We start from the raw sequence: 72,089 nt of genomic DNA on the forward strand, positions 1-72,089 counted from the left end.
TTTCTTCAATAATTGACTAAACATACCCAGATGGGCAGAAAGAATCAAAATACTGGTTTTCATTCAAGGCAGGCTCAGCATGTCCTCCCTTAGAGTCTGGGGACATCACAAGGTATCCCTTGCAGGGGTGGGTTCTAAATTTTTTTACTACCGGTTCTGTGGGCATGGCTTATTTTGTGGGCATGGCTTGGTGGGGGGGGGTAATGTGACTGGGTGGGCGTGGCCAAGTTTTTTTTTTTTTTACTTTTAAAAGCATCTTTTCTACAACCGTAAGAGGTTGCAGGAAAAAAAATGCTTTCAGGATCCTCTGATGATCAGGCAATTCAGTGGGGATCGCCAGGGGCTTTTAAAGGCATTTTTTTTCCTACAACCTCTTAGGCGGAAGATGTTGCAGAAAAAAATGCTTTCAGGAGCCTCTGACGATCAGGCAACTCAGCTGGGGATTGCCAGAGGCTTTTAAAGGCATTTTCTTTCCTACAACCTCTCCAGCCAAAGAGATTGAGACAAAAATGCTTTTAGAAGTCTCTGACGATCCCAGCTGAACCACGCGATCATCAGAGGCTTTTTTTTTCCTTTTAAAAGCATTTTTTCGGCCGAAGAGGTTGTAGAAAAAATGCTTTTAAAAGTTAAAAAAAAAAGCCTCTGATGAATTAGCTGGGGTAAGTGAGCGGCGAGCGGGCTGGGGACCGGTTTGGGGGCGTGGCCAGCCAATGTTATTATCGGTTCTCCGAACTACTACAAATTTTTACTACCAGTTCTTGCGAACTGGTGTGAACCGGGAGCAACCCACCACTGATCCCTAGCTTTGAAGAATATTCCACACAGCTAACTACATAAAGTTGCTGAGTTTTAATGAAATAGTGATCCTAGTTAACAAGTGCCTTGCCTCTTCATTCTAAGAGTTAGCACAACTTCTATAGCATCTCTGCCACAATGCTCATTAGCTGGGTTCAGGTTGGGAAGAAAATATTCATGTTTTGTGAAATTAAGTAAAATAGTCCTCAGCTTACAACAGTTCATTTAGTGCACTGAAAGAAGTGGCTTATGGCTGTTTTTCACACTTATAACTATTGCAGATCCCCATGGTTGCATGATTGAAATTGAGAAGCTTGGAGACTGACTCATATTTATGATGGTTGCAGTGTCCCTGAGTCCTGTGATCATTTTTTGTTACTTGACAAATCAGAAAAGTCAATGGGGAAGCAAGATTCACTTAACAACCATGTTACTAACTTAACAATTGTAATGATTCACTTAACAACTTTGGCAAGAAAGGTTGTAAAATTGGTCAAAAGAAACTCACTTAACAAATGTCTTACTTAGCAATAAATATTTTTGGAACAAAATGGGTGAGTCCATGTTGATATAGATAGTCCTCAGTTGTAAGTTGAGGACTTACATCAATGTGGATTCACCCATTTTTGTGTTGTTGAATATCTTCAAATGAGTTCTATTTTCCCTTCTGCCTGCAAGCAAATAACACTAATCCAACAAAAAAGGAGAGAAAAAAAGAAAAAAAAATCCTCTTTTCTTTGTTAGCCCAGCTGCAATGCAGTAAATTTCCGATTTCTGAATGGCAAGAAATTTTTCCTGCTGTGAACCTGGAAACACAAATAACAGGTGGCAACAATGGAAACAGAAAGACACCCCCCCCAAAAAAAATGGTCCTAAAACTCTAATTAGAAGATAAACATCTGTTGCAATCATGAATACTATAGGGAATTCTATTCTAGTCTAAATGGAATTTTCAAGTAATGAACACATTGAGCTGTTGGTAAATAATCACCTGAGGTAGGTAGAAAGAGACAGATATTACAAAATGTGTATTTTATATTATTCCTTTTCTTAAGAAACACAGTATCCTACTTATGAGAGCCAGTTCCATGGTTCCTCCTGCTGTTTTGTTAGAGCAGAAATAAAAATCAAGATAAAATTGTAGGAGGCAGTGTAGGTTGCTACCGGTTTTTCCCGGTTCAGGACAGCTGGTAGTGGAAATCTTGATAGGAGAGTGAACCGATTCACTCCGAACATCAGTTGGGCCCTTCCCCCCGCCCCCGCACTATACCTACCTTTATTTCTTTTGTTTTTAGGTCAGCTGTAAGGTGCTGCAGAGTGGATTACCATGCCTTAGCAGTTTTTTTACCCAATGCCATTGCGCGTTGCGTGCAAGTTTGGCATGCGTGCAAAATGCGTGCGTGATGCGAACCGGCAGTAAAAATGGTTAGAACCCACCTCTGGTAGGAAGGGGTAAATTTATATAGATAGAAGTCAGAATCACTCAAATGAGAGTAATAGACGCTTGTTCAAAGAAACGGACTAGCAGATGCTAAATTTGGATCCATCTTGCTGCTTTTTAAAAAATTTATGTATATTTTCCTTCACTAAAGAGTCATTATACAAAGTGAATGTAATGGAAGCAAAAAGTTCCCAGTCTGTAGAAATAACCCTGAGGAAGTTTTTATATTTTTTAATATTCTGGGGAAATCATAATATGTTTTTTTCCCATTTTCTTTTCTATAGTTTTTAAAAATAATTCTTCTGAATTTTAATTAGAAACCACCAAGAAACAAAGGCACGCTTTTTTGGCTGGGGGTGGGTGGGCAACTTCATGCTTAACAGACCATCACTACCAAAACACTAATAATGAAATAATTTCAAAATCTCAGAACAAGGTAGAAATAGAAATCTCAGCCCCACCTGGGTCTGTGATGAAATGATCCTCCCCCTTCAGCCTTCAGCCACACCAATCAGAAAAAAGGTGAAATGACCATCCTACATTTGAAAGTTCTAATTAGTGCAGAAATAAAAGATTTCTCATTCTCTGCCAAAAGCCCACCCCCTTATTCATACTTCATAAGAACCTATAACCTTGTGACAGTTGTTTGAAAGAGCAAAGATGCATTCACTATAGAAGGAGGTGAAAAAATACCTGTTTCCAAGGAAATTGGGCCATTGTACAGATACGGTTATCATGGCAACAGAGGGATTTGCTACTTTTCCATGTCACTAGAAATGAAGAGAAAGCACTGTCTATGTTCTTAGTGACATTATTGTGGTCATATCTATTGATGATATGGTACAGGATCTTCCTTGACTGTGATTATTTTAGAAAAGATATCCTGCTCAAACCTGATTGCAGCAATAACTGAGGGATTTAAACAAAGATCTCTGAAAATTACTAAAGTGATTTATCAAATTCCATGTTATCACAAATCCTCTTGCCTCCAAAATGTTTAAGACAAGTGACTTCTCTTGTAATGATAAGAGACGCTTCTCATTACAAGAGGATTATTGTGACCACTATTAATATATTTATTTTCATTAGTAAAATGTCCTGTTGCTGGGGTTTTTTTTTTATTGTCTTGATACTATGTTTAAAATTTTTGAATTGTTATTATGATAGCATTGCCACATACATTTCAAGAATGTTAAGATTTTCTGTTCCAAGCATGGTATCCATCTGGATTTATCTTCTTCTTCTTATGCTACTTCTGTAATCTGAAGCAACATGTTCTGGGACTGGCCATCATTCTGGGACATACTGTATTCAAGGCCATCTTATGGCCTTAGCATTACTAGCATTAGAACCTCTCATGCATAACCCTAACATATCAAGAGCAAGGGATCTCCAGCATTTTCAGTCTTGGGTGAGTACTTCAGCATCCTCCCATGTTATGTTTAAAGTCTTTAAGTCTTCCATGAACATTTTTTGCCATGTATTTTGAGAGTGTCCTTTTGGTCATTTGGCAATGGAAATGTCCATCTCATTGCCATATTGGGGTTCAATTGTTCCCCATGCAGAGAATATGATCTGCAAGTTGGAGTCTTCTACATGCGACAATGTTATGTAGTTTGCAGGAGAAACTCTTTTGGAACACTTCCTCATTAGTAATATGGTCAAAATAGCTAATCCTTAGGTATTGACATATTGTTGGAATATGTGAAGACTCTTGTTACTACTTGCTTGTTAATGTCTCACTGGTATAAATGGCTGTTGGGATCACTATAGACATGAGCAAGATTTTATTCATGCTCTGGAAAATAGCTGTTGTTTTTCTAATGCAGCACTTCATGTCTGTCTCTCCATCTCCATTTCTGGTGATTGCATTATTCAACAGGTAAACTTTCCTACTTCCTCAGATCTCTGTGATCTGAGTGTATTTCCCTGTATCTATGCAGTGGTGTTCCATATAATTAGACTTTTCTTGCATACACATTTTAAAGCAGTTATTTATCTAGTTGCATTTGCATACTTTTGAACTGATAGATTGGCAGGAACTGGGGCGAGGACAGGAGCTCACCCCATCAGGTGTGCTCGGGTCTCAAATTTGGGCTGTCTTAACACTTAGCCTCTTTCTCTCTCTCCTTCCCTCTCTCCCTCCATCTAGTATATCTATGTATTTACAGTATAGCTATATACTGTAGAACATATATGTACTGCATACATACTTGGGGGGAGGGAGGCTGGCTCAGTGTTAAAACTGCCCAAGTTTGAGACCCGAACACACCTGACAGGCTGAGCTGTTGTCCTCGCCCCAATTCCTGCCAATCTAGCAGTTCAAAAGCATTCAAATGCAACTAGATAAATAGGTACCACTTCAGTGGTAACAATGAAGTGCCAATAACAGGTTGCCAGGTTGGGGAAAAAAACCTGCTTTAAAATATGTATGCAAGAAAAGTCAATTTAAATGAATGAATCATTAATTGCCTGTATCTCCTGATTCTCTGGTCTCTGAATAAATGCACAATCAACAACTGATCCTTTCAATTGTGATTACTAATTATGAAATTATTCAGAAATTAAAAGATTACTAATTGTGAAATTATTCAGAAATTTTGCATACACAAATATTATCAGATGACATATATTCTGATGTGTAAGTGCATTTCAACATTTTTTTTCCTCTGCTGGTCCCATATTTAGAAATGGAGTTCCTCCATACTATACCAGTAAATCTTTTATGCAAGTTTCTTTTAAAAAAACTCTTATGGCACCCGTGTAGTTTTCCAGAAGAAATAATAATAATATTTTTTAAAAAATTTAATGATTTCCTATCACACTGATCACACTAGTTTTGCTACAGCTAAATTACAACACATTGAGCTTTCTTCATAATCTTATTTTTTCTGCAACTGTTAATATTATTTCTTTACTCTTTCTTTACATTCAGTGACATTTCTTTATTCAGTGCATACAGCATGCCATGCTTGATCTTTAAGGGCAAAAGAGAGTCACTTAAGCTTCAAAGCCTTTACACAACACACTCATCCCTGTTGATGATTCAAGTGATGTGAAGATGCTTGCGATATAAAGAGTTTGTAGCCCTGGGCAAAGAAGGCATGAGTGATAGTATGCGGAGGGGGCTATAGATATTTGGACTCTGCTCCCCTATTTTCTTACTTCAGTTTTGAAACTGTGACATCTCTCCTAAACATTCCATGCAGTCTTTCCAAAGAAATATTACCAATATATTATCATAACTGAGAATTAATATTTTACAAACTTTATGACAAGATATTATGATGTCAGGATCTCACTGTTTTTGATGATAAATCATTCAAACATTTATTGGATGATTCATATTATAAACAGTAAAACATGCCCTGACTCCAATGCAAGCACTCCAATGTTCAGTCATTTTGCTTGAGGGGGAAAACCTACAATAGTAATCACATTCAGGGTTTGTTGTTGTTGTTGTTGTTGTTGTTTTATTATGAACAGCTATAGGTCAAATTCTTGATCAGAAATTTAGAAATAAAACCAAGGGACCAAATTATCAGTTACAATGATTTCCTTGGAGCTTGTTTTTATTGAATGAGATTTGATGATATCATGTCTTCATCTATATATGTGACATGTGAGTATCCTATGCAAAGGTCTATCAATGCTACTGTTCAGGATACACTGTTTGTTTTTCTAATTTAAAAAGAGAAGTAGAATGCATGCAAATAAGCAGACCATAAATAGTGTTTCCCTTAAAGAGAAATTTGAATCATACTTTATTTTCTGTGCAAAGTGAAAGAGACAGACATCTATAGTAATCTGCCATGTGAAAGCTGTTGTGGTCCAATAAATAACAAGTCGATTGAGCTATGATTGACATACAAAATCTTATTTTTTTTTAATGGTGTTAGAGTTGGTTAAAAATTTAAAACAAAAGAATATAAAAGAGTTGTTCTGGATCAGATTAAAAATGTCCATTTTGTTCCCATAATATACAATTGCCAGTGGAAATTTAACAGGCAGTGCACAAAGGCAATCACAAACTCCTGGAGTATTTGTTCTTCCCAATCATCTGCATGGTGCCACTTTTGTGCTAAAAAGAAAATATAACTGCTATGAATAATGAGACTGATGATCATATTCTCCATGAATTTGACTGATTCTCTTTTAAAACTGCAAATTCATATCAACTACTACATCCTTATATATAAGGGGAGGGGGGAATTGCCCATGCCCATTAAAGGAAAGAGACGTAGTTTTCCATGTCCTCTTGTGATGCCCCTTCTAAATGGCACAGTGAATTGAAGTAATAATGCATCTTTTCTGTCAGTTGTAAAAGATCACAGGAAATTATTTCTCACCTTTTATCTGATAGATTATCAAACATCTCCAGAATGTTATTTTAACTAGCTGCAATTGCTATTGCAATTAGACATTTAATTATCTAGCAGTGTTGATCATTTGTATGTTATGTCTATTTTGCTGGGTTTTTTAATGTATGCTTGTGTTGATTCATATATTTTGATCTTTGACCATAAAAATCAATTTAAAAAAAATATTTTTTAAATCAATGTTATTGTGAAAATGATCAACACATAACTTTCTATAAAATCAATATGATATTATCAATTTTACTTTCAATTTTTCCTAATGAACCCATAAAAAATTGGTCTTTTTTCCCAGTAAGAGCACATTGTGTTAATGCTATTTACAAAGAATAACAAATTGAACAATTTTGATATTATGCATCATAATGCAGAACTTTCAGAACGCTACTATTTCCTTTTCTCCACTTTGGAGGCTTTCAAGGAATGTCTGCCTTCTGTTTTTCAGTTAATTATTGGTATATAAGATAATATGTTCACTTAATCTATGACTGTTTTATTTGATTATCTTATCAAATTCTAGCATCTAATATAGCTAACATAACATCTGTTGGATGATGCCATCCCTGCATTTCTTAAGATCAAAGAACTCTGCCTGCCACCTCCCACCTCAAAGTGCAATAGAATCTATTTATAAATCTATTTGACGATTGTTTAGAAAGACCTGCCCTTCTAATCAGATGAATGCCAAGAGTCAAATATCAGGACAAATTTGAATATACTTTGCTCAACAAAGTATATACTTTGTGAATGTGAATATACTTTGCTCAACAATTTTACTTCTTTTCATATCAAGATATGCTTAAGGATACATCTTTGACAGAGCTCTGAATGCCGCAACCTCCTGCAGTTCTTTGGATGCAAAGTATGTATCCTGTTCTACAGACTTAATATTTTATCTCTCTAAATATTTTCTACTAATTTACTTAGAAAATGCATGTTGCAAATGAGCTGACATTCCCTAGGTTAGTCTTTCCCAAACAACAACAACAAAAAAACTACCCTTCAAAGGGCCATTCTTTTAGTTGGTTGTTCTTAAAATGTGTTACAAGTTTTTTTTTGTTGTTGTTGTTAAAAAAATACCAGCAATTTCATAGAAACATCACATCTTTTTCCTATTCTTTACATTAGGTTTACATTTAAAGATTTCAGTATCCGAATTATATCCTTTAGATTTTCCTTTGTGATACATGAATCTTTAGACATAGACCAATGGAAACATGTCACTCATAGAAGAAAAAAACAGCCAAGATGTCACTGTTATCTAGTTAAGCCCAGTCCAGCCCCACTGGAGCTGAACAATCAATTTCATATCCTCCCCTTAGAAGAAAGTATCCAGACATCTGGAGGAGGAACATCACTAAGCATTCCTGTAATCAGAAGAAAAATAGCCCAGAGATCCCCAGGGAAAAAATGGTGAGTGTTGGTGATAGGAGATTCACTTCTCAGGAGAAAAGAAACAGCATAAACCAATCAATCTAGGGAAGTATTAGACTGTGCTAAGATGGATAGATTGACATTAATAATAAAAGAAACAGAATATTTTTTAACATGGATTTTATCAATGGTTGGATAAATGAGGTAGAAATTAAGAGGATGAAAGATTACTGAAATATATAAGTAAATGAAGTAAAAAAATTACTATAATAAATAAATTTTAGTATTTTAATTATGGATGAGAGACATGGTGGTTCAGTGGCTAAGATGCTGAGCTTGTCGATTGAAAGGTCGGCAGTTCAGCAGTTCAACTCCCTAGTGCCGCCTAATGGGGTGAACTCCCATTACTTATCCCAGCTTCTACCAACCTAACAGTTCGAAAGCACTAAAAAATGCAAGTAGAAAAATAGGGACCACCTTTGATGGGAAGGTAACAATGTTCCATGCGCCTTTGGTGTTTAGTCATGCTGGTCACATGACCACAGAGACATCTTCAGGCAGCACTGGCTCTTCGGCTTTGAAACAGAGATGAGCACTGCTCCCTAGAGTTGGGAACGACTAGCACATATGTGCGAGGGGAACCTTTAGCTTTTAATTATGGATGTTATTATAATTATTACTTTTATTACTACCCTTTTTCCTCCAAAATAAGACATCCCTTGATAATAAGCCCAATCGGGCTTTTGAGCGCATGGGAATAAAGCCAACCACTTATTTCAGGGTTCAAAAAAATATAAGACAAGATTTTATTTTCGGGGAAACATGGTAGTTTATTAATACTTTGTATTAACAAATTGATCCAAACAATACACTGTTTATTAAGCATTTTTTGTATTTTAAAGAAGAAAAAAGTGTATAAATAAAATTCAAAAGAAAAATCTAGGGAAGTATGGTGTTTCCTGGAGCAAATATAAAAGATGTGACTGAGACTCTTACTAAAATAATCAAGTCCACAGATTACTATCCCTTTCTTCACTTTCATGTGGGGACAATGACACAACAATAAACCTGAAAAAAATATCAAAACACTATGAAAACTTGGCAAGAAAATTAAGAAGTTAGGAGCACAAATGTTGTTTTCATCTGTACCTCCAACAAAAAGTCAACACCCAATGAGGGAACAAAGGATCTTAAAAATAAATCAGTGGCTTAAGGCAGGGGTCTCCAACCTTTTGGACCTCAGGGACCACCAAACTCATAATTTAAAATCCCATGGACCACTGGGGGGGGAGGCTCAGCTGCCTTTTGGGCCTACCTGTCTGCTTCTGTGAGGCCTTCAGGTGGGAGGCCTGAGAGAAAGTGCCTGCTCCAGGCACACAGCCTGGAAACCTCTTTTGTGTTCCTTCTCTCAAGAAGCTTGGTCAATCTGAGTGAAGGAAAACTAAGACAGGCAGACTGACGGTGGCTTGCTGACATTGATGAGAAAGTTGGTCCCATTGGTGGGAAAATCGGTCGCATATTCGAGATGTGGTAGTCACAGGACTGGCCCTTTGGTCATCCCGGAGCAGCTCCTCCACCCAGGTGCCCTGGCCTGCTGGGGAATAGGCAGCAGGCAGCTTCCCTGCAGGCTGGTGCACCTGGGTGGAGGAGCTGCTCTGGGATGACTAAAGGGCCTGTCCTGTGACTACTCCAGCTCTGGAATATGGGACCAGGCCATGGTGGGGCTGGAAATTTCCACCATAGGGGGTGGCACGTGCAATGTGCAACTTTGCAGGTGGTGCAACATGCAAAAAGGAGCACAGCCCTTCCTGGCCAGAACGAGATAATGGTGCTGTTACAGAGGGGGTGGGTGGCCCAAGCAAGCCAAAATGGCAGTGGCGATGGCTGGAAAGTGCGGGAGTGAAATGCTACTTGCATTTGCATGGCATCAGCATTCCGCCTTTGCCATGATATATTTGTGCCAGCTGGTGGCACCAAAGCAGCCCTTGTCTCCTGCCACTTGGGGCTCAGAGTGGTAAACCGCATCCAGGAAGCAATACAGCTTTTTTTCCATTTTATCATTTCTTCTCTACATTATAGTAACTGTTCATAACTGTCCTATTTTAAATTTAATCAGCATCAACTTAGAATCTTAACCAGTGCACCATTATTATTTTTTGTATAACATACGGTAATCAAGGCAAAGAAAGCAAAGCTAACAAATTTCAGTTCCTCTGCTTCATGCTAAATTTCTTTTAAGAATTTCTACTCATTCCCATTTTAAATGTATAGGCATTTATCCACCAATCCAATACAAAGAGAAGTCTTTAAAGCCCGGTGTTTCTAAATCTTTGTTTTTAAATCACACAGGCAAAAAAAAAGCAGGTTGGAAGCAAATGGAGGACTTGGGAAAGTAATAGTTGGGGGGGGGAAATCAATGAAAAAACAGAGATGTCCAGAAAGGGATGGCCAATGTAAATAATAATAATTTTTAAAAATCACAATCAAAGGGGATTTGGGCAGCTAACGCTGGGAAAGCCAGCTTTGGAAAGCACCAGCTGGGTACAAAAAGAGGAAGGAGTCTTTTTTTTTCCCCCAGAAAGAGCCACAGGAAAGAAGACGAAAGAGCCAGTCGGCTTTGCATGGAAAAGTCAGGCAAAGATACCTCAAAGATATCTCCAGGAGAAGGAGGAGGAGGTTTCCTCCTCCTCCTGGAACCGCTGATGCTCTTCTTCCTTTTCTTCCTGGCCATAGCCACCCAACCTCTGAAGATTCAGTATTTTCACCTCATCTAATAGGCTGGTTGGGGGCAGAAGGATGGAAGGGGTGGCGAGGGCTTTGTTAGGTCCCCCTGATGGGGGATGGCTTGAAGTAGATGAAGGGCTCAGCTTCGCATACAAGAGCTGGCACTGGACTCGACCTGCTGGTTGGAGGGGAGCTGCTGCGGGGGACTGATGAGGGGGCACTTGGGGCTCGGAACCCTTGGAGCTCAGAGCAGTAAACTGCATCCAGGAAGCACTACAGCAGAGAGAAGCAGCTGGAGTCAACCCTGGCTTTGCTATCCATTGCAGATGCTAGATTGGCCCCCTGCAAACTCTTGTTTCTTGAGGAGCCCAGACAAAGTTTCCTGTGCCGCTTCAGTGAGTGCTCTTTGAGAGGCAAGAGTTTGCAGGGGTCCGATATAGCATCTACCATGGACAGCAAAGCCAGGGTTGATTCCGTCTGCTTCTATCTGCTAACAGGCAGCCAAGCTAACTGCCTGAAGGACCCCATCTGGTCTCTGGGAGTCAATGTGCTGAAGTATGAGCGGCGCAGGAAACCTTGGCTGGGCTCCTCAAGATAAATGCAATGATTTCTCTGCAGACCACTAAAATTTTCTCACAGACCACCAGTGGTCCACGGACCACCAGTTGGTGACCACTGGCTAAAGGGATGTTGCTATCAAGACAACTTCTTGATCATGGTCTACATAACCTACATGAAGGGCTTCTGGCAAGGGATGGCTGCACATCACAAGAACTGGGAGTAATATATTTTGAAAATAATTGACTCAGCTTATCCAAAGGGCTTTAATTGCATCCATAATTGCCAAGACAATTAACCAAAAAAGGAGGTATGGAGTGATGGAAAGGAAGAAAAGTCTTTAAACTAAAACTGAGGGGGAGGTTGATCAATCTTTAGGATCTTTAGGACAAAATCCCAAGCATAAACCCCAAGGCAACAAATCAAACAAGGAAGTAGGGAGTCAGGGTATAATATAGTTGCCATTACCAAACTTGGTGGAATGTAACTCATGACTGGAATGTACTGTTGGAAGGATACAAACTGTTCAAAAGAAAGAGACCTAACAAAAGAGGAGGTGGAGTTGCATTATATGTAAGAAATCACTATATTTCTACAAAAACGCATAAAATCAAAAATGAAAGTCAGGTGATTTACATTTGGATGCTTGGCAACTGGCTCATATTTATCATGGTTGCAGAGTCCCTGGGTCATGTGATCCCCTTTTGTAACCTTCTGACAAGCAAAGTCAATGGGGAAACCAGATTCATTTAATAACAGTATTGCTAATTTAACCACTGCAGTGATTCACTTAACAAATGTGGCAAGAAAAGTTGTAAAATCGACAAACTCACTTAACAAATGTTTCACTTAGCAACATAAATTTTGGGCTCAAATGTGGTTGTAACTCAAGGACTACCTGTAGGAAGAGCAAATTGACAACAGAACAAGGGAATGGAATCTCCTTTACTATGAGTTTTGGATTTGGATTTTTCTTTGGAAAAAGAGATGATCTCAGGGTGTTGTGGTTTCTTCTAATTTTATACTTCTCTGAGTCATCAGAGTATCACAACAGTAGCAAGGGCCACAAACCAGGAAAAGAGCCTGGGGTAAGGAAGCATTCCTCTTTTTTACTCTTTTTTTTTTCTGGAATAAGAAAATACATCTGACTGGTGTTATTGTAAAATGTTGCTGTTGCAGGGTTTAGAACTATAAGCAATCAGCCTATAAAACAGCTGAAACAAAGAAAGAATCTTTACCTTTAAAATCTTTCCTGAAATCACAATAGGTTTGCTCATGTTTCTTACTGAATGAACAAATAGGGAAAGTCTCATTATCATCTCATGATTGATCTTAGAGATTTTTGAAGTACGTGAGTATCTGTTTGACAGGAATAAAAATGGAACAGGGGAAAAATCAACACAGGCACTACAAGCTATGACTCATCTTCACATCGCTCCAAAGCAAAAAGAATTATTGCTTCTCTTCACCATATGCAATTGTACTATTGTACTACACCTAAGAATAGGATGCCTGAGTACATGCCTGTTGAGAAAAATTTTATTAATTAATCTTAGAACAAAAGAAAAATGTGTACCTTTGGGTGATGCGGACCTTGCTAATAAAAAATGGATGCAAATCAAGCATGTATAGACCTTTGGAGAAGCCCCAGAAGAAATATCTGCCTTGGTGCTTTGAAAGTTTTCTTAAATATTAAATAGCACTTACTATCACCAATGGTGGACGTGCCCAGAAGGAATAAAATTTTGGGGAAAAATAAAAAAGTGGCTTAACGAGATCTTAAACCAAGAGTTTGAATGACGACCTGAGACATGCTTGCTCGGCTCCAAACCGGAAAATATTAAAAAAGATTCATGGTACCTTGCATTACACATTATCACAGCAGCGAGATAAACATATGCTCAATTTTGGAAAGATAAAAATACCCCATCAGAGGAAGCAATTATAAAGAAGATTTTGGATTGTGCAGAAGCAGATAAATTGACTAAAAAACTGAAAGATAGAGACCAAACACAAACATGTTTATCTTGGGAAAAACTATATATTTGGCTATCAAAGAGAAAACTATAACCCAAACCAGATTAGGAGTTGTATTTATTGAAAAATTTATATTATACAAGTAAAGTGAGGTCGGATAGACCTAATTGATTTACAAATTAGGTTCTCTGCCTCCCCCGGAATGTAATATAGATATATTGTACCGAATATTAAGTTATTAAGGTACTACTTATAGGCATGTATGTTATTTGTTTTGTTGTTCTGTTTGTCATTTATCTGGTGTGTTGTCTTCTTTTTTAATGATAAATGTAAATAAAGATCATTTTTTAAATTAAATTTTAAATTTTAAATTCACCCCAAAAAAAAAAGAAAAAAGAAAAAGAAAGTTTTCTTAAATATTAAAGCACATTCAAGATTGTTGTGTTCTAATACAACTTTGTATCTTATTGAGCATGTGTCCCTTCATTTCATTTAGCATTTTGAAAATGAGGTCATTTTTTTTCTGTTTTAGAGAACAAAATGTCCTCATATTTTTTTCCTCCTGCACCACTTTAAATTTTACATCTTGCGTAGACTTAAACCTCAGCAGGTAATAAACTCCAGAATTCTACTGAGCTTATTGGAGTGTAAAAAAGGGGACCCATGATAATTGCCATTCTAAAATAGGTCAAGGAACAAATGAATAATGCATCATATGATATTAGATTTATTTTTTTCCTTCAACCTGCAGTCCAGATTTTATAGTTGTAAACTGAACTCCTAAAAAAATCTCTTCTTGCAGTAATGTTTTCAGTTTTACTGTGATTTTGTTTCAGAATGTACCTTTCTCTTGCTCCCTGTCCAGCATCAATATCCTGAAAATAGCAAGCAAAATTAAAGAAAAAAAATCATGCTTAAAGTTTAAGAATTCAGCAGAAATTTCAGTATCAGGAGGTCAGATGACTAATGTTGCCCAGATATGTGTTGGCAACAAGGATACTGTACATTTTAGAGCAGGTCCAAAGAAACATTTCTGATTTAGGGCTAAAGGAAGCCATAAAAATACATGTATATCTGATTTGCCTCTCCAGTTCCTGTTACATGTTGCGGTATGTTTTTTAGGTAGAAATACAACTTTTCCATACAGGCTCCTCTACATGAATTGGTACAAAAATGAACTTGTGGTTATGGCACATCCAGAAGAGAACGTGTGTGTGTGTGTGTGTGTGTGTGTGTGTGTGTGTGTGTGTGTGTGTGTGTGAATGAAAAAAAGAATTTGCTGAGTTTCGCTTCTATGCCCTCATCTCAGTCATTTATAAAGATATTGAAAAGTACTAGGCCTAAGACAGAGCTTTGTGGTACCTCAATGTTTATTTCCCTTAATGGTGCTATATCTACATGAAGGGAAGTAAGGAATGGAGTACCACAAGGTTCCATCTTACTCAGTACTCTTCAATATCTTCATAAATCACTTAGATGAGGGAATAGAAGGGGAACTCATCAAACTTGCAGATAACACTAAGCTGGCAGGAATAGCTAACACCCCAGAACACAAGCTCTGGTTCCAAAAAGATCTTGACAGACTTGAACAATGGGCCCTATCCAACAACATGAAATTTAATGGGGAGAAAAGCAAGGGTTTACACAAGGCAGAAAAAACCAAAGATACAAGTACAGATTAGGCGAAACCTGGCTCAAAAACAGTAACTTCAGAGGGACCTTGGAGTTCTAGTGGACGATCACTTAAACATGAGCCATCAGTGTGCGGCAGCAGCCAAAAAAGCTAATACAATCCTTGGTTGTATAAACAAGGCATAGAATCAAAATCACACAAAGTATTAATACTGCTTTATAAATCCTTAGAAAAACTACACCTGGATTACTGCATCCAGTTTTGGTCACTACATTACAAAAACAATGTTGAGACTTTGGAAAAAGTGCAAATAAGAGCAACTAAGATGATTAAGGGGCTGGAGACAAAAATACTGTATATGAATAACAGTTGCAGGAATTGGGTATGGCCAGTCTAAAGAAAAGAAGGACTAGGGGTAACATGATAGTACCACGATGGCGAATCTATGGCATGCATGCCACAGTTGGCATGCATAGCCATATCAGTGGGCACACCAGCTCAGCTTTGGTGTGCATGCATGCCCCGGCCAGCTGATTTTTGGGCCTTCTGGGCCCACCAGAAGTAGTGAAACAGGCTGTTTCCTGCCTCCAGAGGGCCTGGGGGAGGTGGGGAAGGTCCGTTTTTCTTTCTCACCTTGCTCCAGATCCTCTCTATACATCTGGGGAGAGTGAAAACAGCCTTTCCCACTCCCTGGGAGGCCCTCCGGATGGCCCATTTCCCAATTCCCGGTGGGACAGGAAGTGATGTTTTTTGCTGTCCCCAGCCTCCAGAGACTCCTAGAGGGGTCTCACTTCCTGTCTCACCAGGAGTTGTGAAATGGGCCATTTCAGGCCTCCGGAGAGCCTTCCAGGGAGTGGGAAAGGCTGTTTTCGGCCTTTCCAGATGCATAGAGATGGTCTGGAGCCAGGTGAGAAAGAAAAATGGGTCTACCTGGCTATCATGTGCCAGGAGCGGGGGGGGTTGTGCATGCATGTGCAGGGCAGAGCGCATAGAATTATGGGTGTGGGCACGCGCATGTGCGAACTTCCCCCGTCCCCCGCTACCTCTCCTGGCATGCAATGGCAAAAAGGTTAGCCATAACTGTGATAGCAGTATGCCAGTACTGCCACAAAAAAGAGGGGATTAATTTATTTTCCAAAGCACCAGAAGGCACGACAAGAAACAATGGATGGAAACTAAGCAAGCAGAGAAGCAATCTGGAGTTAAGGAGAAACTTCCTAACAATAAGGACAATTAACTAGCTTGCCTTCAGAAGTTGTAGGTGCTTCATTGCTTCATCATTGGAGGTTTTTTAAGAAAGAACTGGACAGCCATCTGTCTGAAATCGTCAAGATGTCATCAAGAATCATAAGATACAACACTTAGTGATAGTCATAGGTTACTAATAAGCAATCAAATCATACTAGGAAACAAACAGACAATATAAATCATAAAAATACAAGCAACATGGTTATAGTCATAAGTGGGAAGATATAGATAATAGGAAGGATGAGAATAATAATAATAATACAGTCTTAGTAAATAGTTTGAGTGTTGTGGGAATTAGTTGTTTAACAGAAAAACATTCAGAAAAAGACTATCCTTGTGTCTAGTTGTTCTGGTGTGCAGTGCCCTATAGGGTCATTTTGAGGGTAGAAGTTGAAACAATTTATGTGCAGGATGTGAGGAATCTGTAGATATTTTCACAGCCCTCTTTGCTCAGTATACAGGTCCTCAATGGAAGGCAGGTTGGTAGTATTTTTCAGCAACCAATTTTTTTTAAAAAATTTTTTAATTAATATCTCTGGAAACCAGGCTTTTCTTTTCTTTAATTTTGAATAAAATCAAAAAGACCATGAATACGAAGTAACAAATCTCTCCAAACTACCATTTACTGTTTATTTATTCAGTAGCTCACTTTGCTCATCTTCAATTATCAATGCAGGTTCTAAATCTTCCCCAATAACAATACATTCCCTTGAAGTAGAGCTCTAAATTTTTCACAATCTTGATGTGAATTTAAAGTCATATATCATTTGGTGGTGGTGATGTGTGTATGAACCTCGCAAATCAATTGTTACCCTATTAAGGAGTAAATAGTGACCAGAAACCGAGGAAGAAATTTGAATCCTATCTTCAGCGCCAGCATCAGTCAAAATCATAGTACTGGAGTATTCATTCAATTATTATAAATTGTTCTTTTATATGAGGTTAATACTAATTGATTCACAGTCTCTCATATACTCATGCTGTCCTTGGACAAGGAAAATCTTTAAAAGACTGGCAACTGCAACAATGCACTGTGTTAACTTTAGACTATGGAAAACAGATGGCATCTTCTTGTAAAAAAGAGATGAAAGAGAATGACTCTCTGCATTCCATCCATCTTCCAAGAGATAAAGGGGAAGGTGAGAGAACAGCTGCTGATTTTTAGATTTAAATAGATTAAGCATTGTAATACTATAGTTTCTATTGTGATAACATGGGAAAGTATAGATAGGCTATAGATCAATCAGTCAACTAAGTTTCTTAAAAAGAAAAATTAATGTATATTGTTCCAACCTCACTTCAACTGATGATGATACTTTCTTTTTTACAGAATGTTAAATTACTACATTTTCCCAGATTAGATTCCTAATCCCATTTCACTTCTTTTTATCCACGAAACCAGTGGCGGGTTTCACTTAACGTTTGCTACTGGTTCGCTCGCACGCCTGCCACTTCTGTATATGCGCAGGGGCTTCTGCACATGCACAGAGCGTATTTGATGACGTCCAGGTGGGTGGGCGGAGCCTCCCACCTCTGTTGTAACCAGTTCGCACGAACTAGGGCGAACCAGTAGCAACCCACCATTGCACAAAACTATGATTACAATTAAATTTAAGATACTGGGAAGGGCTTGTGATTAAGAATTTCCTCCTATATAAATGAGGGCTCTCTAAAGGGTTAATGTATTATTAATGCTTCTGAGATTAGTTGGCTGACAAGCTGAGCCTCAGATAATAAGTTGAAATCCTTGATAGCTGTCTCCTATATTAAGTAAAATTTTCTGACAAATAACCCAAAGGAACAATTATTAGTTTTCATGAAGAACAGTGATAATGTTTCTTCTGGATACCACAGAGGGCATCTCAAAGTGCAGCTGACAATACAGTCAAATTTTGAAAGATTTTTAAATTCTAAAGACAACCTATCCTTAAATTTGTTAGAAGCCAGCTATTTTGTAATAGCATTGATAGCTAAAAGTTTGAAATGGAATATAATCATAGAGACAGGTTTTTCTTTCTGCTTGCAGTGCTGTGATAAATACAGAACACCACCAACAAAATGATTTCTTTCTTGACTAGTACCATTATTGAACATGTCAATTGACATTTAAGAAAGTACTTGTATTTCAAGGGAACGTAAATGAAAAATGGTGATGCAAATAGATGAGTCAACAAGCATTAGAGAGAAAGTGCAATTACTGGCATCCATTTGCTACATTGATTATTGTAAAATAGTCCTAGTTAGTTTTATATTTTAAGGACCTTGAGGGAACAAGAACAGGTTAAGATATTTACACTACTTTAACTAACTAATTAGAATCTTTTGGCTTATTTTGAAATTTCTGCTTATGATTTTGTACAGATGGTACTCCTTCAGTTGATGGGTCAGTAAAAATATTTGCATCATTAGATAAAAAAAGAAAATGTTATTATAACAGCATATTGTTTTCTCTATGGTGAAGCAAGATTGCAAAAAACAGCCATAATTTGAAAATTGTGCTACTGGAAAGATGTGAAAATAGTCAATAACATTAAGAGTGGGTCATTTACATCATGCCTGTGAAGAAATTGGAACAAATTGTGTGAATCTCTTCCTCCATACAGAGCATGCATGGTTAACAAGAAGAAATAGGTTGCCACAAATTTTTTGAAAAGAAGAATGAGATGTTCCTTCTCTTTATCCTAGAGAAAGAATATTCAGTGAAGAAGTTAGATGTGAATATGTTTGTGCAATTCCAGATAAATTGTCAATTAATGTCATTGACTACTTTGCAGAATATATGCCACACTTTTTTTGGCTCTTTTTTCCTCTCTGAGCAAGCATGGGGAACAGAGATATAATAACCTCTCTCCTTACCGATGATCAGAAATAATCTCTTGAAAAGTTCAGAAAAACTGAACAAGCACAGAATTGCACCCACAGGGGGAAAAAAGTGATTAGAGGAAAAGATTGGATTTGGAGAGAAGAGAAAACTTGGAATTCAAACATTTATTTGGATGCAAAGTTTACTCTGATGGGTTCTGCTGAGTAACATGGATTGACAGCAGTTCCCTTTGTTGAAAGCTGAAGAGAGAGGAGACAAATCACAGCAACTCAACATTTATTATCTCTTTTTTTCTCTGTATAGATCGGGGTGTCCAACTCAATTTAATTGAGAGACACATCAGAACACCCCTGATATAGACTGTACTCATTTTAATTCTTCGATATTAATTGCATAGTTCTTTTTATCATTAACTGTGAGTACAAAAACAATTGCAAAAAATACCCTGAACTTGCAAAGTTGAAGTAAAAAAAGCCAAGGCTCAGATTGAAGAAAGACTTGCAACAAATGTCAAAAATAATTTTTAAAATATTTTTCCCCACATGTAAAAAAACAAGAAAAAAAGTCAAGGAAACAATCAGTCCACTAATGGGAAAAAATGTCAATGTAACAAGTAATGAGCAATAGAAACAAAGCAGAGCTATTTAATTCATTCCTTGCATTCTATTGCAAGATAATACAGCCCAACCTACCAAAAACATAACCATAAAAGACAGACTGGGAATATAAATCACAATAAGCAAGAAAATGGTAAGAGAACACCTGTCTACTCTAGATGAGTTCAAATCACCAGGACCTGATGGATTACAGTGGTGGGATTCAATTTTTTTAACAACCAGTTCTGTGGGCGTGGCTTAGTTGGGGGTATGGCTTGGTGGTCATGTGACTGGGTGGGGCGTGGCTAGCTGGTCATGTGACTGGGTGGGCGTGGCTATGTGCATAGGGACTACTCAGAAGTCATTTCTGACTGATCCTCGCACTTATGACTATCCTCACATTTATGCCCGTTGCGGCATTCTTAACAACCGTGTCAGTCATTTCACCACTACTTCTCTTCACCACGGTGACAATATAGGGTGCAAAATGTAAAATGTGAGGACAGTCGTAAGTTCAAGGACTGGTCAAAAGTGCGAGGACCGGTCAAAAATAACTTTTTCAGTCTTCTGACTAGTCCATATGCACAAAAGGATACAGAAGTAGAGAGGGATGAAGGAAGGAGAAGAGAGATGGAAGAAAGAAGAAGAGAGAGGGAAGGAAGGAAGAGAAGGGAGGAAGGAAGGGAAGGGAAATTAGAATAGGAGTGAGGGTAAGAGAGGGAGGAAGAGAGGAGGAGAAGGAGAAAGGAAGAGGAAGTAGGGAGGAGAAGAAGTGGGGGGGGAAAGTAAGAAGGAAAGAAAAGAGAGAGGTGGTAGGTTGGAGGAGAAAGATGAAATGGAAGAAAGGCAACCCCAAACAAATATAAAGATATTAAGATAAAGAATGAATTGTTAAACTTTAAAGAATAAAAGACAACAAATATGAATAAATAACAATAATTAGAAATACACATACAAACATACAATTTATTTTCTTTGAACAGAGTATTTGGCTGGTTCACAAATTTAAACAGTGTTTAGTCATTTCAATTAAATTTACAATTTCTATATTTCCTTTTTGCCATATTTATTCCTTATCTATTTTTTAAAAAAACCAATATTACCCTTCAGCCTCATCTCTAATCTTTATCAAATTCAATTTTTCCCTTCTATTCTATATTATACCCCTTCCCATTGTCATCTATTTTTATATCCATCCTCACATTGGTTAATTATGTAATATTACAGTTGTTTAATATAAATTCAACATTTTAATATAAATCAATTAGTTATATAACTATCTTTTTTGTATATTAATCAATATGAACATGAATATTCCAATTATTTCCATGCAATCCAATTTCTTACAAATCAATTAATTATATTTACCAATAATAATAAATCAAATAATTTTCCCCATATATTCCTCCAAACCACAACTTAACCATTTCTGCTTTCAACACAATATACAATTAATAGTATCTCAATTATTACAATTCCCTAGTTAAATGGAGCTTTTTTTCTTTTGTGTTTTAAAATCTTGAACTCTCCTCTTTTTCCCTAAATTTCCCATTGTTTGCACCTACCTTTTTTGGTGAGGAAAAAGAAAAGAAATCTGCCTGCCTAATTTTCCAATGTTGCAACAAACAGCAAAGCCAACAGTCTGCTTTACTTTCAGTTTCATTTTTCAGCATAGCTAGGGGGAAAAAAATTTGCTCCAGCACTCTTTGCAAGCAAGCAGCAAAACTCTGAGCAAAACAGCTGAGAGCAAATCAACTGAGAGTCAGGAGGCCGATCTAATCAATGGGCTAATTAGCCTATGCTGAAGCTCCGGGGGCCAATAAAATTACAAAAAAACACCGAACCGTTTGTTAAATTGCTGGCTCACCCACCCCTCACCCACCACTATTTATTGGCAATAAATAGTGGTGCGGAGGAGCAGGGTAAGGGGCAGGATGAGCCAGCAATTTAACAAACGATTCAGCCGAACCACCTAGAACTGGCAGAATCCCACCACTGATGGATTACATCCCAGAATTCTGAAAGAGCTGGAAAATATGATCTCAGACATTGAACCATATATTTCAAAGATCCTGGAGCACCAGGGAAGTAGCAGAGGACTGGAAAAGAGCTGATGTGGTTCCCACCTTCAAAAGAAGAAGGAAAAAAAAAAAACCAGATCCAGGAAGTTACAGAGCAATTATCCTGACATCAATACTTGGGAAAATCCTAGAAAAGATGACCTAGAAGCAAACAAAGTTGTAATCAGAAGCCAACATGATTTGGTCAAAAACAGCCAAGCAAATCCATATCCCCTTGGCTGCTGTTGAATCTTATGTAGTTCTAACCAGTTGCTGACCATTCGTTGATAAGATTCCTGTGGATAGGCTTTTAGCAATAAATTAGTTAAATCTTCAAATCTGACCTGTTTTTTTGTGCCTGACAAACTAAGAAGTGGTCCTTAAAACAATCTACCAACTGGAAGTTCCCTCTCAATTGCTTTAGTTGTGCCACTAGATCTGGGCTGCAAAACTGGAGATGGTCACTAGATGAAAACAAAGAACTGAAGTTTTCCATACCTCTTTTTAATAATCTTGATTTCTTGCAGCCTAGATCTAACAGCCCTATTTTCGCATTTGCCCACAGGGAATGAGAAGACAAATCATATAAGCACCTGCTTACAGATGTCCTTGTCAACCAAGCATGCAAATTTAATTAAGATTTCCTCCTTCCTTGCTGGAGGAAGGTTTTAGCAGCTCTTTAGATGTCCAATTAACTGTGTGAAACTCTGAAACAATGCATCATGTATCATAAGGAATAGCTAACATTTTTTTTCTCTGTTGCTCTTTCCAGAGGAAATGGAATGTGACATCTTTTAAAATTCATAGAATCATAGGGCTAGAAGGGATCTTGTAGTCCAATCCCCTAACCAAGGCAGGAGTCTTTATATAACCCTTTATATAATGGGTGTCCAATATTTTCTTTAAAACTACCACTGATGGAGCACCCACAATTCCAGGAAATAAGAAGTTCCATTGGTCCAGAAGTAAAATTGGTTAGAAGTTCCATTCCTAACTTACTGTCAGGAAATTTCTTCTTAGTTCTAGACTGGATCTCTCTTTAACAAGTTTGCATCCTGTAATATTTGTCCTGCCCTCAAGTGCTTTGGAGAATAAGCTGACATTCTTGTGACAACCTTTCAAATATTGGAGAATGGCTATCATATTACCCCAAGCCTTGTTAACGTTAGGCTAAAAATACCTAATTCCTTATGCTATTCATCATCTAATTTAGCCTCCAGACTTCTTATGATCTTTGTTATTCTTCTCTGCACTATTTCTAGGGCCTGTGTGTGTGTGTGTGTGTGTGTGTGTCATGGTGACCAGAACTAGATGCTGTGTTCCAACTGTGGCCTTACTAGTGTAATATAGAGCAGTGCTATCACATCTTGCAATCTTGATGATATCTCCCTGTTGATCTTGCCTAGAACTGCGTTGGCTTTTTAACAACTGCAACTACATTGGGAAGCCTTTCCGTCTCATACTTACGCAGTGATCCACCCTGACACCTAGATCCCTCTCAAAGGTACTATTGTTGAGTATGTACTGACTGATATTCTATATCTGCCATCTGGTTTTTTTCTGCCTAAGCGTAAGACTTACTTTTCTCACCACTGAATTTCATCTTGTTGGATAGGGTCCAATGCTCAAGTCTGTCAATATCTCTCTGAATTTTGGGAGTCCTCTGGCAGGTGTGCTAAGCAGGGGTTTACAGCTTTTTTGTCCTGCCTACCTATTCAACAGTAGCATATTTGAGAGGGATCTAAGCCAATTCTTTGGCAGCACACTTCCTGGATTTTGAACGGAAGCAAGTAAGAACAATCCATGATGACCCTCAGATGACTGTGGCCTTTTAGAAAGAGGATCCAGTAAATCCCAGTTTTCAGTGAGAGCAGCTGAAGGGTCAAATGTTCATCTTTTCCGGTCACTGTTTGTTTTCTTTTTAGGCATACTTTACTTTTAACATCACATTTTGAAGTTTTCTTTCATTTTGATTTACATTTTTAATGTAAGATCCAATCTGGGTCAATCACTAGGATCAGAGATTTTTTCTTCTGAGTTTTTGGACTCATGCTGGAGTCCATCATCAGGAAAATTGAAAATAGGTCTTTGTTCATTGCAATGTGAGGCTACCAATGAATCTGGGCCTCCACATCGGACTGCTTGCTTGAGTTCTTGCAATCTGGTGGTTAACCTCCTCCTCATCTGTTCTGCATAGTTAATAGGGGCAATCCACGCAGGGAATCAGGTAGATTACATTAGAAATATCTACCACCTCCAAGCGATCTTCTAAACGTAACTCGTATAGTAGCCTCTGGGCAGTGTACAATACTGAGTTGCAGATCTGATAAGCTGCATTCTACTGCTTCCAAAATGTTTTCAATGTATGGCAGAGTGTGCCAAATAATTAATCTTGTACCTTCTTTCTTCCTTTCTGTCCTTTGCATGTTGCACAGGGACCTTGGAGGCTGTTAGGGGCTGGATGGGGAGCAACGGGTTGAAACTCAACTCTGGCAAGACTGAGTGCCTCTGGATTTGGGGTTCATTGGCTCAGGTAGAATTGCCACCTTTGGCCTTGGATGGGGTGGTACTACCCCAAACAGACCTTGTGCATAATCTGGGGGTTCTCCTGGACTCATGACTCCTGCTTGAGGAGCAGGTGGCAGTCATGGCCAGGACAGCCTTTGCGCAACTGCACGTTGTGTGCCAGTTACATCCTTTCCTGGACCAACAATCCCTACTCACAGTCACTCATGCCCTAATCCTGGGATGGCTAACCTTTTTGCCACCACGTGCCAAAAGCGAGGGGAGTGCAAGGGGGTCGCGTGTGCGCGTGCCCACACCATAATTCAATGCACCCTGCCCCCCGCGCATGCGTGCATGACTCCCCCCCCATGCTCCCCATGCTTTTGACACGTGATGACACGGTGGGCCTTGTAGGCTCGTTTTTTGCCCTCCCCAGGCTCCCCAGGCTCGAGAGGCTTTCTAGGAGCCTGGGGAGCCCGGAGGCTCCAGAGACTGGAAACAGCCAATTTCTCAACTTCCAGTGGGCCTGAAAGGCCCGAAAATCAGCTGGCCGGCACACGCATGTGCACTGGAGCTGAGCTAGGGCAACACTCACATGCCCACAGATATGGCTCTGTGTCCCACCTGTGGCACACATGCCATAGATTCGCCATCAGGTCCTAGTCACTTTCCATCTTGACTATTGCAACACGCTCTACATGGGGCTGCCCTTGAAGAGGATCCAGAAGCTCCAGTTGGTGCAAAATGCAGTGACCCGCATGGTTTTGTGCAGACCCCAGTGTGCACATGTATCATGTCTCCGGCGGCAGCTGCATTGGCTGAGAATTTTCTTCCTGGTGCAATTCAAGGTGCTGGTTGTCACCTTTAAAGCTCTTCATGGCTTGGGACCAGGTTACATGAGGGAGTGTCTCTTGCCAGTCACATCTACCCAACCCATCAGAGTGGGGAGGCAGGGAATGCTGTAGGTCCCATCCCCTATGGAGATACATCTGGTGGGACCCAGAAGAAGGGCCTTCTCCATGGTGGCTCCCTCTCTCTGGATATTATATTATATTATACTTCATTTCATTACATTACATTACATTATAATATTATTAATGTAATTGATTCTTTTTATTAGTTTTAGTGTTTCAAATAAGATTTTATATTCTGTAAGCTGCCTTGAGTTGCCATGGGTGAATGGGCAGCAATATAAATTCAATAAATAAATAAATGAATGCTTGTGGGTATCCGTTCTGCCTGAATTGTTCATGTATGTATTTCTCTGGTTATTTAGCTTGCTGGGTACTACAGTGGGTATCTCATAGCACTACTATAGGGAGGCTCCTTATTTTGTGTATCTTGGGGAGTCCATAAAATCTCACTGGGGCAGCATTTGTTGCTCTCATTTTCCAACATTCTTTTTCCCTTAAACGCTTGTTTTGTTTGAGTTGGGTGAGATAAGCATTCAATTGTGTGACCTCGTCTCTGATGTCTTTACTGGCCTTTAAACTGGAGAATCATTGAGTAGATTCATTTCATAATCTGTGTAGTTCATCATCACCATTGGGAAGCCTTTATCTGCCAGTAAAATAATAATGTCCTGATCTTGTTTCAGGTCTTCCAAGATGTGTTGCTTTGCTGGGCTGACCGTGTTGTTTGTACATTTTTAATGGTTAATTATCTGATTGAATTCTGATTTATTTTATACCCCTGGCTGGATTATAGATGTGAACTTTTGACTTCTTCTTACTGTTTAGAATTATGAAACACTTTCATTTTTTCACATGGAAGCCGATGTCATGAGGACTTTCCGCTGAGTCAGTGAAAATGATCTGATTTGATTTACATTTACATTGAATTTTTACTGCAAGAATTTTTATTTTATTAGTTTTTAAAAGAGCTTTGTTTTCCATTTTATCTGGTGTTTTTTTAAAAGGGGAACTTTCCCTTTTTTTTCTAATTCTCTATTGTGGGAAATTTTCTCTGCAATTACTCTGTTATGGAACACCTACTTCTTTTGTAGAGAATTACCTACAGTTTATTGTGAAAGCTTGGCCATAAGAGAGATTTGGAAAATTAAAACAACAATGAAATTAAGGACTTTGAACATTATATCACAACGTCCATAGAAAGAGATTCAAAATCCAGATCAACTTCATGTCAAAGACTTTTTGAAAGCCTTTGGAAAAAAATGTTTTTCAATTTACAAGCTCTAAATGAAAATTTAGATAAAAAATCTGATGAATTAACAACAGTTTTAAACCAACCTAAGGACAACATCCAGATACAAGTAACAGCAGCTAAACCAGACTTGCAATAGGATGAATTAAAATCTAATTTATTGTTGGCAGCTTCGAACAAGAAGGAGCTCTGCTTGAGAGTTGGAGGGTCACAAAGCATGAATTCAAAAGATTTAGAGATGGCAGAATGGATGGGTAATGAATTTGACTTTCTTAAGAGAACTGATAGATATTTTGGAACAGATTTACTATATCCAATCAGAAGACAACTGTCAAGATGTCTCAAAGGTGCTTTTTTTTCTTCAAAAGGCAACTGGACTGTTTCCCCCCCACCCCCACCCCCTTAAGGAAGAAGAAGAAAACATTTAACTTTTCATCCAAGAAGCTTCATCAGTTCTGATAGCATGGGGATGAAAGAATAGGTACTGACAATTGAGACTGGATGCTGGGTGGGGCGGAGGGAATGGAAGGGGATGGTATTTCTTTGCAATCATCTGATCATTAACACTCTCTGAGAGCTGTTGAGGCTACTTGGGGGTTTATATGTATCCTCAGAGACACCTGAATCAGGGTGCAATTCAGTGTTGAAATCCAAACTTCTTTACTACCGGTTCTTTGGGCGTGGTATGGCTTGATGGGCGTGGCTTGGTGGGTGTGGCAGGGGAAGATACTGCAAAATCTCCATTCCCACCCACCCCAAGGGGTAGGATACTGCAAAATGTCCATTCCCATGCCACTCTGGGGCCAGTCAGAGGTGATATTTGCCGGTTCTCCAAACTGCTCAAAATTTCCACTCCAGAACCTGTCAGAACCTGCTGGATTTCACCCCTGGTGCAATTGGTTGTGGAATCTTTTTGGAAGTGCTGCAACTGAAATTCTACATATATTTAAGCAATATATGCAATTCTAAAACACAGTCTGTAGCCATGTAATCTGTAAATAGACCTACTGGAATTCAGTTATGATGAAAACAATATAGTATTGTTTTCTGTATCTGTATCCATATCTGTATCTAAGGGACACACCTGCACTGGTTTTATCCCACTCTCCATTAAACAGTGTAATTTAATGGGACCAGGAATATGTGCCTTCTCTTTTGCTGCCCCCATCCTCTAAAACAGTGTCCTTCCAGAGATACAAATGGTGCTCACTCTCCTGGGGTTCTGGGAAACCTTTAAAATCTGCTCTCTTCCCAGGTCAAGAGTTAATGGGTTTTTATTAAGGTGTTTGTGGAACCCCTGTAATATCTGTATTTTTTTGGTTGTTTCAGTCTAGGCTGCCCATGTGTGGTTAATTGTTTTTGTTTCTAGATTTTGTAAACTGCTGAGAGTTTAACAGTGTAGGTAATTATAAGAAATTTAATTATATTACAATTAGTTTTTGATTTATGACCACAATGCAGCCCAAAATTTTCAATGCTAAGCATTGTCCCATTTTACAACCTTTCTTCGCACAGTTGTTAAATGAATCACTGCAGATGTTAAATTAGTATTGCGGTTGTTAAGTGAATCTGACTTCTTCATTGATTTTGCTTGTTAGCAGGTCATGAAAGGTGATCTCATGACCTTGGGACACTGCAACCATCATAAATACAGGCCAGTTGCCAAGTATCTGAATTTTGATCACATGACCATCGGGATGCTGCATGTGAAAAATGGTCATAAGTCCTTGTAACTTTGAACAGTCACTAAACATACGGTTGTAAATCAATGATTCTATTATCTGCATTTATATCCCTATGTATCTATTGACATCTAATCTACATCTACATCTACGAATCTTTCCTAAATCCTTTTCTTAGCTGTCTTCAGTTCCTTTCCCAACAACTTTATTATTATGGCCTGAAATTGCAAACATTAAAACCCTCTTATAAAAGATTGAATTATACAACTAAGGTACCTTTTTATTAAAGCAGCAGAAAAAGAAAAAAGAAAATACCACTTAAAAGAAATCAAATGTCAAGAGTGATTCGCTCTTTCACCTAGTTACGTCTTTTCTCTCAGCTTGACAATAATTGGGAGGGGGTAGTTGGAATGTCCAGATGGGAATGAATGCCAAGACTCCATCTGCAGATCATGAGAGCCTGCTGCCACCCACAAGTTCATGCGGTGCAGGTGTTTGAATGATCCAGGCCATTCTCATAACAAAAAAGTGGATTTAATTGGACAACACAATGAACTGATGGGGATAGCCAAAGGAAAAAAGCAAGTTTAAGTCTGTGGGCTTTCACACATGAAATCTAGAGGTGGTTTAGCTTCTTCTGTGCCAATGTAGTGTATTCAATAAAGTCTTACTTTTGGGAAGTACAATGTCCCAGAAGTTCTCTTTTTGGATTCGCTAACTGGACAGCTGACATTAAACCAGCTCTTTCATCTACTGCAGCCTAGGAGAGCTGTGATATCAAGATGTCAGCAGCCAACAAGAAGATGGATTGTGGGGTGGAAATGGGAGAAGCCCACCTCCTGGAGACGCTGACAGTCTGGGGGAGCAGCTGATTGGTGCATACCCTAAGAAGGGGGCTGAGAAGCTGGAGCAGCCACCTATACATGAAGGATGCTTTTCAAGGAAAAGAAAGATGGGTCCCTAAGGATGTGCATGGATTATAGGAGGATAAATGATATTTCCGTGGAGGACATGTACCCCTGCCTCCCCCTGATGAAAGACATGTTGGATTACTTGTCAAAGGGGAAAATTTTACTAAGCTGTATTTGAGGGAAGCATGCTACCAAATGAGGATTAATACAGATTAGGCAAAACTTGGCTCAAAAATAGTAATTGTGAAAGGGACCTCAGAGTCATAGTGGACAATCACTTAAATTCGAGCCAGCAGCCACAAAAGCTAATACAATCCTTGTATTAATGGAGGCATAGAATCAAAATCATGTGCTGCTTTATAAAGCCTTACTGAGACCACACCTGGAATACTGCATCCAGTTTTGGATACCACATTGCAAAAAAGATGTTGAGACTTTGGAAAAAGTGCAAAGAAGGCCAACTAAGTTAATTAAAGGCCTGGAGACAAAAATACATGAACAATTGTCACAGAATTTGGATTTGGCTAGTCTAGAGAAAAGAAGGACTAGGGGGGAGGTGATAGCAGTATTCCAGTATTTGAGGGGTTGCCACATGCACAGGCATGATGCGAACCGGTAGTAAAGGTAAATAGAACCCACCCCTGCTCATGTGACCCAATAGCAAATAGTCTATGACCTGGTAGTGGACTGTGGTCCATAGGTTGGGGACCCCGATTTACTGTATAGATGAACTCCTCTTTTTGAAATCCTCTGGACTGTCAGAAATTGTGCATTCATGTAGAAGAAAAGCTACCAAGAAACTGAACTGTATTTTTAATGTCTTATAAAGAAAACTACAATGCAATGATATACAGCCAATTTTCTTTTGACTTAACAGGCTTCTTTAAAAAGTCTCACCATCAAATTCACTTGAAAATCCTAGCTCTACCAGATTGTTTTGTCACTGCCATACCCACTAAAGTTCTTCTGTATTCCCAAAGTTTTTTGATTGTAGACTCCATCTATTGAAAAGTTGCCCACGAATAGAAAGGAAAGTGGGTTAGAACAACTTGATAAAACACATGCTACAAAGTCATTTTTGAAGAGGAAAATTCCCTTTGTACATTGGAAGGAATTCTTTTTCTCATCTGAGTTGCATAGCCAAACAGGAAGAAAGAAAACAACCTCATTATAGAGTAACACCTGGCAGGTTGATGATTATACATCAAATTAAAAAGGAATTAATCCAGTTTTAGTTACTTCAAATCAAGCAAGCAATATATGGATAGGAAAAAGAATAATTTAGCATACTGAATAACAATATCTTTCATACATATGCTCTTATGCTGCAATTTTTAAGCAAGTGCTTAAAAAGAAAGGTTGAGGCACTTGTGTATGCTTTCTCGCTTAGCTATAAATCTGCTTCTGCAACAGTGTGTATTATGAAGACTTGTGGAAGTCTCATAATGGGCATGTTTGCAACAATTGTATGTAACTGATTAAGCTTATTTTGTTTGGTTTTCTAGGGCAATCAAGGAATTTATGCTCCATCCAAGATGGAGGAGAATTGGTCACATTTTCATGTGTTTATTCTGAAAGAAAAGTGCAGCTTGTACTAGAATTGCTGTTGCAGTGTAGTTTGCTCTAAGGGGATTGAAAATGTGCACCATTCCAAGTATATGAAACAATGATTAATTAATTCAAAGCATTCTTCTTTCTCACCTATTTCAGAAGAAAACCAATATTTTCTCAGGAGGAATTCACAGGGTGCTTGTACTGCCTGCCTGTGCTGCCTGCCCTTAAACTGCAAAGACTAGAATCTGCCCTAATCTGCCCTTAATTGCATGGATTTATTTGAGACATTGATTGTTTTCATTCATTTGGATCTGTGACTTTAATAAAGCTATTGTTATTTTGTGATTGCAGAACAGGTACATAGCACATATAGGAATTGAACAGAACCTCTTGAAATCACTGTATTAAAGAACACCAAAAAAATTAAAGAAATTTAAATAAAAAGAGTCCAGAGCAATAGCAATTAGACTTATATATAACTTAACAGTGTTTTACAGCATTCTCTAAGCAGTTTACAAAGTCAGCATATTGCCCCCAACAATCTGGGTCGCCATTTTACTGACCTTGGAAGACTGGAAGGCTGAATCAACCTTGAGCTGGTCAGGATCAAAGGAATCCTGGCAATGTGAGCAGAATTAGCCTGCAATACTGCATTCTAACACTGTGCTACATGGCTCTTTGATAAGGGATCTGGAGCCTATATTGCATATTGAACAACTAAGGGAATTGGTACATTTAGCCTAAGGAAAAAAAGGTGTAGAGATAATAGGATATGTTCAAAGTTTCTTTCAACATGTAAAAAACAAGGAAAAAAGTCAAGGAAATAACCAGTCCACTAATGGAAGAAGATAGTAAGGAAGCAATAGGCAGCAAGGAGAAAGCAGAGCTGCTTTATTATTATTATTATTATTATTATTATTATTATTATTATTATTATTATTATTTATTGGTTAATCTTTAGTGAGATTCACAGCCTTTGAGGCTGGTTAATAGCTCAGCAGCTCGAGTCCTAACCAAGGACCTAGGAACTGTTAAGGTATCGTCGGAGGATGTAAGCTGTTCTGAGTAAGGTGGTTTTTTGTAGAGTCAAAATGTTCAAGTCCGGCAAATTTAGAATTTCTAAATAGCGGGGTAACCCTTTGGGTATTGCTCCGAGGGCTCCAATTACAATCGGGACAACACACGATTTCTTTTTCCACAGTCGCTCAACTTCAATTTGTAAGTCCCGGTACTTTGTGATTTTTTCTTGCTGCTTATCTTCAATTCGTGCATCACCAGGTATTGCAATGTCAATGAACCATACTTTTTTCTTTTCAACTATTGTTATGTCAGGTGTGTTGTGGACCAAGTGCCTGTCAGTCTGAATCCTAAAGTCCCACAAGATCTTGAGTTTCTCATTCTCTAAAACTTTCTCAACCTGATGTTCCCAGTGGGTTTTGCTGTACTCAAATCCAAATTTCTGGCACAATTTCCAGTGAATGATTTTAGCAACACGGTCATGGCGTTGTAGGTAGTCAGTTTGTGAAATTTTGCTGCACCCACTGATCAGGTGGTCGACTGTCTCATCTTTCTCATTGCAGAGGCGGCATTTGCTGTTGGTGGTAACATGTTGAATTTTTGCCTTCATACAGTTTGTGGCTAGGGCTTGTTCTTGAGCTGCCAAAATAAAGCTTTCAGTTTCTTTTTTCAGTACTCCTGATCTTAACCAGTTCCAAGTTAGTTTCTGGTCAGCTTTGCCTTCAATACTTTTCAAGTATTGGCCATGCAGAGCTTTGTGTTTCCAATTTTCAGCTCGCTGCTCAATTACTTCTTTCTTATATTCTGCTTTTGTTTTAGTTGTCTTTAAAAGGCCTCCATTATTTACTTCCTTAATCATTGGTTCTTCACTTTTCTGGATGTAATCATTCAAGCTGCATTTTTCTTCTTCCACAGTCTGCTTTACTTGTAGGAGTCCTCGACCACCCTCTGCTCTTGGTAAATATAATCGGTCAACATCACTTTTAGGGTGCAAGGCATGATTCATTGTCATAAGCTTCCTTGTTTTTCTGTCCAAATTGTCTAACTCCATCTGGGTCCAGTCAATTATTCCTGCAGAGTATCTAATCACAGGTATAGCCCAGGTATTTACGGCTTTTAGGATGTTTCCTCCACTCAATTTGGACATTAATATCTTACGAATTCGCCGAATGTACTTGGCTGAAGTTAATTCCTTGACTTTATTATGCATTAAGTCAGAGGCTTCTAAAATCCCCAAGTACTTGTAGCCTTCTTCTGATTTTACTGCCTTTATCATTTCTTCATTCTCTAGTTCTATTCCATCCTCTTTTATGATCTTGCCTGCTTTGGTTGCTATTGTTGCACATTTGTCAATTCCAAACTGCATACCAATGTCTTGGCTGAATTCTTTTGTGTTTTCAATTAATAAATTCAGTTCAGCTTTTGTTTTACCAAACAGCTTCAAATCATCCATGTACATCAAGTGCGAGATTTTCAGTCCTTTCTTTGCAAGTTCGTATCCACAGTTCATCTTCTTCAAAATGATTGTCAGTGGTAGCATTGAGAGTATAAAAAGTAGGGGTGAAAGGGAATCGCCCTGGAAAATGCCTCGTTTAATTTCAACTTCACCCAGTTCTTCTTCATTAGCCATAAGTTTTGTTTTCCAGAGGTTCATTGAAGATTCCATGAATTTTTGTATGTTGCTGCTGATGCCTAATATTTCCAGGCATTTCTTGATCCAGCTATGGGGAACTGAATCAAATGCTTTCTTATAGTCTATCCAAGCCATGAACAGGTTGGTTCGTCTTTTCTTTGAGTTCTTTAGGATTAGCTTGTCGATCAGCAATTGATCTTTTGTTCCTCTTGAGTTTTTGCAGCATCCTTTCTGTTCTACAGGAAGCAAGTTATTTCTTTCCAGGTATCCATAGATTTGGTTTGCAATGATACCAGTAAGAAGCTTGTATGTTGTTGGCAAGCAGGTGATTGGCCTATAGTTTCCAGGGTCCTTTCCTTTTTCTTTATCTTTTTGGATCAAAAATGTCCTTCCAGTTGTCATCCGTCCATCATTTTCAGGTGTTTTTAGGATCTGGTTCATCTGGGTTGCCAATCTTTTGTGCAGACTTGTAAGTGCCTTTAACCAGAAGCCATGCAGCTCATCCGGTCCAGGTGCACTCCAGTTCTTCACTTTTCTTGACTGTCTTTGCACCATTGCTTTTGTTATTTTCACGTCTTCCATTTTATGCACTTTAATAGAGTCCTCAACCTGTTTGATCCATTTTGCATTTCTGTTGTGCTTCTTGTTGTTTTCCCACAAATTCTTCCAGAATTTCAGAGCTTTCTCTTTATCAGGCTTTTCATTTGTTGTTACTCCGTTTCCATTTTCTAAATTCTTATAAAACTGATGCTGATTTGCTCTGAACTGTGAGTTTTCCTTGAACTGAGTTACTCGGTTTTCATACCTTTTAATCTTTTCAGCGATGGCAACAACCCTCTGATTATTATTATTATTATTATTATTATTATTATTATTATTATTATTATTTTGTCTTTACACAAAAGGGGAAAAACAGACCAACCTACCAAAAAACAGAATTATAAAAGATGGATTAGGAATACAAATTAAAATAGGTAAGAAAATTGTAAGAGAACACCTGTCCATTCCAGATGAGTACAAATCACCAGGATCAGGTGAATGATACCCCAAGATTCTGAAGGAACTGACAGATGTGATCTCAGAACCACCAAATCATATCTTTCAAAGATTCTGGAGCACTGGAGAACTACTATATGACTGGAAAAGAGGTGACGTGGTTCCCATTTTCAAAAAAGAAGAAAAATTGATCCAGGAAACCACAGACCAATACCTGGAAAGATCTTGGAAAAGATAATCGAGCAACAGATATGAGAACATTTGCTACAACCAAGCAAAGTTATAACCAGAAGCCAACATGGATTTGATGAAAACAGATCATGCCAAACAAAATATTTTTTTTACAAAGATCCTTTCTTTATAACATATACTACCCACTTACTTTCTAGCAGCATTTACATTCTTGTCTTTCTCATGCTTAATACAGGCATTCAATTTATTTATTTATTTATATTTCTTTCTTTCTTTCTTTCTTTCTTTCTTTCTTTCTTTCTTTTCTTTCTTTCTTCCTTCTTTCCCCTTTCTCTTATTCTTGCTTTTCTTGTTTTATATTTTTATAAGTTTCTGTATTACATGTTGTATTATATTAAATATATATCAGGGGTGAAATGCTCCTGGTTCGGACCGGCTCGGGAGTAGTAGTGATGGCGGCGGGCAGTTCGGAGAACCGGTAGCAAAAATTCCTTCCCCCTCAGCCTCCAGCTTGCTTACGTTCACTCTTCGGACTGAATCCTGAGCCACTGGTTGCAACACCTGCCTTGCTTCGCTTGCTGTAATCCCTACAATCCATTGCATCAGCAAGCAACTGAATCTCCCTGCCTACAATCAAGCTCATCGGTGAGCATCTCTATCTGCCTGCCTGCCTGTAAGTTTTTTCCCCTTTGGGAGCTTTAAAAAAATAGTTAATTGGGGGGTTTTTTAGTTGTTCTTTTTTTAGACCTAGCCATTTAAAGTTTAGGAAGTTTTAAATTTAGCTGCTTTTATATAAAAATAAAAATAAAATAAAATAACATAATATTTGTGCAGCTTTCTGAGATTTTGTGTGTTTCTGTAGTGTTTCACTCTAACTACACAAACACACAAAATCTCACAAAGCTGTATGTGGAATTTGTGTGTGTGAATTTTGTGTAAAGTGTGAAAGTTGGTTTTTTGGACTTTTTGTGGCTGTGTGAGGTTCCTGCTTGTTGCAGGGGCCATTTTGGGTCTAGCACAGCTGCTTTTACATTGTGGTTGAGCCAGTTGTGTTGTATTTTGTAGGTTAAAAAAGGGCAAAGAAGTGATGTCGACTTGGCCACGCCCACCTGACCACCAAGCCATGCCCACCCAGTCACCTGACCACCAAGCCACACCCACTAATTAAGCCACGCCCATAGAACCGGTAGCGAAAATTTTTAGATTTTTAGATTTTAAGAGCCTTGGTAGTGTAGCAGACTAAAGCACTGTTAAGTGACACCAACTGCCTGCAATTACTGCAAGTTCAAATCTCACCAGGCTCAAGGTTGACTCAGCCTTCCATCTTTTCGAGGTAGGTAAAATGAGGACCCGGTTTGTGGGGGCTATAAGCTGACTTTGTATAAAAAAGAACACCACTTGGGGGGGGGGCGAAAGCCCTACTAAGCAGGTATATACAAAAGTATGAAGGCTATTACTTAACGCCTGTAGTACAGTGGACTAAAGCACTGTTATTAACAGACTAACATCTGCTGCTTGCAATTACTGCAAGTTCAAATCTCACCAGGCTCAAGGTTGACTCAGCCTTCCATCCTTTCAAAGGTAGGTGAAATGAGGACCCGGTTTGTGGGGGCTATAAGCTGACTTTGTATAAAAAAGAACACCACTTGGGGGGGGGCAAAAGCCCTACTAAGCAGGTATATACAAAAGTATGAAGGCTATTACTTAACGCCTGTAGTACAGTGGACTAAAGCACTGTTATTAACAGACTAACATCTGCTGCTTGCAATTACTGCAAGTTCAAATCTCACCAGGCTCAAGGTTGACTCAGCCTTCCATCCTTTCAAAGGTAGGTAAAATGAGGACCCAGATTGTGGGGGCAATAAGCTGACTTTGTATAAATATACCAAAGTTTGAAGGCTATTGCTTAATGCATTGTAAGCTGCCCTGAGTCTCCGGAAAAGGGGGGCATATAAATTGAACCAACCAATCAATCAATCAATCAATCAATCAATCAATCAATAATAGATTTCACCCCAATATATATTCTATTATAAACATTGAAACATTTGTATGTTGCAAATATTGTAACATCAAAACATTATATAATAAAAGTATTAACCAACCCAGGATTTCTAACCAATTGTTTCCTGAAACTTCCTAGATTTCACAAAAGGAAGAAACCTTGAGCACCTATATCCAAAAACAAGCTAATTTTTTTTGAAGGAAATGTTCTTAAATATATCTGGGAGTTGAGCTGGGAAAAGTCTCAAAAATACTAGTATTATCCAGCTGTAGCTTTCACCTAACAACATATGGGCTCACATAGTCTGCATGAATTACAATCTTCAAAGATAGCCTCCCTTTGGATTTGGTCCTCCAAACAATAAAAATGTAAATAATTGTTGATATGTCCTCCCACTCCAAAAAGGACTGATCACCCGTAGAAACTGAATGAAGTCTTTCCTGACTAAGTCTCCACTATCCATCAATACTCCTGACTCCAGGAAAAATTCCTAAATTGTAGATCTGCTCTTTCAGGGAAATGCAAACTCATCCAGAATCAAAACCAAGACAGGCAGACAAAGTTATTTTGTTTGGATTCATACATTTTTTGTTTCTTCCTATTCAAAGTTTTTGTGCATATATTTGACTTGTGGTAGACATTTATATCAAGATATTATTAGCATATGCAGACACTGCGCTTTGAATCAATGAATATCGTTTCCCAGAAGATTTATATAGATATAGAAATGCAGAAGAAAGGGCGAGCAGGAGGGCTGCGACCTGGAAGCAATCTCTGGGTTGATCTTTCCTTCCCTTTTTCCTCCTCCTGCACCACAAGAAACCAATTCAGGAAGGAGCAGAACCACTGCTTTATACCACCCTCCATTGCCAAACCCTCCACTGACTGAAAGGGATCCGAATATTTTATTTCATCTATGGCACCAAGTAATTGCAGCCTCACTTTTAGAAGACAGGGCAGAAGCATGGTCGGACTTAGGGAAAATCTTTTTGGCAGAGGAGCACACCATTTTCTTCTTCAAGATGGCCACTACTATTCTCTTGTCAAGGAAGCCTTGACTAGGCTTTAATCATCCATGTCATGAAAAGGAACCAAACAAATCTCAATTGATATTACAAGGTGTTATCCCAATCAGTACTTCTGGTCATGTCTATGCAATGTTCAGGCCCAAGGAAATATGTTATGTTATGTTATGTTTATTATATTTGTATACTGCCCTTCTCCCGAAGGACTCGGGGTGGTGAACAGCCAGCAGATAAAATACAGAAAATACAAAAATTAAAACAATATTAAAAACCAATTAAATTAATTTGGCCCTCAGTTAAAACACCCCCATATTAAAACCCATAATTTAGCAATTTAAAATTAAAGCAATTTAAAAAGTATGGTCAAGTCAGCCCGGCTTGATGAAACAAAAACGTCTTTAAGGCATGGCGGAAAGTGCACAGATCCGGGATCCACTGTATCTCCAGGGGCAACTCGTTCCAGAGGGTAGGTGCCCCCACAGCTGACATTGTTTGGCCGACGGCACCCTGAGGAGCCCCACCCTGAGGAGCCCCTCTCTGTGGGAGCATACTGGTCAGTGGGAGGCTACTGGCGGCAGAAGGCGGTCTTGTAAATACCCGGGTCCTAAGCCATGGAGCGCTCTAAAGGTGGTAACCAATACCTTGAAATGTACCCGGAAGACCACTGGGAGCCAGTGCAGCTCGCGCAGGAGAGGTGTTACATGGGAGCGCCGAGTCGCCCCCATCACCACCCGCGTGGCCGCATTCTGGACCAGTTGGAGCGTCTGGGTGCTCCTCAAGGGGAGCCCCATGTAGAGAGCATTACAGTAGTCCAAGCAGGACGTGACGAGGGCGTGAGTGACATGCATATGGCATCCCGATCCAGAAAGGGATGCAACTGGTGGATCAAGCGAACCTGATAAAAAGCCCCCCTGGGCACGGCCGTCATATGCTCTTCCAAAGACAGCCATGTATCCAGGAGAACACCCAAGTTGTGAGCCTTCTCTGTGGGGGCCAAAAACTCACCCCCAAAGGTCAGCGATGGTACCAACTGACTATATCAGGATGCCGGAAGCCACAGCCACTGGGTCTTGGATGGGTTGAGCCTGAGCCTGTTCCTCCCCATCCAGATCCGCACGGCCTCCAGGCACCGGGACATCACATCAAGGGCATTGTTGGGGTGGTCCGGGGTGGAAATGTACAGCTGAGAATCATCAGCGTACAGATGACACTTCACCCTGAAACCACGGATATCTCATCCAGCAGCTTCACATAAATGTTGAACAGAACGGGCGAGAGAACCGACCCTTGCGGTACCCCACACACAAGGCACCTCGAGGTTGATCTCTGTCCCCCTGTCAACACAAACTTGACCGGTCGGAGAGGAAGGAGGAGAACCACCGCAACATGGTGCCCCCTATCCCCAACCCCTCCAGTTGGCGCAGCATGATACCATGGTCTATGGTATGCCGAGAGATCTAATAGGACCAGGACAGAGGAACAACCCCTGTCCCGAGCCCTCCAGAGATCATCTAGCAATGCGACCAATGCCGTTTCCGTGCTGTGCCCAGGCCTGAAACCTGACTGGAATGGATCTAGATAAACCGTTTCCTCCAGGAACCGGGGAAACTGTTGCACCACCACACTCTCAACAACCTTTGCCACAAAGCGAAGGTTGGAGACAGGACGATAATTTGCTAATATAGCTGGGTCAAGGGAAGGCTTCTTAAGGAGGGGCCTCACCACCACCTCCTTCAAGACGGTGGGGAAGTTATCCTCACTCAGAGAAGCATTGATAATCCCCTGGAGCCAGCCTTGTGTAACCTCCCAGGAGGCCAGTACCAACCAGGAGGGACACGGGTCCAGTAAACATGTGGGCGTGCTAAGCCTGCCCAGAATCCTGTCCACGTCCTCAGGAGCCACAGGGTCAAACTCCTCCCAAATGACATTCTCAAGGCCGCCTCCGTCACCCCACCTGAAGTTACCCAGTCAGAGTTCAATCCTTCCCAGATCTGAACAATTTTGTCATACAGATATTGCACAAAGTCCTCAGCTCTTCCCTGTAAGGGGTCTTCCCTCGCTCCGTGATGGAGTAGGGAATGGGTCATCCTAAACAGGGTGGCTGGGCAATTGTCTGATGACGTGATAAGAGCAGAGAAATACTCAGATTTCACCACTTTTATCGCCACTAGGTAGGTCTTAATATGAGACCTCACCAGTGTCCGGTCGGATTCGGATCGGCTGGCCCTCCAACCGCTCTCTAGGCATCTTTTCTGGCGCTTCATTTCCCTGTGCTCCTCAGAGAACCAGGGAGCCATACAGGATCAGCACCGGGTCAGAGGCCACAAAGGCATAATGCGATCCAAGGCTCCGGCGGCCGCCCTATCTCAGGCAGCTATCAGGTCCTCGATCGAATAGTGAGTCAGAAACTCAGGGAATGGCCCAAGCTCCCTCTGGAATCCATCAAAATCCATCAGGCACCTGGGGTGGAACCATCTAACTGGTTCCATCTCCTTGAGGCGGGGGGCAGCGGTACAGAAGTCCAGTCGGAGGAGCGAATGATCAGACCATGACAAGTGTTCGATGACTACATCCCCTATATCTAGATCATTCAGCCACTGACCTGAGATGAAAATCAGGTCCAGAGTGTGTCCCCCCGTGTGCATCGGGCCATGAACTACCTGGGTCAAGTCCATAGCCATCATGGAAGCCATGAACTCCCGAGCCGCTTCCGACGTCTCGCCGACAGACGGCAGGTTAAAATCCCCCATGACCATAAATCTGGGGGTATCCACCGCCACCCTGGCTATCACATCGAGCAGCTCGGGCAGGGCTGCTGCTACGTGGCAGGGAGCCAGGTATGCAATCAGCAGGCCCATCTAAACCTCACGACCCCACTTCACAAGGAGGGACTCATATCCGGCTATCTGAGGAACAGTGGCCTCCCTCGGACTCAGATCTTCTTTAATAATAACCACCACCCCACCACCCTTACCCTGAACCCTCAGGGTGTAATTTCACTGGCAGGATACTGCACAATATCACACAGTGGTCTCTAGATGGATTATTCTGTTCAACTTTCAACAAAAGTAGCAGGATACTCTGAATAGGCCCACTGGGGACATTAAGCTAACATAAGAGGATAAATGTACTGACCATTCAAGATCTTCATGCAATTTGCTCTCCTCAGCCCAAAAGTGAGGGTATTTCAAGGAGGAGTGTTTATTTATTTTTTATTTATTGGAATTTGTCAAACAAAAATGAGAACAAGAATAAGAGAATAAAAATACAATGACAGGGATGATAGGCATGTTAGTGCAATTATGGACACCCCCTCTACTGACCACTTAAGTATGACATAAGGTCCACGGAAGTCAATTTGTGACTGAAACTGTGAAAATTTGTAGCTGATACAACTGAATCAGGTAGGGCATTCCAGACTTTGACAACTCTATTACAGAAATAGTATTTTTACAGTCAAGTTTAAAACGATTTACATTGAGTTTAAAGCAATTGTTTGTGCGTGTATTATTGCGATTAAAGCAGAAAAAGTCATTTACAAGTAAAACATTACTATGTATAATTTTGTATGCAATACCTAGGTCTGACCGCAAGCGATGCAGTTCTAAATTATCCAAACTGAGAATTTCAAGGCTAGTAGCAGAAAAAGGCTCTTGTGTACAGAAGAGTGCAAGACTTTTCCTGTGAAGTACTTCTGAACCCGCTCAATTGTACTGATGTCAGATATATGGTGGGGATTCCAAACAGTTGAACAATACTCTAAGATTGGTCTTGCATAGGTTTTATAAGCTCTAATTAGCAATACAAGGTTTCCAGAAAAAAAACTTCACAAAATTAAGTTCACAACTTTTAATGCTTTTTTAGCAACACTGTTACAGTGAGCTTTGGAGCATAAATCGTCAGAGTTAAGTACACCTAGGTCCTTAACAAAGTGAGGGTCATTGCTAGATCAGTGCCACCTAGCTTATACTTGACATTCTGATTATATTTACCAATATGTATTTGATTAGAGCAACTTGAAGTTGCCAAAAGATGACCATTCAGACACATAATCAAGATCACTTTGCAAAACAACAGAATTATCTGTAGAATTGAATAATTTTATGTCATCAGCAAAAAGAATGCAATTGCATAAATCGTTGATATAGAGAAGAAAAGTGTGGGACCTAAAACACTGCCTTGCCGAACACCACTGTTCAGAGATTTGGCATGTATGTTGCTTATTTTGGGGCAAACAAATACTGTTTTAGGATTTTTACCTGCTGAGCTGCACTTGTGGTTAATTTTTAGTTTATGATAGACTAAGATGCCTGGTTTCTTTTGAAAAATAGTACTTCCAAATGGGTCATAATCAGCTTATCTAGATTATTAATACTTTTGGCAGATTTACTTTACTTCCTTCAATGGGCCTTAATTACCTCATTGTTTAATGACTTCTGCAATGCAAAAGGTCATCATTTGCTAACAGCACTCACAGCTGAGAAGGAATTTCACTTGATAAAAAGCCTCCCATGGTGGACTGATATATGGCAAGATGAATACATTGTGATTGAAATATCATTGAGATCCATTAATATAATTAGCATGTATATACAAAATTATTACAATGTCTTACTCATTAAATCATCTGTGGTTGGAAGCAAAGGAATTCTGCTTTTTGTTATCATACTTAGCTATTCAGAATATCAAGGAAAAAATAAATAAAATGGCCACTAGTTGTCATAGAATAATATTGCTGAATTATTAACAGTTTTGTGGATAAAGCTGTTCACTGAATTTTGATTAAAAAATTAGGGAAATTGTCACATCTTCAAATAATCCTGCATTGATTGGGATAAAGATAACAATCCATTGAGTCAAACTCAACTTCTAGCAACTCCATTGAAAACAATCGGGATGGGGTTGGGATGACAAATACAGAACAACAGAAATTCTTACCAATGCCTTTTTCAGGATTTTCTTTCCTTTCATTTCCAATCTACCCCATAGCTCTTTTCACAATGATCTCTCATCCAAATGCTGCCAAACTTGCTTAGCTTTTCTGGAAAATGGGATAGACTTTGAAAATAATTAGGGGGCAAAACTGTAGAAATAAACATCCACATAAAAAGGAATGGAAGCAAAAGCAATTGAAATAACAGCGAATGAATTTACATAAGGTATGTAATTATGTTTTGGGATCTTATTTCCTCTAATATCCTCTGCATGGAGCACACTCAGGCCTGCTCTACCCCAAAAAATATTCCAACATTCATGTCATAAATGCCTCTGTGCTCTGCATTGCATATCCTAGGAATGGTTTCCTATATCATCAAGTGCCTCATGCCTTAGACTGACAATGGGACAACTAGGGGTGAAATCCAGCAGGTTCTGACAGGTTGTGGAGAACCAGTAGCAGAAATTTTGAGTAGTTCAGAGAACCGGCAAATATCACCTCTGGCTGGCCCCAGAGTGGGGTGGGAATGGAGTGTTTGCAATATCCTTCCCCCAGGAGTGGGAAGGGAATAGGGATTTTGCAGTATCCTTTCCCTGGAGTGGGGTGGGAATGGAGATTTTGCAGTATCCTTCCCCTGCCACACCCACCAAGCCACACTACACTCACCAAGCCACACCCACAGAACTGGTAGTAAAAAAAATTGGATTTTATCACTGGTTTGCTGGGTGCACTGTTTGTGTGGAGCACCTTAGTGTGCCTATCAGCTGTGGTATGCTGGACAGCATAAGAGATTTTTATCTGGCTGCCATGGAAATGGTGAGCTCCAGTGTGCTGGTGACAAAGACAATTTGAAAATTAGTATTGAAGGACTTTGAGGGATAAGAAGTGGATGGTAGCAGGTGCAAGGTCTGGCCAATATGCCGTTTTCACCATTGTCTTATGGCTCCACTCTCCTGGTTCATCAATGCAGCCATTTTGCCTTCTGAGCAAAACTTGGGCAGGAAAATCAAACAGAGGGATTTGCAAATCTACAGACTCCATGGCCAGTTGGATTAGAGTTGATGGTAGGAGAGGAGTTTCTCACCTGAATAGGGCCTGTTTCCCATCTTACATGTAAGAGCCTGTAGGAAAGTACATAATTTAATCACCCTCATGGTTATCTGGTGCTCATTGTGTGAGTGCCTGGCAAACTAGTGAGATTGGATGTGGTGGAGGGAGGCTGAGGTCCCAAGTGAGTGAAGGGTTCCCATTTTCTGGTTATGTTGGCACAGATGAATTATAATATCTTTTGGTTATTATTTGCATTTAATTTTTCTTTTGTAGTGCTTAACTTCTTTGATTGTTTTTATGATTTTATGAATGTTCACTGTCCAGATTCACTGGTTTGAGATGATTAGCTATTCAAATTAAACAAAAAAAGAAAGACAGGAGAAGGAAAGGTGCTCTGTGTTTGTGTGGCTGTGTTTGTGCAGGTGAATACAGAAAGAAAGTTAACGAACTCAACCTCTTCCTGACTTCTGAAGAAGGATGACAGAGGAAAAAAATCCTCCCTCCCCTTCCTGTTCTCCTCAGCTATAATAATAATTTGACAAACTGTAATACTAACACAGACCAAATTTAGAACACACAGGAGCTATCACAAGATGACCAGGTTATCAATGAGCTTGCCTTTTTTTGCAGATTACTATTAAGATGCAAATTAAGATTTTCATTGTACAACATCATTTCATTAGCTTTTGGATGGTATACATTGAAATTATCAATATTACCTAGATGAAATACCATAATCAAGAGAAAATCAAGAGAGAGAATAGGATTATAAGAGAGGCATCTGAGCAATCCATCCAGTTATTCCTTCAAATGCCGAATATTTGTCAAATAGAATTGGTAAATGTTCAGAGACAAATATTAAATATATTTTTCTTTTTTCTTAAAAACCTTTTTTCCGTCTACTGCTTCTCCATGTTGTGATAAGTCCTGCCTGAACCTCATAAATCTTTTGTTGAGTATTGACTATCCATTTGTAATGCTGCCTCTGTTGTGCAAATAAAATCTGAAATTCCTTCCTGTGGTTGTATTACCATTGTACAAGCACATCTTCTATTAACCAGAATACCAGGATTAAATAATATTCAAGTGTTATCACTTGGACAGCACCTTTGTTCCCCTACGGTTACACTTGTATAATAATTATGCAGTTTAAAATTGAATGTATGAAAGCATGCTGTTTCTTTTCTTGATCATTGAACAAGAGTGCTATTTTGATCAAGTTCTTTGATTATTTACTCTGTAGGATTCCAGATCACAGTACATCCCAGGGATCAAATTATATCTCCAGAACATTTTGAATGCGATTTTTTTTTCTTGCTGCACTCACTCCCAAGAGGTCAGATCACTACCAGAAATAAAGAACTATATGTAACCATATATTTATGCAAAATCTCCGCATGTTTTCAGAATCTCATTTCTAGCTTTGTGTATGTGTGTGTATGCGTGGGCACCACAAAGATAGTACTAGACAGAAATAAGAAAGTCTCAGCAATGCAAAGAAAGCTGGTGAAATTACTTCTATTGATATATAAAAAACCCTAAGTAACTGATGTAATTTTTAAAAAGTATTTTCCTAAGACAATACTTTTAGCCCTAATTTATGAACTGCAATATTCTGCAGTGTTGCATGCAGTGCCTACAACCACCCTTCTATAGTACAAGAATCAGAAAAATTAATCTTAGGACAAAATCTATGTGTCAAAGTGCTGCAGAGGGTGAAGGAGGTGATGGGACACTTTTTGGATGACAAGTGGCAGCCAAGCTAAATACCAGACCCTCTTATTAGATGCACCGGCAGTAATGTTGAAAGTTTGTAACAACCTGAATTCAGCAACTTTACTGCCTCAATTGGAGACCATGAAGTCTCATGATTGCATCTAGATATTGGATGAAGTTTATGCTAGCCGGACAGATTTGGGAGACACGCCCCTCCCAAATGCAGAGGTGAACTACAGTGGTGGGTATCAATTTTTTTTACTACTGGTTCTGTGGTTGTGGTTTGGTGGTGTGGCATGGCTTGGAGGGTGTGACTAGGTGGGCATGGCAAGAGAAGAATACTGTAAAATCTCCATTCCCTCCCCAATCCAGGGGAAGGTTACTGCAAAATCCCCATTTCCTACCGATCAGCTGGGACTTAGGAGGCAAAGAATAGATGGGGGCGGGGCCAGTCAGAGATACTATTTACTGGTTCTCTGAACTACTCAAAATTTCCACTACCAGTTCTCCAGAACGGGTCAGAACCTGTTGAAACCCACCTCTGGTGAACACAGATGGAAGTAGCTATTTCGAACGGGGAGTGAGAAAAGCTCAGTATGCAATTGTTACCCTGTGGGGAAAGGTTTAGGCATCCTGCCACCAGGAACATCAACTCAGTTGGCAAAGTTGACTGTGCTTATTCAAGCCTTACAGTCGGCAGAAGGGAAGGTTGTTAATATCTACACTGATAGTTTGGAGCACTCCACGCACATGGGGTAATTTGGAGAGAAAGGGGGATTCTTACCGCACAAGGGAATCCTGTGAAATATGGAAAACAGATTGAGCAGTAACTAAGCCCTTACAAGTGCCAGTAATACATATAAGAGGCCATTCTAAGAAAGATACCCAGATAGCGAAAGGGAATAGGGCAATCGATCAAAAGGCAAAAGAAGCAGCACTACCAGGGGTGAAATCTAAAATTTGTTACTACTGGTTCTGTGGGAGTGGCTTGGTGGTGGGGGTAATGTGACTGGGTGGCTGTGGCCAACTTTTTTTTTTTACTTCTAAAAGCATTTTTTCTACAACCTCTTCGGCCGAAGAGGATGCAGAAAAAAATGCTTTTAAAAGCCTCTGATGATCAGGCAACTCAGCTGGGATCACCAGAGGCTTTTAAATGCTTTTTTTTTTTCCTACAGCCTCTTCGGCTGAAGAGGTTGCAGAAAAAAATGCTTTTGGAAGCCTCTGACGGTTTTAAAGGCATTTTTTTTTCCTACAACCTCTTCGGTCAAAGAGGTTGCAGAAAAAAATGCTTTTAGAAGCCTCTGACGATCCCAGCTGAGCCACGCGATCATCAGAGGCTTTTTTTTTTTTTACTTTTAAAGCATTTTTTCGGCTGAAGAGGTTGTAGAAAAAAATGCTTTTAAAAGTAAAAAAAACAGCCTCTGATGATCACGTGGCTCAGCTGGGCATGGGGGTGTGTGCAGGGATTTTTGCTACCGGTTCTCCGAACCACCCACCACCATTGCTACCGGATTGGGCAATCTGGTCCGAACTGGGAGCATTTCACCCCTGAGCACTACGCCCTGTGATATCAATTTATGCCCTTCTACCTCAAGAGCCCATCTTTCTATGTGAACCACCATGCTATACTGAAAAAGATGAACAAGTTAAGGCTCTGAATGCTGTAAAAAGGAAAAATGGGTGAAATAGAGTGGGAGAAAGGGAAATATGCCAAAAGCAGCATTAAATTGCATGAGGATGCACACTGGGGAGAAAGCTTTAGGAGATTTTGATATTTGATTGCCCCAGGATTGTGTGCAAGTGATGTGGTACAGAGATGTTTGCTGTGTATGCTAGGAATGCAAGGAAACCACCAATGGGAATTTAGATCAAAGGTAATTATTCAGAAGCTATTGGGGAGATGGATTTCACCAAGCTACCCCATAAGCAAACCTTTAAATATTTATTAGTATATGTGTTTACTTTCTCGGACTGGGTGGAAGCTTTTCCATGCAAAACCAATAAAGATAAGGAACTTGTGAGAGTACTACTAAAAGAAATTACTTCGAGTTGGCATTCCCTGGAGGATTGGATCAGATAATGGGCCTCATTTTGCTGCACAAATAGTATAAGTCAGTAATGCAACAATTGGAGATAACTGGGAAATTACATTCTGCTTACCACTCAGAGAGTAGAGGATCAGTTGAGAAAACTAATGGACGCCTCTTCAAAAGGCACTTGGCCAAGATCTGTCAAGAAGCACAATTGACTTGGCCCCAAGCTTTGCCCATAGTTTTACTCAGATTAGAGATTTGACCAAAGAAAAGGCTAGGGATTAGTCCATTTGAAATTCTATATGGATGCATTTACCCTTTCTTTCAAAGACTTGGTGGACAGGAAATTATAATGAGAGATCAATCTTAAAGGTAATCTTAAAAATTATTTGGTCCAACTCTCTCTGGTAGTGGAATCTTTATCTCACTATTTACAGGAGAATCTTCGGCCCGGCCTCAATCAACCAGTACATGAAATCCATCAGGGGAATGAGTATTTGTGAAATCTTGGGCCAATGGAAGCCCTTTGGAGGAGAAGCAGAAGGGACCATTCCAGGTGTTGTTAATTACCTATACATCAGTGAAGGTTGATGGCCTGAGGTCTTGGATACACTACACAAGGCTTAAGAAGACTCTGGAGCTGAACCAGTGGACAGAGACACCAGCATCCTCAGACCCTGAACTAGGGCTGTTTTGCTTAAAAGAATTAAAAAGGACTTAGCTTGTTAAGGGTGAAATTGGATTGATGGGTGGTTCCCTATTGCCCAAGGTAGTGACTGAACACTTTCTTGACTGGATCAATAGGCAGCAACAAGGACTGGGACCTTTTGATTGTATCCCAGGGCCTCTACTGATTGTTAAGGCTTCTGTGTATGTGTATATTAACTAAAAACCCATTGCATAGGCAAAACCCCTAACGGGAAGTCTCTTAGTGGGCACACAAAAATACTCCCTTTAAGTATAACCTTTAGTACAATCAAAAACCCTACTGGACACACCTGCGGAAGCAGATAATTCAAGATGCAGGTCTCATATGATAATATATTAACCCTATGTTCGTTGCTTCCTTTTTGGCTACATCAGGTGGAAGGTGTGCTATGGTTTGGCCACAGTAAAACCTTTCTTGGTATGGCAGAAATAGTGGCAGCTGTGCTCAATTTCTCCCAGTGCTGGATTTGTGAAGTCCCTACAGAGTCCATCTGGCTTTGGAAGGCTGTACCACTGCTCCCAAATATTTAGCTCTACCACCAAGTTACACTCAGATGAGGGTAAATTGCACTGGGGAGGGACATCCCTGGATGTTGCATCAGGTCCCAGAGGGCATCTTCTGTTTAAATCGAACCAAATTCCAGGGTCACTTTTGGGGACCAGCAAATGCCTCTGGACGCAATCCTTTGAATCTGATTATCTTCATATACTATCTCTAAATTGTAGTTGCCTATGTTCTAAACCTGGGGATTGTTCCAATGAGGAGGATACTTCTGTAGATCAAGCTAAATGTCTCTGTGAAAAATTTAACAGGACCAGTAAAAGGGAGATCATTATGGAACTACACTGGGGCTGGAAGCATAAAATGGCATTTTTGTCCATGGGTGGATGGAAGATCAGTCCAATCAGGACACCCATTGTATTAAGGACACTGAGTGACCTCTGTGGCATTGTCACAGTAACCTCCTATGGCCACCCCTAGGGGGAGATACCCAATGAAAGTCCTACTTATGACAACGCTCACTTGAAGCCATATAAAACCTGCGGAAAAGCAAACATGACAGGGTCATTCAGATCAAACAAAATTAGATTTTACCTGCTGTGGAACCAACATTTTACATTTTCTAATTCCATTCATTTCCTTGGGTCTCGAATCCTGACTTTCAGCTTTCCAGCTGACAAGCTTAATAAGGCAATTAAAATTAGAGGAATTAACTAGAAAAGCTAAAAAACCAAGATAAGGGCAGTCTGGGGGTTCAATTTTCTCTACCCAGTCAGTGACCCCCCCCCCAAAATAGCAAACTCCTATTGAGACCCTAAGCCAAGCAACACAGCCACGTTTTTAGGCTCTTCCAGAAGGTCAGGATTCTTCTGATTGATCTGTTTGAACGGTCATTCAATACTCAACAGTGGAGAAGTACCTCACTTCCAATGGGAAAATATTCCAGAGGTTAAGGACCACAGCAAAAAAGGCTCTTGTCCTGTGCCAGCCAAAATTCTTGGCAGACAGAAGTAAGCCCTTTCTATTGGACTGAATGAGGAGGCTAGTCCAATTGAGGTGAGATGTCTCCTCAGATACTCTGCCTAGAGTATCTAGTTTTATAGATAATAACCAACACTTTGAATTGGTTTTGAACCTGGAAGAAAATTGGCAACCAGTACAGCTTGGTAACAGCAGTGTAACATGTTCCAGCTGAAGGGCCTCCATAACTGTCCATGCCACTGATTGCTCACTCAACAGTCCTGATCCCTGTAGTTCATTTGTCACCAGAAAGTTAAAAATGTTACGCACTGAAAATTAAAATATTAAGATTAACAAAAAAAACCTGGATTAAAGGACCAGTGTAGGAATGGGCTGGAGGGATTTTCTCCTAATCTACTAGCCTTCTCCAGAATAAAATTCTCCTATAGGGCCCAGAGGCCAGGAGGCAGAATCAGATTTTCAACATCTTTTCGAAAGCCAAGGGTGGGAATGAATCTCACCTTGAGTGGCAAGGGCAATGTCTCTTCTTGACCTGCCACTTGCAATTCTTTGACTGATGGAGTTCACAGCATGCCTCTTCTGCTGGAACAAGTGGACAGGCCAGTTCCACTGGGATGAAATAGTTCCTTAGGTAGCCTAGACCCTTGCCATAAAGGACTTTAAATGTAATAACCAACACTTTGAATTGGACGCAGAAGCAAACTGGTAACCAGTGCAGTTCACACATCAATGGTATTACATGGGCCATCATAGGAATCTCTAAGAATATTTGTACTGTTGCATTTTGTGCCAGGTGCAGCTTGTAAATGCATTTCAAAGGTAGACCACATTGCAATAGTCCAAGTGCAAAATAACCAGGGCATGAGTAATTGAACACAAGCATTGCAATCTGATCAAGTGGCCCTCTGATCAAGTGGTTGCCAGAGTGAGTAGGGCTACTCATGAAAAAATATATATTTGGTATTCCCCTTTATATTTTGATTAAAATAAAAATAAACAATTAAATAATATAATAATAATTCATTCTTATATGTTTATTAAAAACAGGCATTAGTAGGCAGTACACACTTTCATGCTTTTTAAAATAATATAGAACTATAGTCAGTCATTTTATTTCAGGCAATGATCAACAAAAGATATATCTAGGAAAAAAAGCACATCTAACTCACTGAATATCAATTTAGCCTCTATAACATAGAAATTTACTAGAATAAGATATGACAATGCAAATGTTTTTACAATGAAAATTAGTAAATTAAGATTGGCTGACAACTACAGTTATTAATGTTCATTAATATAGCAAAAGGCAGAAGAGATAAATAATAACTTTGAAATTTGCTTGCCCTCTCCTGCAAAGCAGATATGATTCCTCTGCATGAATCTTTTGACTATTTATTACAGTAATCCTGTGCCAGTTCAGTGACTTCTGGCATCAGCATGCTGAATTTCTATCAACTATAAAACACTGCAGTTGACAGTATAACCCCAACCACATTTAATCAACACAAAATGCCATTGGTTTCCAAACTATCTATACCCAGGGTTACAATTCCTGATTTTAGAATGCAGTATTACTTAAATCATGGATGACATTTATTATTTATAGACAATAAAATTGAAAGTGAAGCCTCGGGAAACCCATTCTAAATATATTTAGAAGAAATGGGTTTTAGGTAAATCACCTAGGACTTATTTCTGAGTTGGGATGCTTAGAAGTAAACTAGATGTTTACTCCTGTGACTTGGCTGAAGGTCTATATAATTCGCATAATGAAAATTCTGCTAAAGTCTATAATATTAAACACAAACATTAATGTTTGAAATAGGAATAGCTGAGAACACGTAAGCATGAATCATTTAGCTATACATGTTTTCAGCTAGCCTTACTTTTGCAAATTAGGTGGCACATGATTTTAACTTCTTGGGGAAGAACAGCAGGAGATCATGTTCCTCCAGGGGTGCCCAGTTACTTAAAACCTAAACCTCTTGTTGGTCTTTAAGAGGCTTGTGGGGGTCATATGAAGCTATGAGAACTATCTGCCTCCTTCACCTTCTATTAAAGTTATGCTGAGCTACTGAAAACTTGTTCTCTTGTTTTCTATTATGAGTTGTGATTTGCAAGCAGAAATAAAGAGGTTCATTTTATGCATTCAGGTCTTTAAAAACAAAGCAAACCAAAAGAAATGGAATTTCTAATCAAAAATATATAAAAATATATCTCCAGTTTGTGTTGCAGACCTGGGACAACAAAACAAAAATTAAGCAGGACTCACCATGTCCAGATTGGCACACTAAAAAAAAAATGATCAATTTATATTAAGACAGTCTACCCTAGCATTTATAGTCATTTTTAGTCAATAGTGACCAATCAGGCATAAAATACCTTTGCTTTTTTAATTTGCAAAGAACTGTATTCATACGCAGGATGAGGTTTCAGGTGTATCTGTGTTGCACAATATTAATTCTGTCCATTGTCACACATTTCATTGCTAGTATGCAGTTTACGTGTTATAAACACACACACACACACACACACACACATGGTTCAAGATAGGCAGATGACTTCCAAAACTGAAGGCCAAATATAGCTTGTTAGGCTTGTGCCTAAGCATGCATATTTTCCAATGAGGCAGACAGACAGGAAGGTCAATTAGTACAATTTATGAGAACAGTCTGATAAAAGAGATACCTTGCATTCAAAGTGGGGACCCAGTATATATTCCATTTTATAGCTAAGACACCAAAGAAAATGCAAGAGAAAAAGTGATTGGACAGGGCTAAAGTAACTGGTGATCATAGGAACATAGGAAATCAATTACATGCAGTCAAACATTTTACATATTTGCATCCCATAATTCATGTTCATTAAAATGAAGTGTGATGACAGAAGGGGCATAGGTTTTAGGATGTTAATAACAAAAAAAATTGTTTGGAATTCACAAGAAAACAAGATGCCAATTGGCGCTAACAAGCTTTTTCGTATCAGGAAATACTGTCTAGACATTTCCTCCTATGACTTCTCTTTACAGTTTAGAAATGTTAGAAGCTATCAATCAATCAATACATCAATAGAAAAACTGTTTTCCTATATTCCATTTGTAATGATTTGATAAGCCCTTATCACCATTTTAAAAGAGAGAAAAATAGATCAGATTAAAATACAAAGTATTTTGTTAGTTAACAAATGCAACAATATTACAAAATCCATGTCATGTGCCCTTTAATACTGAGACATAGTTTTAGTGCTAACCTTCCATTATATTGTGACTAATAAGCACTACATAGCATCTAAATGATACCATGAAACATTTTAATAAAATCAACGTACCAGCAATGTTTTTTTTAAAACCCTGTGTGTTTGACAAACATTTAAATCTTCTAACTTTCATGCAAAACCATATTTCAGATCTTCATGATTTTAATCTCATTTCCCCCATACCCATCTTTTTCCAGGATAAAATAGCCTGCAATTAATTTGTTCTTTCTAGTCAGATCAATTTATCTATATTCTTCTTATGTTGTAAACATAATGTTCTGTTCAATGTCATTGACTGCAATCTTCAATTTAATTATACATCCGTACACTGTATTCTTTGAAAACTGCTTCCAGGAACTGTTCTATGGATCAATTTGATTTTTCCTCATGTGCACATTTATTCAAAAGTAAATACAGCTGCATAGAAGAATTTAGTTCCAAAAATAAAGATGTGAAAAATGTTAAACTTGAGGCCTACATCTCTGGTCATATCCTACTGTGCCTAATTAATATGCAAAGAAATGCAAATATTAAGCCATTTTTAATCTATTTAAACATTCAAAAGCTAGTATAGCCTGTTACCTTGATCAGTTGATTCACTTCCAAATATTAATTTTTGGGGATGTAATTAGGTTGGTCTGACTATTCAATCTTAAATTGTCTTGCTTTGGAATTTGTAGTATTTTTATTAATTCTGAAACATCTAAGTTAAGAGTTAAGTGAAGAAAGCATAACCAAACAGTCTTTAATTCTCCTAGGCTGCATTTCTCCATCTAGCACCCATAAGAAAATTTATTTTCATCCAGGACTGACTGCTCAGTTCCCAAAGCTGCCATCTTCTCTCTTCCACCTTCTTTTCTGGCAGGGAAATTTAAATATTTCCAAAAGAATTAATTATTAGATTATTATTCTTTTGGATTATATAATCAAAATTACTCTCCTATTATGGATTACATATATTATTTTTATTACCTTTTAAACTGCTGCCAAGTTGCAGTTATACAGTAGAAAAAGAAGAGAGAGGGGAAAAAAGAGAGAATTGTGATGCAGCAATAAATGGCTAATAGTGAGAATATGTAATTTTTTCCCCACATTTCTTTAAGGATATGTGTATATCTTTTCTATTTTCTTTGTCCTTTTTTGCCCAAAATATTTTATTTAAACAATAAAAATACTGTTAAAATTTCAATATATTTCTAGATAACATTCTTTCCAACAAAATACAATATTTCAGAAATTATAATATTGTATTTATGTTGTTGGCAATGAAGTGACATTAACTTCTTTTAAAAAAAAATATTGCTCCATTTAGGTAAAAAGTAATTATGTATATTAACTTAATCTGAGATTTAGCTCAATCACATAGAATTTGACTTTTTGAAATAGAAAATGAATGCATACTCAATAGACCTCTTGGTCTGCATTGGAAACACATGCATATGATTCCAATTATTTAGCTATTTGCAGAATTGATGAATATAAGTCATCCATGTTTATTCTAATGAATTATAAGATGTGCAGGTTTATCTTTCTTTCATGCAAATATGACAACAATGTCCAGTGATTTATACGGTAAACACATTTAAAAGAATATATATTTGATTATATATATATATATATATATATATATATATATATATATATATATATATAACACACACACATATATATATATGTATGTATGTATGTATGTATGTATGTATGTATATGTATATGTATATATATTTAAAAGAAAATATTTTGGAATATAGATTTTAGGTGGAAGATTGACTCACTTTTTTGCAATTGATGGTATGATACATTAGTTAGATATACTATAGATAATAATGAATCACAGTACAATTCTCTCATATTCTAATTTTTCACTTTTCTTAATATGGTATGGTAAATGGTACAATTACTGTCACATTTACAGGGCCTAAAGGTTAATCTGGAACTGTGGTAATTAATTATACAAAGGTTAATGCAGTAATTTAACACTGCATCAGCAAAAGTGATTTTCACTTTTCCCCCCCTCATGTCTTTACACTGAATACAGAACTAACTTCTGCTCCAGAAAACTGTAACAGTATAGTTATTATTGGCTTCATGATGATGAGATATTGATATATTGACAAAAATTAATCCACCCATCATGGAAAAATATTTTAATCATTAATAACATTTATGAATGTTATTAGAATGGCAAGTCATGATATATTGACCTGCGATTACATACTGATTACATTAATTTTTCATTTAGGAAGAATAAGGGAGTATAATCCTATGGGGGGGGGGGAAGTATGCAGTATTATTCTCTTGCCTTGTTGCATCTAGAATTGAATTACAGCCATGGAATCTTTTATCCACAGTGCCAACCCCACTCTCTGCTATTCATGAGACTGCAGTTCATGCTAGTACCTGTGGTAACTTCATGCAGCTTCCCTGGTTATCCCAGCTTCCCGTTTAATGTCTTCCCGTACCCAGAAGCACCATGCATGCTAATGGCACAATAATGGATAATAATAAAAAAAGGAATTGCTAACTTCTGCAATGTCAGTTCTACCTCATCCAAACTAATTGCATAATTTAATCATAATTTCACAGAAGTTAGAACACTCTAAACTAAAATTCTCAGCAAGGTTCTCTCTCACCACCATCATTTAGTTTTTCCTCCCAATCAAAAACTAACAATAAAATATGATATATCAGGGGAGAGGTGGGGCTGACATCACAGCGATATGACGTATCTCCATGGGGCTCCGTGGAATCGAGCCAAATTTGACCTTCCAGGAGGTTCTGAGGGACCCAAATCACCCTGGAGGGGTGATGAAGATGGAGAGGACACTCTGCTGATCACAAGGAGACCACACACTCTCTCTTTGATGCAGAGCAGCTCTCAATCCAGCAGGAAGAAAAAGATGGCCATTGTGTGCCTGACCGAAACTGTGACAGCCAACCGATGCAGCAAGTGTAGAAGTTGAAGAACCATGTGACTGATCTGGGTGAGATTCTTCTAACTCCTATTGTGGAATTTACCCCCTTTAAAAAAGCCTAGGAGAAAGTGGGACTCAAAGAAGAGGAGGTGGAATTGTTTTTTTCCACTCCCAAGAATAGCAGCGAGCAAACTTGTGAGCTATTTATAAAATTGGTAGTAGAGAAAAGAGAATTTTTTTTAAAAAAGGGAGAAGAAACTGAAAAGCTAGAAAGTTGGACTTGGGATTTACAAAATAGACTAAGTTGAAACTTTTGTGGAATATTAAATTTGGACCGTGGGACCTTTAAAAAGCTTTGGAGCAGATGATACAATTTAAGTTAACAAAAGAGAAAGAAAAATAGAGGAACAGTGACACCTACTGAAGAAAACTGCAGAGAAGCAAAAGTGATTAAAGTACTTTGAAAGTATGACCTTGACTGGCTATTGAAGATAATCTCGTTAGCCACAATAACATCTGCTCTAGCAAATTGTTTATACCAAACAGCAGAGAGTGAAACACTGTAACATTTTAAACTGTGCAGCTCTTTGAATTTAGATGAAAACCAAACAGATAAAGTAAATAGTAACTAGGAAATGGCACAGAACTTTCTTTTTTCCTTCTTTTTTGATTTTTTTTCCCTTTTGGGTGATATATGAATCTGAGTGGTTGAACTTTGGGGCTTGGTGGGCCTAAGTGGATTACAAATTTATTAAATTCACTAAATCTATCAAGAAAAGAAAGGATTAGGGTTTGAAGAACTTGACATAAATAAGAAATTTTATTTTTTATTTGAATTTCCTCTTTTTTGGACCACATAACAGCAAATTTGAAACTGTTTGGAGACTTTGGTGATGGCTTGATTTGTGAAAATACTTGTTAAGTGGAAGTTGTTGGGGGATTAAGGAAATACTAGAAGATTGTTGTGTTATTGCTGATTATTCTCTTTAAATGTTTTGAAGATCTTAAGCTTATTCGAAATGACTGGCACTTCAAATTTAAGCAAAGCAAGGAGAAAAAATACATCTGCACCCTCATCAGCAGCATCAGCAGCTCCATCCAGTCCAGCAAGTCAAAGATCTTTGGTTAGCATATTGCAACAGGAAAAAATGAACATGATGAATATGATGCAAGCAGAATTGAAATTAATGTTCCAAACATTTCAAGAAGCCACAACAAAACATTTTGAAGATGTGAAAGAAAGAATGGAAAAGATGATAAAATGGAAAAGATGGATGATAAAATAGAGAACATTCAACAGACAATAACGAAAAATGAACAAAAGATGCAGAAAATAGAAATCAGAACAAACAGAAGAAAATGGAAGAGATGGATGATAGACTTACACAGGCAGACAAAAATCTCGAGAGAACAGTAATCATATTGGAGATGGATAAAGCTGAATACTTCTTGAGATTTCAGAACATCGAGGAAGAAAAAGGGGGAAACCTTGCAGAGATAGTGGTAGAATTATTGGTGGATGCCATGGAGGGAGACAAGCAAGAGATGTTTATTGGGATGGGTGAAAAATTTAGAGTATACACAAGAAATAAGTTACCTAAAGAGGTACATGTGAGATTTACCAAGAAGGCACTAAGAACAGAGATACTTTAAAGAGCAAGAGATAACCCTTTGAAATATAAAGGAAGAGAAATAACAGTTCTGAAACAAGTTCCTAGAAGAGTAAGAGACACGAGAAAACAATACCAATTTCTGACAAGACAATTAATTAAGCATGAAGTAAATTTCAAATGGCTGATACCCAAGGGAATCCTGGTGACCTGGATGGATCAAAGGCATAGATTGGATACTATAGGGAAAGCAGAGCAATTTGATGATGAGCAATTTGGATCATATGAGGAAAAAAGAAAGAGAGCGGTGATAGTTGACATGAATCAACCAATGGACAGCTTTCCTTTGGAAATTGTGGGAGCTTATCACTTGAGAATTTCAAGAAAAGATTGGACTGCCATTTGTCAGAAATCGTGTAGGGTGTCCTGCTTGAGCAGTGGGTTGGACTAGATGACCTATAAATTCCCTTCCAACTCTGTTTATCTGTTAGAAACAAGAAGAAGTATTAGGAGGAGGAAACGTACAACAAAAAGAAGATGAAACAGAATTAAAGGAGAGAACAGAATGAAAAGGTGCAAAGATAAAAGAACAGAGAGAAATAAGAGCGACGAGAACAATAAGACCTATTTACAAATAAAACTATGGAAGATGAAATAAAACTACTGTTGATTAATATAAATGGACTGAATTCTCCTATGAAAAGGAAAAGGACTTTTAACAAATTAGGAAAGTTAAAATTAGACTTTGTCTTCAAGAGGTTCACAACAAAAAACAACACAATAAATTATTGGAATATCCTAAAATTAGGAAACTATACTCCTCATTAGCACAAGAAAAGACAAGAGTTGTGGTTTTATATATTAAAGAAACAATAAAAGCAAGACAAATTTTTGCAGATGAAGAGAAGAGAATATTGATGGCAGAGGTAACAATGAACTCTAAACAAATACTTTTGGTAGCAATATATGCACCAAATTATAAACAAGAAAATTTTAATGAAAAATTCCATAAGAAAATTACTGAATTAGAATATGAAAATATTTGTGTGGTAGGAGATTTCAGCACAATTGTAGATGCAGAATTGAACTATAAAAGTAGTAAAGTAAGTAAAAAGCTAGAAAAATGCTTCCAAAAATTTCTTTAAAATGTTGGAAGAAATAGGTATTCAAGGTGTACGGAGAGAAATAAATCCTAAAAGAAATCAATACTCATTTTACTCAAATAGACTGGTCCTGGTCAAGAATAGATATGATATGGATGTCAGTGGAGTTAAAGTCAAATGTGCAAGAAATAGAAATAAAAGCAAGCACTTAAGCAGATCATAATCCAATTGGAGTTAAGTGGAAAGAACAAAAGAGAAAGTGGAGATGGACATTGAATCAATCAATATCAAAAGACAAAGAATTTATACAAAATATGGAAAAAGAAATGGACTATTCTATTCTCAAAGAGAATAGAAAAGAAGAAACTTCATTACAAAATGTATGGGACACTGCTAAGGCATACATTTGAGGACTAGCTATAACATATACAGAGGGGGGGAAACAAGAAAAAGAAACAAAACCAAAAGACGTTAGCAGAAGAACACAAGAGACTGGAATTAGAATTACAGAAAGAACCAAATAAGAAGATTTTAAAAAATCAAATGGAATTAATAAAACATAAAATAAATTTACTAGATAAAGAAGAATTGGCACAAAAAATCAAAAATGCTAAACAGAACTTTTTTGAAAAAGCAAACAAGCCAGGAAGATGATTGGCATATAAACTGAAAACAAAAAAAGAGAAGAAATTGATACATAGGCTAGTAGATGAGAAAGGAACTTTATACTACCAAAATGAGGATCAAAAAATAATAATTCAAGATTATTATGAAAAGCTGAATGAGCAAGAGAAAGTTTCAGAAGAGAAAATTAAAGAATATTTGGAAAAAAGGGAGCTACCTAACAGTAGAAACAGTGAAAACTATGTTAAATGAATGAATATCAATGATGGAATTGTCAGAAGCGATCAAGAGACAAAACAGCCATAAAATACCAGGACCAGATGGGTTACTGGCAGAATTTTACAAATGTTTACAAGATACCCTAGGCCCATCAATGTTGGAAGTCTACAATGAAGTATTGATTGATCCGATGGTACCAAATTTGTGGATGGAAGCAAATATTACTCTGATTCTGAAAGAAGATAAAAAACTAAAGGCCCATATCTTTATTGAATGCTGACTATAAAATATACTCTTCAATAATGGCAGAGAGACTAAAATGAATTTATACATCCAGACCAAAATAGCTTCTTGCCTAAGAGACAGATTAGAAGCAATATGAGAATGATTTTAAATACATTGGAATATTATGAAGCACAGCCTGGAAAACAAATGGTGTTGATCTTCTTAGATGTGCAGAAAGCATTTGACAATGTAAATTGGCAATTTATGCTGTTACAACTAAAATCTATGGACTTTGGTGAGAGATTTATTAACATGATAAAGGCAATATATCATAAACAAACGGCAAAAGTGATGGTAAATGGAGATATGACAAAGAATTTTAATATAAAAAAAGGCACATGGCAAGGATGTCCACTATCTCCTTTACTATTTATATTGACATTGGAAGTGTTAAACAGAAATATTAGACAAGATATAGAAATTAAAGGTATGGAAATAAAAAAAAGAACAATATAAATTACAGGCATTCGCCTGTAGTTTATCTTGGAAGACCCACAAGAAAACAGACTTAAACTAATTAGAAAAATAGAAGAATATGGTGAAATTGCAGGACTGAAAATAAACAAAGAAAAAAACAAAATAATAGTTAAAAATTTTACAGACACACAGAAAAAAGAACTAACGAAGATAATAGGTATACAAATAGTCAAGAAAGCTAAATATTTAGGAATTCAACAAACAGCAGGGTGTGTAACGATTAAAGAAGATAATTATAAATTGGCGTAACAAATTAAAACGGACTTGGAGAAGTGGAAAAAACTACAATTATCATTGATTGGAAGAGTAGACACTATAAAAATCAATATCTTGCCAAGACTACTATATTTAATTCAAACAATACCAATAAAACTGGAAAAAATATTTAAATTAAATAAAAAACAATGTTAAAATATATTTGGCAAGGGAAAAAATCAAGGTTAATTTTATAAATGTTGCAAGATTCTAAAAATAGAGGTGGTTTTCGGCTACCAGATTGGGAATTGTATTATCAGGCTTCGATACTTACTTGGGTGAAAGAATGGATTGGTTTGAGGAACAAAACACTATTGACCTTGGAGGGACATGATCTTGAATTAGGTTGGCATGCTTTTTTATGGTATGGAAAAAACAAAATACATAGCTATTTCCAGAAACACTATGTTAGGAATGCATTATTAGTATGGGAGAAAATTAAAGAACAACATCATTTGAAAATACCGGTGTGGCTCTCCACAATGGAGGCACTGATTTACCCTGGGGCAGCTTGCCTCCTGAATGGTGGCTCCTCCTCCTCCTCCTGCCTGCCTGCTCCAGCAACCCGGCCAGAAGCGGCAGCCTGAGAACTGCCACTGCCCGCTTGACCCTCACTCCCGGCGGCGGCAGCAGCAGCAGCAGTGGGCAGGGCGACCAGCCACCCACCCAGCAAACACTGCCCTGCTGCCCTACTTCCCGTGCGCCTGAACTGACCAGGTGCTCCAGACCGTGGATGTGCATTGGTGCTGCAGGTGGAGGGCTGGGGCTGTGAAAGAAGCCCATTCGGGTGGAGAGGGAGGGAAGGTTTCTTTTGGTTTCCGGTGCAGATGTGGCCAGCTGGTCTTTGTGCGCACATGCGTGCCAGAAACTGGAAGACTAGGTGGCCAGCTCCCATGTGCATGCCAGAAACCAGAAGATCACCTTCCCAGCGTGTGCATGCGCACCAGGCACCTGCTCTTCCAATTTCCAGCACTCCCGCGCATGTGAAGACCAGCTGGCTAATACACCGGAACCTGGAAGAGCAATGGGTAATGGCTTGCGTGCCTGGAGAGATGGCTCTGTGTGCCACTTCCGGCATGCATGCCATAGGTTTGCAATCACGGCCCTAGGGAATTGGGTAAGCTACTGATCTTCATTGACAAAAATCTAGAACAAGAGTTCATCCAACTCTTTGATTATTATTTCCTAAAATGATTTGTATGGAGACAACACACTGTTCAATTGAAATCGGAATTTTAATATATTATAAAATAAAATGAAAGCTTATTACATACCTACCTACATACATACATACGTACATCATATCATATCATATATAAATATATAATAATGAAAAATGTCATTTTAGGTTGTCTGAAACCAGATCCTGATTTTTATTTTTTTTAAAAAGGAATGGGGAACAATCTTTCAAACTCTGGCTTTTGAACTAAGGCTTTGTTAGCGTTCCCTCATACTTTATCATTCTGTGTGCTGTTTTTATGAAATTGCTTTTTAAAATTATTATTAATTTTTATTGAAGAGGTTTTTAGAGAGTAAAAATGGTACAAATTTAAAGAAAAAGTTGATAAATGAATAAGTAAGAAAAAAGAAAGAAAACACAGAAAATAAAGGAAAAAGGAAAGAAAAAAGTATAAATAAATGTCTTCCAATCTTCTTTACAGTCATTTTCCCCAACCATTCATCCATTTCAGAAGCTCCATCTTGTGTATATAATAATCTTGCTGCAGTTACCACTTAGAAAAACAAAAAATGTTCATCGGTTTTTCCTAATTGTCTATTCCTCACTCCCAACAAAATTAATTTTAGTTGAATGTTAATGTTTCTAAAGAAAAATAATTCAGTTTAGTTCAAAGAAAAATTAATAATAATTAAGAAATAATTAGTTGAGAATGTTATATCTTGCATTCACACACACACACACGTGTGTGTGTGAATGTGTGCATTCACAGACACACACATAGAAGTAGCTAGATACTATGAATTGGAGAAACAGCCTTGTTAGTTTATCCACCTATAGCACATAGAGAGGAATGTACAGTATATTGTAAAGACTCATCCACACAATCCTGGCTACAAGATGTTCCTTTATGCCCTTATGCTTGGCCCAGATGCAGCCAAATCACTGATATTCCAGCGATTGGATGATATTGAAAGACAACAGAATCTGGCATTTAGTGCGGGAGTATGTTCTCCATTTTCTTTTGGTATTACTCCCCGAACACACACCCCTAAATATCTCTCTGCACTATCCTTTGTCAAATACAAGTTGGCGTTTCTAAAGGCACGTTTTAATATGATCCCCTCGAATGTCCTAGAAAGCAGGTGCTCAGGGGGTATGTGACGGCCGATCTCCGGAATCGTTGGCTCACATTGTATTTATATGCCTCCATTATCGGGAGGTAAGGTCAGAACTTATTTCTCCATTTGCCAAAGATTTCCTGGAACATCTGAAAATCTTAGCCTTCACTTCTTACTCCAAGATACTGATTCTAAGATTACATTAAAGGTAGCAAAAAATTTTGCTGCAGTATTGTTATGTAAGAGTCGGGGGAAGGGAAGGGCTGGACCCATTGAGGTCAGCCTCACTGATCGTCAGCGGTTGAGCTAGCTGGTGATTGTATAAAGTGCCGATGTGTGGATTTTATGCAAATTGCAATATAGTATTTTCTACCTATGTGTAATTTTAATCGACCATAGTCCATATAGATTGGAGCAAAAATTTTTTATAACACATGAACTATGAGCTTGACGGAGTGGTTTTCTACCACTGATCTTGTTGTCGTTTTGCACTTCAGTCTGGTCATGTGCCAGCTACGTGCCTTGGATGTTTTGTTTTTTTGGTCTATGACCACAATAAAGTATGCTGCTGCTGTTCCTTTACCACCCCAACTTGTTGCCAGCCTGCAACCTGATCAAGATGATCCAGTTCTCTACTGAGTAGTGTTCTCTACTGAGAAACTGAAACAGCACTTCTATGCAAATATTCCGTGAGGAGTCATCCTTGGGCTTCAAGTGGCCCACTGCAAGAACTCCTTCTCATATCTAGTTGGGGACTGTGTGTTTCACATTGGCTTCCAGAGAGGTCAGAAGACTCTCTCAAATAGCTTGGTTTGAAGAATATCAATCTCATGGAAGACCTAAAGTAGGTCTCCCACAGGTTTATTACTCCCATTAGTAAACTTGATATAGCCTGTTACTACCTGCCATGCCAATCTTACTTCCCTTGTTTTATTTTTATTTTCCTGCTCCTCTGGCTCTGTCTGCCACAAACTGACAATATCCCACTTGTAAGGCCTACTAGCTCCCAACAGCATTTTTTTCCTGCAGCTAGAACATTGGGACTTGTTTTTTTTTTTTTCCTTCCCTCTACTGCTATCACTGGAGTTGGCATGAGGATATGGAGTTGAACCTTCAGGGACAATAGCTGTGCAGAACTTCTATTTTTTGGTAAAGGAGCAGCAATGTCTCCCTGAGATGCAAGGTTGAAATGCTCCCATTTCGGACCGCCTTGGGCGACTAGGTAGCGATGGCGGTGGGCAGTTCGGAGAACTGGTAGCAAAAATCCCTGCCCACGCCCCCCATGCCCAGTTGAGCTGCACGATCATCAGAGGCTTTTTTTCTTTTAAATGGCTCTGACGATCCAAGCTCTGATGATCCCAGCTGAGTTGCCTGATTGGCAGAGGGTTTTTTAAAAACCCTCTGACGATCAGGCAACTCAGCTGGAATCGTCACAGCCTTTTGAAAGCATTTTTTTACATGGTTTTACATGTAAAAAATGGTTTTAAAAGTAAAAAAAAATTGGCCACGCCCACCCAGTCACATTACCCACCACCACCAAGCCACGCCCACAGAACCGGTAGTAACAAATTTTAGATTTCACCACTGCTGAGATGTCTCCTAATCATAGTTGTAAGAACCAAGTTCTTAGGAATCTGATGGCTCACAATTTTTAGTGAGCTGGTGTTTGTTCTATAGTACATGAACAAGGTTCTATAGTAAATGAACAAGATTTTTGACACCGGCAAGAGATTGGAAGGAGAGTCTACTGCTAAAGAGCAGTGCCACCAAAAGCAACAGCAGCAGAAAGTATCCAGCCAATCCTGTGCAAGAGCAGCAAATCCGTTGAACATGTTCCAAGGCTTGATAAAAGAAACACAGTGAGGTAGTGGTTGAAGAAAATGTGCTTCCCTCCAACCTCAAGGAAAGGAGAAAAGTACATCAACAGAGCTCTGAGGCTTAATTCATTACCAATTAAGAAAAGGAATGAAGTCATAATGACATGGTCAAGACATGAGTTGTTGGGAAAAGCTAACATGAGGCAAAAAAGGAGAAATCGTTTCAGAGTGTGAGATTGATTTCTGAATAATAGTGAGGATTACCGCAACTTTTCCAGTGAAGTTTGGAAATTATCAAACTTGCTTATGACTTTATAGGACTGATGTCAAAGTGCTTTCAAAATTCTAGCCATGAACTGCAACACTGCCTGAAATAAGTGACAAGGTAAGTCCATATAATTACTTCTGCTCTTTGCCTGCTCACTTATTTGGAAAAGGCAAGTGGGGAGCAATAGAAAAAGAAAAGAAAAAAAAACAGTAGGGACAGTTTGTGGAGGATTAATATTGGCTCTACTAGAGTACGAGTCTTGGCAGATGTCCAATACTACCAACCTTAATCAAATTCTCTGTTTGATTTTGGCAAAGCAGAAACAAATACATATCCTTTTCAATTACTAATTGTTGATTTGGAAGTTAAACTGCAGTGCACATATGAAATAAATAGAATCTTTATCTCCTATATAAATAGGAGGAGAGAGAGAGCAGACATGCAGAAGCAGGGTTCTCCTGAATAATCTAATTAAAAGCCTGAGGTACCTAGCAAAGGGGAGGATCTTCACCAAGTTGGACCTCAGTGAGGCATAATACAGAGTGAGGATCAAAAAGGGGGAATGATTGGAAGACTGCTGAGGGGCTGCTACCAGTCCAGGGTGATGCCATTTGGCCTATAGGAGGCTCCAGCCATGTTCTTGCAGCTAATAAAGTTCTGCATGAGCACCTATACAAGGGGTCTTGGTGTACAATGTATTAATCTTTACCAAGACCCTAAAGGAGCATGTGAGATTGGTCAGAATGGTGCTCAAAAAACTGTGAGAGGCCCAGCTCTCCACGATATTATTCAAATGCGATTTCCATCAGATCATCCTGGACTACCTGGGTTACTGAAGTTTGAAAGAAGGAGTGGAAATGGACCCCAGCAAAATGATGGCAATATGGAGTGGGAGGCTTCCTGAACCAGGAGGCAGCTACAGAGTTTTCTCAGGTTTGCAAACTTTTACCACCAATTCAGTCCTACGTTCACCCAGAGAACCCTGCCAATCTTAATTTGCTTAAAATAGGGAGGGCCCCCCGAAACCCAAGCTGGGACAGTCCCTGGGTTGTTTCTTTGAGTGCTAAACTGCATTTCAAAAGTTAAAGCTCCATTTCACTGTGGAATCAGTTATGTAACACCCTGATCCAGACAAACCATTTGTAATATAAGCAGATACCAGCAATGTTGCTGTGGGGATAGTTCTATTCCAGAAGAATGCCAAAGGGAGATGCAGTCCTGTACCTATACATCTCACAAACTTTCCAAAACTGAGAGGTGTTGGGCCATCTGGGAGAAGGAAACCTACGCAGTCTGCTGAGCTCTCCTAACCTGGAGGCAGTTCTTGGAAGGCAGTAAAATCCCCTTTGAAGTATGGACAGATCACAAGAACATAGAAGCATTGAAGACCCTATGGAAACTGTCCCCTAAACAGGTCTGCTGGGCTCAATATTTCAAATGATTTAACTTCAGCCTCTGATACCTACCGGGGGAAGAACTTATTGGCAGATGCTCTCTCTCTCATATGTCACAATACAACCAGAGGTGGTATTCAGCTGGTTAGGACGAATTCAGGAGAGCTAGTAGCGGAAACTTTGAGTAGTTCAGAGAACTGAGAAAATACCACCTCTCACTGGCTCTGCCCCCATCCACCCACTCATCATTCGCCCCACCCACCTGCTCACCCTGACCTGCCTGCTAGCCTCGCCCCACCCCACCCAGTCACTCCTCACCTCCCCGGCATAGCACACTGTGTGGCTTCTTGCGTTGACCACAGTCTCTGCTCTGCGGCTTACCTGCATTCCATTGTGCTGCCTGCAGCCTAGCTGACTGGTCTTGATCTGTCTGCCTAGGTAAGTAAGCCTGTGAGTCATGCTAGCCCCATCCTCAGCCTCCAGCTTGCTTGCTTCAGTGCTGTGGCTACACGTGGGCTGGGGCACTCATGGCCTAGCAAGCTGCCCCCCACCACCACCATCGCTGGTCTCCAGCTTGCTTGCTTTGGTGCCACGGCTCCATACAGGCCAGGGCGCTCATGGCCTAGCAAGCTGCCTCACCACCATACCTGGCCTCCAGTTTGCCTGCCTTGCTTCCCCACCATGGCTGCATCCCATGCAGTGCTGGGAAGCTGCATGGCCGCACTGGCTGGGAGAACGCTCTCCCCTGCCCTGGCTGGGAAGCTGCATGGCTGCCCTGGCTGGGAGAACAAATTCCTCAAGGATTTCTTTGCCTACCTAATTTCCAGCTCCTTCATGTTTCTTGTCATCATGTGCAGGGAAATGAAAGTTTGTGGGGCTAAAAAAAATTCACTCAATCAATTCCAACTTCTCATGAAAGAAAATGATCTCACGAAGTTGGAATTGATTGAGTAATTTTTTTTCCAGTCCCACAAACTTTTCTTTCCCTGCACATGATGGCAAGAAATGCGACAGAGCTGCACATCAGATAGGCATTGCTTAGGAGAAGCGAGGGCATTCTGGGTGGTGGTGGATGGGGAAAGCTCCGTGGCACAGCACAGGGCTGCAATGGCAAAATGGGCAATGGAGCGGGTTGCACGAGGTAAGGAAGAACAAAAGAGCCCCATTTTGCCACACCCTTTCCTGCTGCCAAGTGCACCCAGCCATGCATGGACTTTCTTTTGCCCACACCATTTCCCGCCATGTCTGCGCCACTTCACGGAGGTTCCCACACTTTCTGCTGCTTCCCACGCTGTCCAGGAGGCAGGTCTCGTCTGCTTCCCATGCTTACTGGAGCTTTCTACTTGCCTCTGAATGTCGGCTGAATGCTCTCCGTCTTGCTGCTGGCTTCCCAGCACTTCTTTTCCTTGTAGCACTGAGCTGCTTGGCTTTTGAAATCCAGCACCGCTTCTCTGGCTGCCGAGCCAGAACACTCTTGAAATCCAACAGGAGAAGAAGCACCAGGAAGCCATTGGCAAGTATGTTCACAGCTGTGTATTACTGGGCCGATAGGCCGAAGCCGTTCTGTTTTTTGCACCAGCCACGCATCCCGCCATCTGCTGGTGCCGCCGCGGCTGGAACTGGCCAGGGGAACACCCACTGATGGGCAGCTGGCCAGCCCTACTCTGGTGTGTGCTGCTGCTGCCGCTGGTGCCAGCCACAGCTGAAGCCGCCCAGGAAAATTCCCCACTGCCGAAGAAGTTCCAGGGTGCTCCATTGCTGCCACTGCCACTGCCATAGGTTCCACAGCCCCTTTCGCTGATGAAAACAACCAGACCATGCACCACCATCACCACCGCCACCACCTCCAAGTATGGCAAGCCCCAGATTGGGACTCGGCACACAGGGCATTGCTGGAGCTGAAGGGACTGCTTTCCCCTCTGCCACCAGCCATGGGAGGAAGGTAAGGGCAAGGTAAAGCCAAACCACTGCCCAGGCAAGAACTGCCAACCAGGGTGGGCAAGGCTGCAGGGTGAACCTGGCCGGAAGTTGTTTATAAATCTCCCCAAAAGAGGGAGGGAAAGAAGTTCCACTGCCGTCCAGGATGATTTTATAATAAGAGAAGACCTGAGTACGTTTTTATTAGACAGCCTTTCCTAACAAGACTGATATTTGGTTGTATCACTGTTGGTCTCAATGAGCAACTCATCTGCCTTTTGGTGCTATGCAGTTACTCGTGCATTGCTTAATTAGTTTGTTAAGTCCCCATTTCTTCATAGAGCAAGATAATTGTGTTTATGAATTGCTAATATCACCCTCCTGAGTAATTCCCTTTGGAACACTTTCCATTTTGACAACTTGGGAAAAAAGTGTTGTCTTTTGGGTTTACCTGAATAAAATTCAGGTGTAGGAATCGGGGGTGGATTAATTTGAAAATGAGCAGTAAAAGAGAAGCATATTTATGTACATAACAGAAAGGAAAGGAAAGGAAAGGAAAGGAAAGGAAAGGAAAGGAAAGGAAAGGAAAGGAAAGGAAAGGAAAGGAAAGGAAAACATTGAGAAGTGTTGAGGAGCTGAGGGGTATGTGTGTGAGTCAGGGAATTCCAGACCGGAAAGATAGTTTTGTATTCCAGTTAAATTAGAAGTGGTCCTTTGTGAAGGATATTCCAAAATTTTGGAATATTGCAACAAGGCCCAAGAAAAAAAATATAAAGCAGAAAGATTTAATTAAAGGAGAAGAGAAAGAATGGTAAGACATCCACTAACTGACTTCTTTGAAAACGCCTTTCAAATGTGTTTTCAATTGTAGGAATGGAAATATTTGCTTGACTGTATGCTTTAATGTTCAAAAAGAATAATCTTTATCAGTATAAGCAGAGATGTATTCTTCAAGCTTTAATGCATTTTGCAAAAATCAATGTAGTAAACTGAATACCACTGTAGAACATCATTTCTCACCAAAAATGCAATTTAATGGAGAGTAAAGTAAGATTTTACACAGGCAAGAAAAAATGCATAGAATAGGTGGTACCTGGCTCAACTGGAAGTAACTGTGAGGCAGATCTGTGAGATGGAAACTTATTAAACAGATCCAACCTAAAAATAAGAAGAAATTTCCTGACAGTGAGAACAATTAATCAGAGAAATGGGATGCCTTCAGAAATTGTAGGTATACTATCACTGGTGGTTTTTAAGAAAAAAATTGTCCATAAAAGTATAGGGACTCATGCTTCAGCAGGGGTTGGACTAGAAAACCTCCAAGGTTCCTTCCAACTCCGTTATTCTTTATAAATCTTTCCATTCAGTCTTACCAAGAGAATGGTGATAAACAATATTTGGAAATGTACATCAGGTCTTCTGATAGCAAAATCTCATCTTATTGGCTAGTATCAAGACAAAGCTTCCTCTCTCACCATAACATGCAAGACGAGGCAAGGACTGGCTGGGAGGGGAGGGGCAAGGAATAGCCAGGTGAGATGCCCCTCCATATGAGTGACATTGAGTTGGCCACACCCACCCAGTCACATGCCCACCAACCCATGCTCACCAAGCCACGCTCACAGAACCGGTAGAAAATAAATTTGAATCCCCACCACTGAGTACAACAGTGTTTGGGAGGAAGTCGTTAACTCCATCATCCCATCCAGCCCATTTGCAGTGCCAGTAAACATGAGGCACAGTGGGTTCTACTTACCTTTACTACTGGTTCACAATGGGGTGGCACGCGTGCACACGAGCAAAGCAAGCACTCACACGCGCTCTTCTACGGAAACGCAAAAGCTTCTGCGCATGCGCAGAAGTGTTTTCATGATGTTAGGGTCAGTGGGCGGGGCCTCCCGCTGGTTTTACTATCAGTTCTACAGAACTGGTGCGAACTGGGGACAACCCACCACTGATGAGGCAATAGAGAGTATCCCTCCAGCAACCCACCCTGGCCTTGATGCAAGCACTGAGGGAGGCTCAGGAGGGCAATGAAAGGTTTCAACAGCACAAAGAAGAGCTGGTAATAAAAGAAGGGTTGGCTTGGAAAGGAAGCAAAATCTGCATCCCAGCCTACCTAAGGACTGGAGTGAAGTCATGACACAAGGGCAGCCGGGCACATTGGATTTGTAAAAACCCTCCACCTGGTGAAAAGACAGTTGTGGTGGCCAAAGATGAAAAAGGACATAGAGGCATAGAGGTACCCCATGTGCGCCTCAATGAAACAACTACCTGGGAAACCACCAGGCTTGCTATAGCCAGTATCCAACCCCACCAGCTTGTGGGAAGAGATCTATGTGAATTTTATTGTAAAATTGCCAGAAAGTGCTGGAAACATTGTGATTTGAACTGTCACTGATTTGTTCTCCAAACAAGCCCACTTCATGGCATATTCCAAGAGCCCTTCAGCCCTGACTTTGGCTAAATTGTTTGTGCAACACATATGCCGGTTACATGGGGTCCTGAAATGTATGATTTCTGACCAAGGAGTGCAATTCACTTCAGAGTTCTAGCAGGAGTTCCTGAAGCTGATAGGTTCCTCCCAGGGGCTTAGCTCCACCACCATCCTCATGTGAATGGAGCCTGTAAATGCACAAACTCAATTTTAGAACAATGCCTTGAGATGTTATGTAAATTACTAGCAGAGCAATTGGGCGGAGCTCCTGCCTTTCACAGAAGTGGCATATAATAATTCTGTGCATAGCAGCACCAGATTTATCCCATTCAAGGTGGCTACTGGGGTAGAATTTGCACCCATGCAGAACTCCCCTAGCAGAGGCGGAATGGGTAGCGGAAAAAGATGTTAGGGCATCTAGACTTGTTTTTAAGTTCCATACTAAATATATAAACTGATCCAAATAGAATGGGAGTTTAGGGGCTTCTATGTCATGTAAATCTATGTATGTTTCTTCTCCTAGGCTTATCTTTCTTCTGGAAGGTCGGCATGTCAAGGTTGACTTGCAAAACACTTCTTTCTGCTCACAGCTTGACAATGAAGCAAGGGAGGGGGGAGGAATATGATTGGAATGTGTGGGAAGCTGGAAGGGAGAGAAATAATTTATGTGAACCATTTGCATCTTGAGAAAATCTTACAATCCCAAGGTCATGAGCTGAAGACTTTTGAAAGGTGCAGACTGTTTTCCCAAAATAAAGGAGCCTGGATAGCTCAACAGACAAAAGCACTGTAATTTAACACCAGCTGTCTGCAATTAAAGCAAGATCGAATCTCGCCAGGCTCAAGGCTGACTCAGCCTCCCATCCTTTCTAAGGTAGGTAAATTGAGGACCCAGTTGTGGGGGCAATAAGCTGACTTTGTATAAACATACAAAAGTATGAAGGCTATTGCTTAATGTACTGTATGGCACAGAAACTTTACTTTATCAGTAAAGTTTTACTTTTGGTAATAAAGTTGTCCCAAGAGTTTCTTTTGATGTGCATGCCAATGAGACAGTTGACAGGTGGTGGTGTATCCCACCCCCTCTATTAAGAGAGTGTTGTTCAATCTTAATTTAGGTGGCCTCTTTACCCCTCTTTCAACCCCTCTCTGTCCAGAATGTGGACTTTGCTGTCTTTAAAACTTTAAAACATTTGTCTTTCAAATGCAGATGAACTGTTGAATCTTGTCCTGATGGGTTTATGTTGTTGTCCTATGTTGTGCCATGTATTGTGCCTATGTTGTGCTATGTTGTGTCTATGTTGTGCCATGTGAAGTGTTTTGCTTTGTTTTCCAATGTATATATCTGCACATGCTTCACTGCATTGTACTTCATATATCACATTCATCAAATCCAAAAAAAAAGACCTAGCAGGAGCTCCTCTATTACAGAAAGAAGAAAACAAATGAAGCAACATTGTCATTCCATATGTTGCAGGAATATCCAAAGAGTTCAGGAGATTTTCAACGAACACAATATACTTACACACTTTAAACCCAGAAATACAATAAGACAGAAGCTTGTCCACCCTAAGGATAAAACACCCAAACACAAACCGAGCAATATGATATATGCAGTACAGTGCAATGAGACATGTGCAGATCTGTACATTGGAAAAACAAAACAACCATTTCACAAACACATGGCACAACCTAGGAGAACAAATCCATCGGGACAAAATTCAGCAGTCCATCTCTATTTGAAAGACAAAAGTTACTCTTTTGAAGAAAGCAAAATCCACATTCTGGACAAAGAGGACTGCTGGTTTGAAAGAGGAGTCAAAGTGGCCATCTACATTAAGATTGAACAGCCCTCTATCAAAAGAATGGGAGGGATATGACACCACCTATTTCCTGTTTACAACACAGTTCTTTTAACAGTTCCAAGAAGGTTCCACACCCACTTGCACTATTCAGTTGACCCTGAGGATACAGATAAACCTCCAAGTGGCCTCAACAAC

The 72,089-nt window shown here is 39.3% G+C and overlaps 1 pseudogene; it reads right to left on the reverse strand.

Annotated features, from left to right (window-relative positions):
- Nucleotides 1-10,631: 10,631 nt before the first annotated feature.
- Nucleotides 10,632-39,742, reverse strand: LOC148114142 (uncharacterized; annotated as a pseudogene).
- Nucleotides 39,743-72,089: the final 32,347 nt, after the last annotated feature.

Source organism: Pantherophis guttatus, chromosome 4 (assembly GCF_059756535.1).
Source record: "Pantherophis guttatus breed Tessera chromosome 4, ASM5975653v1, whole genome shotgun sequence".
NCBI lineage: Eukaryota > Metazoa > Chordata > Lepidosauria > Squamata > Colubridae > Pantherophis > Pantherophis guttatus.